Here is a 70,916-nt window from a genome sequence, read left to right as displayed (position 1 = left end):
GAAATCCTTTTAGAACTCTCGTCAGTTGGGTTTCGTTCTCCTCCCTGACCTATTCCTTTTTTAAAACAGGGCTGCGAGTAGATAATCCCATCAGCCCGTGTTGGGTCCTCACTTGCCTCTTTTCTACTGACCCTCCTTGGTGGGAACCCCCCTGGGCAGTGGGAGGGGACCCCAAACCAGCGGCCAGGAGCCTGGAGGTGCGGGAATCCGCCACCGAGCGTAGGTGGTCCGCAGTGGGAGGGGCTTCAGCCTGGGGCCTGACTCCTCTCCTCTCTCTGCCCGGGAGACCCCACGTCAGGCCTCCATCCCCGCCCAGGAGAGCTTGGAGGGGCGTGGGCTTCAGATTCTCTCCTCCTCCCACGAGGGGCTCTGGACCTGCCCCAGGACCCTGCGCACAGAAAGAGAACAGCAGCGCCTACGGGCAACATGGCTTCTATGATTGGCCAAACTTTAGTCGGGCTCCTGAACCTTCTCCGAGGCCCATCTGTGCACTTCCCTGTAAAATCCAGTTTTGGGGGGGCGCCTGGGTGTCTCAGTCGGTGAAGCGTCTGCCTTCAGCTCAGGTCCTGCGATCGAGCCCCACTTCGGGCTCCTCGCTCAGTAGAGAGTCTGCCTCTCCCTCTGCCGCTCCCCCTGCTTTTGTTCTCTCTCTGTCAAATGGATAAATAAAATCTTTAATAATAAACAAATAAATAAATAATAAAATAAAATCCAGTTTTGGCAAGGACCCTGCTGGGTCGGTTTGGCAAGAACATGCCCTCCCTCCCCCCAGTATCCGACCCCAGTGTTCTCCACTGTCCCCAGGTGATGTCCCGTCCCCTTGGCCTGTCTTCAGCGAGGATCCTGTTGGGTAGATTCAGCCAGAATCCCCCTCCTCCACATAATTTAATGTAATTTTAGTACTGACCTCTTAGTGACCTCCTAGGTGCTGCTCCTTGGCTGTACCCCTGACTTGCCGAGGCTGTGTTCACAGCTGAGACCAATCCCTGTCCCTCCCCTGCAAAATGCTATTGTATCCAGACTGTCCTGAATAAGGTCTGCCTATCTATTTTAAACAAGTGTCATGCATCATGTTTCTTTTTTTTTTTATGATTTATTTATTTATTTTAGAGAAAGAGAGAGAGTGGGGGAAGGGGCAGAGGGAGAGAGAATCTCAAGTGGACTCCGGGCTCAGCACAGAGCCCAACGTGGGCTCTGAGATCATGACCTGAGCTGAAACCAGGAGTCAGACACTTAACTGACTGAGCCACCAGGCACCCCCATATTTTTTTCTTTAACCCAGAGGCCACTTGTGAGAGTCTGACCATTTCGAGCACTCCATGCTGGGACCTCCGGACCCGGAGCGGCCCTGAGGCCGTCTGTCCCCATGGCTAAAGGGACATGGGAAAAGAGTGAGTGCTGTGTTTGGAGTTGCAGGGACAGAGGGGGCAGAGGTAGCCCAATACCCAGTGGGCTTTTCTTTTGTACCAAGTTCTTTGGTCCTATTGCTAGGAGCACTGTCTGCCCCTCCTGGCTATTCCAGAATTTCCCCCACCCTCCACGTGTGAGGCTCTGTAGCAGGCCCTGGGGGACAGCCCCGGCCTATGTCACATCATACAACAAGGCTCTGGTGGACCGAAGCTGGCCCTCGGCTGTCCAGGCAGCCCCCTCCTTGCCACCTCTGTCGGGACATGGAGCTGCGTTGCTGACTGCTAAAAACCCTTAGGACGCCAGACATGGACCTTTTACTCCAAAATCTTCTCCTGAACTCTGACCAATAGTGTGCTTCACCGCAGACCTGCGTAGGTGACTTAGCTCCCTGCACATCTGTCTAGAAACCGGTGTGGCCAGGCCCCAGGCTGAAGCCCCTCCCACTGTGGACTACCTGCGCTCGGTGGCGGATTCCCGCACCTCCAGGCTCCTGGCCACTGGTTTGGGGTCCCCTCCCACTGCCCAGGGGGGTTCCCACCAAGGAGGGTCAGTAGAAAAGAGGCAAGTGAGGACCCAACACGGGCTGATGGGATTATCTACTCGCAGCCCTGTTTTAAAAAAGGAATAGGTCAGGGCCTCTGGGTGGCTCAGTCAGTGAAGCATTTGCCTTCAGCTCAGGTCATGATCCTGGGGTCCTAGGATCGAGCCCCTGCATCGGGCTCCCTGCTCAGCGGAGAGCCTGCTTCTCCCTCTGCTGCTCCCCCTGCTTGTGTTCCCTCTCTCTCGCTGTGTTTCTCTCTGTCAAATAAATAAATAAAATCTTTAAAAAAAATAAAATAGGAATAGGTCAAGGAGGAGACTGAAACAAGACAACACGCGACCTCTCCCTTCTCTCAACTCCTGCTGGTTTATATTCACCCTGTGAAACTGCACGTGGTCTCCTGCCATGCTTGGTCTCCGTTTGCAGGTGGTTGGCATCCCCAGGACACCCTTGCCCTCGCTCGACCCCGAACAGGTGCGCGGGAAACACCCGCTGGTCGGTAACTTGAGCCCCCCACTGATTTGGTCATAGACCAGCGCCAGGAGGATTGGTTGGGTAAATTATGGTACATGCATAAGATAGAATATTATGCAAACATTAAAAGTTGTGTTGTGGGGCGCCCGGGTGCTCAGTTGGTTAAGCGTCTGCCTTTGGCTCAGGTCATGGTCCCAGGGTCCTGGGATCGAGTCCCGGGTCCACCTCCTTGCTCAGCGGGGAGCCTGCTTCTCCCTCTTTCTCTGCCTGCCACTCTGCCTACTTGTGCTCTCTCTCTTTCTCTGATAAATAAATAAAATCTTAAAAAATAAGAAAATAAAGTAAAAAAAAAATCCATCAGTTAGATGGATTACTCCCCAAAGAAGCCACCTCAAAGGCTGCTCACTACCCCCACCTACATTTCTCCTCGTGACACAAGAGGGGGTCCCCCCTCAATGGTTTCAAAGCTCTCCCCAGGGCAGGAGAATCCTTCTCTGCGGGAAGGCTGGGGTGCTGGGGCATGAGGTGGGGAGGGACCAATGCCATAGGGAGGGTTGGCGGGTCCGCGGGGCTGTGGGGACTTTGGATCCAGTATGGTTCCTCCAGCAGCTAGCAATGACTTGGCCAAACCTTAACCTCAGGTTTCTCACCCATGTAGTGTGGGCATCGGACTCCCAGGTCCCTTCTAATTCCATGACTCAAACCCTTACCTAGCTAGCATGGGGAGAAGGGGTAACTACAGAGCAGGAACGTGGTCCCCCTGCCCTTCCCCAGGCGTGCCGGAGAGACGCCTCCATGCGTGAGTTCATCCTGTCCAGTCTGCTGTGCCCTGAACCCCGCAAGGTTCCCGAGCGTGCCCACTTCCTGGTTAAATAAACAAGGGTGCATCTGTTCAAAGGAAATCTAGACCCAGCCAAAAAGAATTTGTAGTTCTAAGTGTACTATCATGGAAAGAAGTCCTCCAGGATATTGTGAAATGCAGAAAGCAAATTGCCAAACAGGATGTATACTAGCAGCACATCTGTGTTTTTCAAAAGGCTCTATGCTGTATATACATGTGTACATTTGCATATGCACAGAAAAAATTTCAGGGAAGGTTGCATGAGAGACTCTAACCTCTGGGATGTGGAACTGGGCTTTTACGGGTGGGGGAGGGGAATTTCACTTTTCATCTTCTATCCTTCGGTGCGGTGTGAATATATTTTTACCCCAAATATGTGCTATTTTGTGATTACTTAAAAAGTAAATATATTAGGGGCGCCTGAGTGGCTCAGTCGGTTAAGCGGCTGCCTTCAGCTCGGGTCATGATCCCAGGGTCCTGGGATCGAGCCCCGCATCGGGCTCCCTGCTCGGCGGAGAGCCTGCTTCTCCTCCTTCTCCCTCTGTCTGCCGCTCTGCCTACTTGTGCTCTCTATCTCTGTTAAGTAAATAAATAAATAAAAATCTTTAAAAAAAAAAAGTAAATATATTAGAGCGCGGTGAATAAGGAGTAAAGACTATTCCTTTAGTAAGGATACATATTAATTATTATTGATATTTCTAGAATTATATTAATGCTTATCTCAAAGGTATATATTTGGTATTTGTTAAAATACAACATACATGGAGATGTACAAATGATAATTAATATTAGGAAAGATTAACAAATAAAATTTATAAGGAATAAAAAGAATAACAAAATATTGCCTGCTCCCACCACCTGGGTTTGACTGATTATGCCCTCCGGTGCTCTCGCTCTGTTCCATACCCAGACGCGAGAGCTTCATAGCTCTGCTTCCCAGGTAGCTTAAAAAAAAAAAAAAAATATATATATATATATATATATATTTTTTTTTAATAAGTAGATATAGCCTGGCACACAGCCCTGTGCCACGGGGGAGGCCATAGCTTGCACACCCGTGGTACTTATTTTAGGGTCCTTCATAACAGAGATTTTATCTGATTATCACCTTGATGTCTGCTTCAGCTGGGGATCCTGCTGTCTGACACCTGAAAAGCCAGCCCCCTGGTCCCCGCCCTGGGGCTCGTACACCACAGTTTCTCCTGGGGGTCAGGACTTCCTGCTGCTGTCTGAAGATATGCAGTGTGACAGGGCTGTCCTGATTCTTCAGAGGTCCTGCCCCCAAGCCTGCTGGCCGCCCCAGACCCAGTGCTCCTAACGGGCAGTGCCTCCCCTCCAGGCAGTTCTGTTTTTCTCAGCCTTGGTTGATCTGTGGGCCGGGTGGAGAACACTAGCTGTCTGTCCTGCCAGGCTCCGATCCTTCACCTGACCTCCCACTTCCTGCTGGAGAGTCCTAGAGACAAAGAACCGGTCTGTAGGGATCTGAGCGCAGAACCTGAATTTTGCAAATAAACAGTGAATTTTTTGCACGGTTTTATTTTTGTTAAAGATTTTATTTATTCATTTGAGAGAGACAGAGAGAGCACAAGCAGGGGGAGAGGCAGAAGGAGAGGGAGAAGCAGACTCCCCACTGAGCTGGGAGGCAGACGTGGGCTCTATTCATCCCAGGCCCCGGACTACGATCCGAGCTGAAGGCAGACGTCCAGCCATCTGAGCCACCCAGGCACCCTGCACAGTTTTTTTTTTTTTTTTTAAAGATTTTATTTATTTATTTGACAGAGAGAGACACAGCGAGAGAGAGAGCACAAGCAGGGGGAGTGGGAGAGGGAGAAGCAGGCCTCCTGCGGAGCAGGGAGCCCGATGTGGGGCTCGATCCCAGGACCCTGGGATCATGACCTGAGCCGAAGGCAGACCCTTAACGACTGAGCCACCCAGGTGCCCCACCCTGCACAGTTTTAACACACACTAAAATTTCCAGGGAAGGATCTACATGTAAAGTGATTTTTTAGAGGTATTCACGATTTCAAAAATCGTCTCAACCCCAGCAACCCCATTATCCATCTGCATTTGTGGCAGATGATTCCAAAGTGGTCCCACGTACAGGGAAAGCTTTGGAGAGCTTCACTCATATCCTGGAAGTCATGCTCAAACGCACACACTTTTGTCACCAGCTGCTCTGCCTGCATTTCTGCTTTTAAAACCTTTAAAAAATGATTGTGTAGATATGCTCTTTTATTTGTGGATTTCTTTCAGATAGTAAAAGAGATACTAAAAATGATCCGATTTATGAAGAAGCTTTGGGTCTGATAGGGTTGAGATCGACAGCACCGGGACGCGGTCCTGTTTGGCACACCCTGTCAGCTTCTGCACCTGGAATATATGGTAGGTGGTCAATAAATATTTGTTGAGTGAATAACTTAGCTATGAAAATAATTCAGGGAAGTTGACACCAGCTCCTTATGTAGTAAGTGACCAATAAACGCTTCTCAAATGAACGTGTGGAAATGGTTGAGTTTTGGGGAGAAGAAGATGGCTATACAGATGACATTTAAGATAACCTTGGTGGGGGGGTGCGCCGGGGGCTCAGTCGGTGGAGCGTCTGCCTTCGGCTCGGGTCACAATCCTGGGGTCCTGGGATCGAGCCAGCCAAGTGCCTCAGAAGATTACTCTTAGTATAAGAATAGAAGATCCATGTATTTTTAATACAAGAATATGCAATAGGAAGATTTTTAAAATTATCCCTAAGCTTCCTTCCCAGATAATCCTCAGTGATGTTTAGAAAACACAGTGCCCAGGGGACACCCAGCGGCTCAGTCAGTGGAGTGTGTGACTCTTGACCTCAGAGTCCTGAGTTCGAGCCTCATGCTGGGTGTAGCGATGACTAGAAAGAGTTTAACAAAATAATGCCCCGTGTAAGATTAGAAAATTCACACAGGTAGAAAATGAAGGGTTAAAGCCTCCCTCACATATCTCATATATATTGATTTCTGTAGCTGCATAGATATTCTAACCCAGAAGAACCATATTGTGAACATGGCTCTGCCCCTTGCCTTTGTAACATAGTAACATTTCTGAGATCTTTCCACATTTGGGGCATCATTTTTTTTTCTTTAATTTTATTTTTAAGTGATCTCTACACCCAACATGGGGCTCGAACTCACAACCCCGAGATCAAGAGTTGCATGGTCTGTCTACTGAGCCAGCCAGGCACCCCCATATTGGGGCATCTTTATTCGCAGCTACTGGAACTCCAACTGAGTGCAGTTACCGTTATGTATGACGCCTGGCCCTTATTGCTGGGCACTTTGGTTGCTACTAATATTTTTTCCTATTAAAACACTGTTGGGGCGCCTGGGTGGCTGAGTGGGTTGAGTGTCTGCCATCGGTTCAGGTCACGATCCCTACGTCGCTCTCTCCCTCAAATAAATTTAAAAAATAAAATAATAAAATAAAATAAAATAGATCTTTAAAAATAAAACACTGTTGTAATAAACATTCCTGTGCCTGTATGTTGGCACCCTCTTTTTTTTTTTTTTGAAGATTTATTTATTTATTTGACAGAGAGAGAGACATCGAGAGAGGGAACACAAGCAGGGGGAGCGGGAGAGGGAGAAGGCGGGAGCCCAATGCGGGGCTCAATCCCAGGACCCTGGGATCATGACCCGAGCCGAAGGCAGACGCTTGACGACCGAGCCACCCAGCTGCCCCAACTCTATGTATCTTGGCACCCTCTTGAGGGGCTCTCTGCACCTCTTGCCAAGTGACTGGAATCAAATCTTGTCCTAGCCTGGCCAGTCCCAGGCAAAGCCAGGGAAATGGGAGGGGGACTTTGTCTCTCCAACAGCAACCTCTGCTGGGCTTGGCCAGGAGAGCACAGTGTTAGAAACCACAGCGACACTGCTAATAGAACCTGTGTCCACATGGCTCTCTGGGAGGCAGAATTCTGCATGATTGTTTTTCTTTTTATTTTGTATTAAAATTTTCTACAACAAACACGTACTTTTACACTTAGAAAAAAAAAGCAACCTAGACTTTATCTTATATGATTTTTAAAAAATTTTACTTATTTATTTGAGAAAGAGAGAGAAAGAGCCAGGGGAGAGGAAGCATACTCCCCGCTAAGCAGGGAGCCCAACGCAGGGCTGGATCCCAGGACCCCGAGATCATGACCTGAGCCGGAGGCAGACGCTTAACAAGCTAAACCACCCAGGCGCCCAGGTCTTAAATAATTTTATGGCGTGTCCTAGAGGGAGGTAAGAATACCTTTCCTTCCTGCGAGGGTTCCTTGAAATGGCTTTACCTGCGGCAGCCCAGATGTGGGGTAGGAGCTGGTCTGGAGGTTTGGTGACAGGATCTTTCTCATCCCCTTGTTGACTCGGGACTCTGGGAGGCTTCTATAAAAACATTGATAATAAAAGAACAGACATTTATGGAGAATTTCTTGTGCTAGTTGCTATTCTAAGTGTGGTTATGCGTGTTAACACATGCTCTGATAAGGTACTATTATTATCATTTGCAGCTGTAGAAACTGAGGCACAGAATGGTTATATAGCACGCTCAAGATCACACAGCTGGGATGGTGGGAGAACGGGCTCCAAAATTGGGCAGACTGGCTCTATAATCCCTCCCCTTTCTGTTAAATAACGTTCTATTATTATAGATCTCCCTGGCTCTCTATTTTCTCTTCTGTAAAATGGGTTCATAACATCTACTTAATGAGATTTTGAGAAATAAGTGAGATACAGCATGTGAAGTGTTTGGGGCATCATATGTGAGAAATAAAGTAACTGACCATCGTTAATACTGTTGGGGTCCCTGTTTACCAGGGTGGGGGTTCCAGAGGTGGATTGTTTGTGGGCCCGGTCCTATAAGGACACATCCCCTTGAGGAACACTCTTTTTTTTTTTTTTTAAATATTTTATTTATTTATTTGAGAGAGAGAGAGCATGAGGGGGGGAGGGTCAGAGGGAGAAGCAAGCAGACTCCCCGCTGAGCAGGGAGCCCGATGTGGGACTCGATCCCAGGACTCCAGGATCATGACCTGAGCCGAAGGCAGTCGCTTAACCAACTGAGCCACCCAGGCGCCCGAGGAACACTCTTGATCTGCTCTGCGGAGGGATGGTGACAGCTTGTGGGGGCTTCGGCTCTGTAGCACCAATATTCAGAGCACAGAGAAGCTGTGTCTGTGGTGTCCAAACTGACCATCGGCGACACAGCCTGGCCTTCCCAGCAGCGCCTCCTCCAAACACGTGCGTACTCTGTATATGAAACGCAAGACTCAGAGGTCCGGGCCGACCTGGGCTGGAGGCACCTGATGGAGCTTCGGAGCCAGACAGACCTGGCCGCTAGGCAAGGACCTGCCAGGTGCTTCACCTCCATGACCTGGTTTCCTCATTTTTAAATAGGGACAGTGATGCTTATCTCAAACAGTTACTCCGAGGCTTAAATAAGACAATGTATAGAAGGGGGTTGGCCTAGCTCTTTACACATACATGTTCAGTAGCTACTATTGGCTCTCTTCAAGGATGAGGTCAAATTTTAGAAAGTCTTCCTCTTAGTTGAAGTTGGCCTCCTTCATGAAAGTTCCTTGCATTGCTATGAAATGTGCGTGCCCTTTCAATCTTTCAGCAAACATAGATTGGGCACCTTCTGTGTGTGCCAGGGTCAGGCCAGGCCTGTGAGCACATCCAGAATTTGTGGGGCTTGAAGCTTATTCAGTGATGGGAGGAAGGGGAGTTCTTTAAGACAAAGAATAGAAAATCAGGTACAGAAATGAATGTTTATTTAGAATACAAAATGAAACCCAAATGAATCACAAATGTTAAGAAAGCTGACTGGTATGACAAAATTCAAATGACACAGTAATAGGGGCGCCTGGGTGGCTCAGGGTCCTGAGTTTGAGCCCCATGTCGGACTCTGTGCTCAGTGGGGAGTCTTCTGGAGATTCTCTCCCTCTCCCTCTGCTCCTCCCCCTGCTCACAGTCTCTCTCTCTCTCTCTAATAAATAAAATATTTTTTAAAAATGACACAGTAATAATAACCACTATTATTCATATGACTCAACTTCCTGATAGATCTCTATGCTTATTTTTCTTCCTACCTTTTTTTGGGCTGCATATCCTTTGTTGTCTATGTGATAACAATTTCAAAATTTAATTTTCTATTGAGGGGATGGAAAGATAATTCAGTCTTTCCTTCAGCAGGGCTGATTGAGTTTGGGTTTTTACATCCATCATTTAGAGAAGTGTCATGGTGCTCGGTGTCTTGCGTGGGGCAGACCCGCCCAGAGCCCCAGCCTTTGTTCTGGCTCTGCAGGTCCCAGGTGGGGCCACAGAGGCTGTCCCCACCCCCCAAAGCCCCCACCCCCTACCCCACCTTGGAGGTGGCTCCGGCGCAAGGGTGAGTCCATCTGTGGCAGCATTTCTGCATCTGGCAAGCAGGTGGCGCTGAGGGTCTCTAAAGCTCGAGCACTGGTCTCAGCATCTTGGGAACAGATCCTTGGAATCAGGGGCCTCTCGTTTCCTAAGCACTTCACCTCTTCCTACTGTCAGTGGAGGATACTACTTAGTCATAATTACCGGTATTATTATTATGTGGATATTAGCATTTGCAAACAGGAGAATGGAAGGCTGTATCCCATGTTGCTAATGTTGGTTGGGATTATGGGAGGCTTATTTTAAAAAATATTTTTATGTCTTTAATTAGACCCATTTTTACCTTTGCACCTAAACAAATGTGCATAATTTCATAATGGACAATGACCCTTAAGAATGTTTGGATGTGGGGGCGCCTGGATGGCTCATTCGGTTAAGCTTCCAACTCCTGATTTCTGCTGGGGTCATGGGCTCAGGGTCGTGAGATCGAGCCCTGGATCCGACTCCGTCTGCTTGAGGCGCTCCTGCTCCTTCTCCCTCTGCCCCTCCCCTTTCTCTAAAATAACCTTTAAGAGTGTTTTGAATGTGAAGGTCAGAAAGTGGTGGTAACAGCAGCTACACGAATCATATCTTACCTTTCCAGGAATTTAAAACACTTTCACAGATATAATTATTTTAGGCCCATTCCTATATCAACATCTTGTGATGGAAGCAAGGCAGAAACAATTTCTACTTCTTACAGATAAAGAGACAGAGATCCAGAAAGTGGGCCTAAGTTTACAATGCCTAAAAGGGGCCAGATTCTGTCCCTCTGCCTCCCCGATCCTGGCTGGCTCTGTGGGCTCTGGGTGCATCTTCTTGGAATCCATTTCTTCTTTGTCGTGTCCCTACGCTGCCCCTTCTCAGGATCTTGTCATCTTGGCCTGGGCTAACAGCAGCTTCCATCCCGAGTTCCCTACTGCCGGCCCCCCATCTGTTTCTCCTTCTACCACTGCCTGCAGGCCGAGTCCTTCAGGCAGTTCTGGACTCCCCTTTTCAGCCTTCCGCATCTGGCCCCTGCCGTCTTCTTGAGGCTCCCCCCTCCCCACCACCCCTCCCCTTGCTGTTTCTGCTCAGGCCAAGGCTAAGCAAGCATGCCAGGTTCTCGTGACCCACAGGGTGTCAGCGAACGGTACTCCCTCTCCCTAGAATGTCATTTCTACCTTCTTCAAATATAAACATGCATAGGGATCCACAGAATGACCTCCTCAAAACTTCCAGGCAGGATACCATCTTCTCCTATCTTAAGGAGTCACGAACACAAAAGCCTGCAGTGGCCAGGCAGGTGGCACTAGAAATAGATAGTGTTGGCCTAAAATGATCCCTGGCATCTCCTACGGGCCCAGGATAAATAGCAAGGACGGTGTCCATCACAACGGGGTGGGGCCGGGGGGATTGTGGCAAACTTGAGACCACACGTCCCTTCTCAAGGAGGCAGCCTCCAGCTCACTGTTGTCCAGCGCCAACACCAGGCCCACATCTTAAAAGGCCAACCACCAGTTCACTGCAGGTGCCCCCTCTTGTAAGCCAAGGCAAAGACCACACGTTGGCCGACTTTCTCCTATGAGCCTCCCAAGAGCAGCGTCTCCTCGGCATTTTAATGAAATGTGGCACACAGCAGTGGCCCGAATTTCTGAAAAGCTTGGTGTGTGCCAGGCGGGTCCTTTCCTTAGTGCTTTACATGTATTCACACATCCTGTCTTCTCAGCAGCCCAAGAGGTGGGTGCTATTATTATCCCCAATGTACAGGGCAGGCGGCAGAAGTGAAGTCACGTGCCCAAGGTCACCAAGTTGGAATCCAGCCCTAATACAGTGCTTCTCACTGATCCCACCTACTGGACCACAACTCCTTGGGTTTAGACACCAAACACAGCCCCTCACCTTTGTATTTCCCCCAGCGTGTGGTGCAGGAGTCACTCCTTAACTGTACGTTGAGCTGAATTGGTATTGTATGGAACAGATGGAATTGGGCCTTAATTCATCCACTCAGTGAAACATTCTGAGTGCCTGCCCCTTTCCCCATCCTCTGTTAGGGACTGCAGGAGATCAGAGGCCGTAGCCTTTGCCCTCCAGATGCTTGCAGTCAAGGAGCACAAAATAATCATCACTACTATCGTGGTCTGCTTTACTGAGACTAATGGCAACATGTACTGAGTACTGATTATCACCAGAGAAAGCCAGAAATTGAACTCAGTCTCTGTCTGGAAATCTAATAATATTTCACAGAGAAGATGAACATAATGTGGAGGGAACAGTTTCCTCCCTAAGATTTAGGGAGGAAACTTCAGAAAGCATTTCAAAAATGGTAATACTTACTTGGCGAGTGTTTGAATGAATGGAGCTTAACTGAAATTCACATGGCAAAGTTGGTTGGTTGGTTGGAAAGTACCCTTGGGTCCTGGGATCAAGCCCCGCATTGGGCTCCCTGCTCAATGGGGAGCCTGCTTTTCCCTCTCCCTCTGCCCCCCCCCCCGCCCTGCCGCTCATACTCTCTCTTTCTCAAATAAATAAATCTTAAAAAGAGAGAGAGAGAGAAGTACCCTCAGGGCGCCTGGCTGGCTCAGTTGGTAGAGCATGCAACTCTTGATCTCGGGGTTGTAGGTTTCAGCCCCACATTGGGTGTAGAGATTACTTAAAAATCTTTAAAAAAAGAAGAAAAGAAGTATGCCCTCTTTTGTATAGGAACAGACGCGGGGAAGATATTTGAAAGGTTTTGGAAAATATACCATTTTGCTAACTCTCTGTGCCTCCACATATAAAAGAGAGAAATATGGGAAATACAGGTGGTTTCTCTGAATTGTTTTATACAAGTCAGATTCTATTGTGACAAGGACATTAGAACAAAAGTCTATTGAAAAGTCTAGGAAGAGTGATAGATATGTTATCTTGATCGTGGTTAATGGTCTTACAGGTAGGTGTGCATGTCAAAACACATCGCGTTGTAAACTTTGAGTATTTGCAGTTTGTTGGACGTCAATTATATCTCAATAAAACTGTGCAAAAAAGTGTCCTAGACTCTTGCTATTTCAAATGTCTACAGACAGCTGCAGCCCAGGAGGCTTATTAGAAATGCCTCCCTTCTGACTCCCTTCTGAGTCCAAACGGGCAGTTTAACAAGCCATTCAGGTGATTAGCCTGCATGGCAAAGTTTGACCTCTTGTTCCAGTGAATGTCTGGAACTCACTTCCCATAATGAGTAATTAAAGGGAAGTTGTATTCCCTAATCTTTTTAAGCTCACTAATAGCAACTACCTGCAAGACGGTTCTTGATGGCTCAAGTAGGGAGAGGTTTAAATGTTTGATACAAAGGATGTTTCGAGGGGCGCCTGGGTGGCTCAGTCGTTAAGCGTCTGCCTTCGGCTCAGGTCATGGTCCCAGGGTCCTGGAATTGAGCCCCGCATCGGGCTCCCTGCTCGGCGGGAAGCCTGCTTCTCCCTCTCCCACTCCCCTTGCTTGTGTTCCCTCTCTCTCTGTCTCTTTCTGTCAAATAAAATAAAATCTTAAAACAACAACAACAACAAAACCAAAGGATGTGCTGATTTTTCAAGTCCCCTGTAACTAAAAGCAGGTTTACCGTAAATTCATGAAGCTTGTTTCAGAGCTCTCTGAAGGTCCTTCCAAGGCCTTTGGAAGAGCCCTAGCAGTATATTCACCTGGTCCAAAGTTTCTGTAAAAGTATCTAAAGTAAAATATTTAAACCCACTGTCTCTTGGCATTCTGACTTCCGTGACTCCTCTTGTGTTTGATGCTTTAGTAATGGCCAAGGGCTTTTTTGAGATCTGGCTAAGGGGACAATGATCAATTAAGGGATACATTTTTCTTTTAAGATTTATTTATTTTGGAGAGAGAGTGAGAGCACAGGGGGAGGGAGAAGCAGAGGGGGAGAGAGAGAGAGTCTTGAGCAGACTCCATGCTGAGCACAGAGCCCAACACAGGGCTCCCATGACTCTGAGATCATGACCTGAGCCAAAACCAAGAGTTGGATGCTTAACCAGCTGTGCCACCCAGGCGCCCGGAGGAAGGGATACGTTTAACTGGGGCTTAGCGGCATGCACTTACGTGATTTGCAGTCATTTCCGCGTACTGTTAAATCAGCGCTGTCCATGGGTGGAGGAATGGCTTTCTGAAATACACCTACTGCCCATTATGCCAACTTAGCCAGCACTCATGTCACAAAGGCACAGGGCCAGAGGGCAAAGGAGCTCTGTGATGCCCAGCCCTGAAAATACATGGGCGGTGGAGGGGGAAACAAGATGTGAAAGAAAAGGAGAAACTAGTCCATAGAAAATCCTCCCAACCATCAAGAGTAAAAAATGGTAAGTGGCAGAATCAAGTCTCTCAATGCCTAACCTAAAATGGAGATTCTCACATAAGTAATGTCATATATGCAACTGTAGTGTACCAGGCTTATGTTTATTTGTATGTGAATCATGCAAAATGGAATATATTATGATTCTTGCGTTTATGGAACACAAATTTGTAGTTCAGTGAGTCTGTCTGTAGGTAGTCACATGTTTTATTCATCTTTTTTTTTAAGATTTTATTTATTTATTTGAGAGAGAGAATGAGATAGAATGAGAGAATGAGAGAGGGGGGAGGGTCAGACGGAGAAGCAGACTCCCTGCTGAGCAGGGAGCCCGATGTGGGACTCAATCCCAGGACTCCAGGATCACGACCTGAGTCGAAGGCAGCCCCTTAACCAACCGAGCCACCCAGGCGCCCTGTTTTATTGATCTTAATGGGAGCACACAGATCTTGTTCTGAAAACCACTGGGGATCGAGTAAAAACCATACAGGAAATTGCCACGGAAGTAGCCAAACGGCCCTAAAATACTATAGCTCATATGTGAAAGCAACCTGATACAGGTTGTTCCAAATTTGACAATAATCTTTTAAAAAGTACACACTAGAGGCGCCTGGATGGCTCAGTTGTTAAGCGTCTGCCTTAGGCTCAGGTCATGATCCTGGGTCCTGGGTTGTGGGATCCAGTCTGGGAAGGCTGCTTCTCCCTTCCCCACTCCCCCTGCTTGTGTTCCCTCTCTTGCTGTCTCTCTCTCTGTCAAATAAATAAATTCTTAAAAGAAAAAAAAAAAAGAACACACTAAGAACCCTAATGAGTTGTAAAACCACACTAAGAACACTAAAGAGTTGTGAAGCTGAAATATAAATAAAAAATTTTTGAGCACCATGCTGAAAAGAACACTGACCTTTCTCTTTTCTTTGTAGAAAAACATTACAAAATGTCGTAGGAAAATGTGATTAAAAGTATGCAGCCAAAAAAAAAAGCATGCAGCTAAAAAGCGTGGGAAAAATGATCATAAATGGTGCCCATAGTCTAGACAGACAGGTAAGATATACGCAATGCTGTCAAGGGCATTTTCGATCTTCTAAACAAAATAATTGTGTTTCTGGACTTTGGGACACCCTGTAGAAGCGTGTCAGGAAGTTAATAAATGCTTTACCATTGTGTGTGTGACGCTTGTGGCTTTTTTTAACTTTTCAAAGTGTCATTTGTGATTTCTCATTCTAAGTGTATTTATGCGAATAATTTGGGGTATTTTTCTTTTTTAAGTAAGCTCCAAGGCGGAACTTGAACTCAAGACCCTGAGACCAAGACCCGAACTGAGATCAAGAATCACGAGTGGGTAGCTTAAGCCACCCAAGCGCTCCCGGTGTATTTTTTTTTCTTACTGGGGTTCCCACAAATTGTATGGTTCCTGCAAAACCAGGGTCTGCCGATTAAAACAGCCGCAGAGAAGCAAACGATTTCTCCACAGCCTCAGCTTCCTCTTAAAAAAAAAGTCATTCGCCCAGCATTTCCTCAGCGCTGCAGTGAAGATCAAGGTCAAGTGGGGGGTCAGGTTCCGGGAAGTCCACGACCCCACAAACGGGAAGGGTCTCGGCCTCCAGCGTACGGCGCCTGCCCAGTCACCCCGGCCCCGCCCCGCCCCGCCCCGCCGCGACCGCCGCAGGTAGGAGACTGGGGAGGGGAAAAGGGGAGAGGGCGGCGCTCGCGGGTGGACGCGGGCAGGAGGGGCGGGGGCGGGGGGGCGGGGCGGGTCCCGCGGGGCTGGGGTCGCGGAGGGGCGGGGCGCGAGCCTCAGCCCCTCTCCCGGAGCCGGAGAGCCTCATCAGCGGCGGAAGTTCCGGCGTCGGTAAGTAGAGGTCAGAGGTCAGCAGGAAGTCGATACGTGGCCGCCGCTTGTCCCCGCCGAGGAGGCGCAGCAGCCGGAGATGGCGGCGGTGCTGAACGCAGAGCGACTCGAGGTCTCCGTCGACGGCCTCACGCTGAGCCCGGACCCGGAGGAGCGGCCCGGCGCAGAGGGCGCTCCGCTGGTACCGCCGCCGCCCTCGCCGCCCGGGGCGGGCCGGGGGCCGGGCGCCGCGGGGGAGCAGCCGGATCCCGGGGAGGCGGCGGCCGGGGGCGCGGCGGAGGAAGCGCGGCGGCTGGAGCAGCGCTGGGGCTTCGGCCTGGAGGAGCTGTACGGCCTGGCGCTGCGCTTCTTCAAAGGTGAGCCGCCCTGGCCCCACCCCCGCCTCGGCCGCCCGGGCGAGTCCGATCCGGGCGGTGGCCCGAGCGTGACCGGGCCAGTCCCCTCCTCGCCCGCCCCGGCCGCGACGACCGGAGCAAGCTCCGTCCTTGGGGGTCCTCGAAGTTTGTCACCACCCGCTGGGTCACTGGGTCACACCCCTGAAGGGCCTGGAACCTCAGTATAGCAGTCCGAGTCCTGCCTCCCCGAGGATACCAGGACGTTTTACCCAATTTAGCTTCTCGGGTTTCCATGGCCGGGGTGGAAGAATGAGTCTTTTCTCTCCCAGAGGATCCCGTTCTGGGATGACTTTTTGTATGGGTTTGTTTGTTTGTTTACTGTCGCATTCCTTTTCTTGTTTCCTGTGGCTTGGCACATCAGACTCCACCGATTTTTACCCCTTTTCCGGGCAGGAAGAAATCTTCCCGTAGGTTATGTTCACTCCCTTTCCAGCCATTCTGGAGAACCGTAAACTCGGGATAGGACTTGCTCACCTGGCAGTTTCGATGTGGCCGAGAGGAGGAAGTATTAAGCTAATAGGTCCCCTGTGGCTAATTAGCCTCCAAAGGGAAGGGATGCCCACTATGTTCTAGTAACTTCTAGATGGTTAAAATTGTACCTTGGAAGCAATGTGCAAGAATAAATTCTCAATTAAGGCCTAAAAGTACTCTCTCTCTTTCTCGCAGAGTTAATTGTAAAATGTCTCTTGTCTTAGAGCACGATTGTGGTGTGGGTTTTTTGTGGGTTTTTTTTTTTTAATTGGGTGATTCACTGGTGGTGATACCAGTCACATGATCTTTTCAGTGGGAAAGACTGATGAGAGGCCCGTTACTTTGATTCTTAGAGATATTTAGATCTTGAGGGGCAGATCTTCGGCAGAATGAAACTTTAAAAGTGGTTGCTAGGTTTTGTATACATTCCAGAACAGCATATTTGTGACACTTTTCCCAGAGGGAGTTCTTTTTGGAGTGCAGTACATACTTGAGTAACTGAAGTTGTGTAGTTCATTGTACTGATAACGTGCAAAAGTTATTTGTTCTCTGCTGAAATGTGCAAACTAATGAAAGTCTTTTATATATTTTCCAGAACATTTGATTATTCCACATTCCTTGTATTTTTTTTTTAAATGTTTTATGTATTTATTCATGAGAGTCAGGGAGAGAGAGAGAGAGAGGCAGAGGCAGAGGGAGAAGCAGGCTCCCCACCTAGCAGGGAGCCCGATGCGGGACTTGATCCAGGACCCTGGGATCATGACCTGAGCCGAAGGCAGACGCTTAACCATCTGAGCCACCCAGGCGCCCATGAATGTATTTTTTATTAAAAAGTTTACCCTTGAGATATTCGTTGTCATTGGACAGGGAGTTCAGCCCTCTGTGCACTGGCCAGCTTGGGGAATTGGTAATGGCTAATGGGTTTTAGATCACTTGACCCTTAGGTCACTGGCTTGAATTTAGTGTTTCCTGTGGTGGTGATATATTACCACTTATATAAAAATCTGGTGTTTCTTATATAATTTGTATAACTACATTTTACTTCATACTTTTATTCTTGGAACTTACTTTTCCAGTGTTCAGGAAGATTAAAGTATATAGTAGCACAAAGGTATCTAAGAATAGAAAAAGACCCACTTTTAATCCTAGCTTTTGCCACATGACTAACAAAAAAATAAAGGTCATTTTATCTTCTGAGCTTGTCTTATTTGCAAGTGGTAATATTTTCTTTGAAAGATTAAAACACTGTATAATGTGCGGTGAATTAGTATTGCTTTGGGAGTCAGGAGGCCCTGGATTCTATTAACCATGTAAACTCCTGGATAACTAACTTTTCTCTTCCAAACTCTGTTTCCAGGTGTGTGTGTGTGTGTGTGTAGAGCAGCTAGGTTAGATGAAATTTGATGTCTCAGGTTTAAGATTTGGTCTCAAGCTAACATTATTTTAACATGTTTGTTGAGTAGTAGGAGTCCTTGGGGAACCTGTAATTGGGGTGGTGTTGGAGTGCCTAGTTATCAGTGACCTTAGAGAAAAAAGCTGCATTGATAGGTATGGTTCATTGACTTCCTAAGTTAAGCTCTCAAAGCAATATTCAAATACTTAAAAGGAGAAATAGCAGTGTAGCAATTAAAGCTACTTTTCTGCATGGATCATTACATAGTTGGCATGATGAGGCTATCAGGATAAGAGACGACTAAGGGCGGGGTGGGGAGGGGCGTGTCTAAAAGCAGAATTATGGAAAGTAGGTGAGTCAAGTGTTGCTGCTTTTGTTTTAATGTATAAATTTTCCCAGTGCAATACTTGACATTTTTATCAGTTTTGTAAGGATTTCTAATAGATCACTATTTTGTGGTTTTTTGTACCAGAATCTCAGCAAGAATCAGAAATGACATTAAATTTTATCTTCCTCTGTGGAATAAATATCAGTCTCGAAAGCATGGCTATCCATCGAAAATAACTTGGATTGGGAATCACGAACCCTGTTTTTCATTCCATCCCAGTCACAGCGGTCACAGTCCAGTGATTGAACCCATTATGTCAACTACCTACTCTCTTTGATTTTATGCAGGTAAAAATAAAATAGTATATGTGCTGCCGAAGCGAGCACATGGTAAAAATAAAATAGTAGATGAAAATATGGATGAATGTAAGTTACCATTCTTACTGTCCAAGCTTCAGACATTATTGGGGCGCCAGGCTGGCTCAGTGGGTAGAGCATGTAGCTCTTTTTTTTTTTTAAGATTTTATTTATTTGAGAGAGAGTGAGCGAGTGAGCGCACAAGCAGGGGGATCAGCAGGCAGAGGGAGAGGGAGAAGCAGGCTCCCCACCGAGCAGGGAGTGTGTTGCGGGACTCGATCCCAGGACCCTGCGATCATGACCTGATCCGAACGCAGATGCTTAACCAACTGAACCACCCAGGCGCCTGAGCGTGTGGCTCTTGATCTCGGGGTTGTGAGTTCAAGCCCCATAATGGGTGTAGAAATTACCTAAATAAGATTTAAATAAATAAACCTCAAACATTGTTGAATCCTTATTATGGATACAGTTTTATGTTAGATTACCACTGTAAAGGAGTAGTACGTTCCCTTTTGCTGTTAAGGAGCTTAGGGTCCAAAAGAGGAGTTAAAGACCCAATGACAGTCGCAATAGAATGTGAAGGCTGGAAGGGGCAGATGCGGGGGGAGAGGGTCAATGGCCGACCAAGAGCCCTGAAAGGACAAGGCATGTGTCGGGAAATGGCAAATAGGAAGCCGAGTGATAGAGCTGGAAAGGCACGTTGGTGTCAGTTCCGCGGAGGGACTGGAATGCCATTGTAAATAGCCTTTTTGTTAGTGACAGTGAAGAACCATTGAAGGTTTTTACAGGGCGGAGCCAAGTTGCCCGATTCTAGCTTAGCAAACTTCAGCTGGTATTCTCAGCTCTTTGGGTAAGGGCTGTATTGGTTGGCTTTATTGTAGCCTTTATACTTCTTGGATAGAGCTAACCTGAGGAGTTGTATTTTGGCTTTTAGAGTCGTTGGGGGTGAATGTTTCCTTTTCTAATATTTTATTTCCTCATCACATGAAGCTGTTAGATGGTTGCATTAATTTAAAATTCCAGAGTATTAGCCCCAGTTGTTGAGCCGATGTTCACTCTGTGTCAGGTACTGCTTTGAAATAATATAATGTATAATATGCATTATTCTGTGTAGTCCTCCACAGACCTTCTAGTGAGGACGTTGTTCTGGTTTCTTAGTAAAGGAACTTGATCCAGGTCCCTCGGTTATTAGTAAGAGGCAGGGTTGATTTTCTGATTCCAAAGAGGTCTTCCCACTACAGGAGATGACAAGTGAATAGAAACCCTGCTTTATCTGATGGTATTCTGAGCGAGATACTTAGAATTACTACCCTGTTGCCTTATCACATTTTGGAACTTTTAATTTATTTTTTGTTTTATTATTTTAAAAAAGATTTTATTTATTTATTTATTTATTTGAGAGAGAGCATGAAGGGGGTGGGGAGAGGCAGAGGGAGAGGCAGGCTCCCTGCTGAGCAGGGAGCCCGGATTCGGGGCTTGATCCCAGGACCCAGAGATCATGACCTGAGCCGAAGGCAGACACTCAACCGACTGAGCCACCCAGGCGCCCCCTCTTTTTGGAACTTTTAAAATATATTTGCTTGGAAATATTAAGGGCTAATGGAAAGATTCCTATTGTTTTTTACACATGATGACTTTATCGAGTCTCTTGAGATATCTGGAGGAGTGAAGTGTGAGAGAACCATCTACTCTGAATTCCTACATGATATTGCTCTCAGGTTTGAAATTTTGGACGTAATGGGGCGGAAATTGCCTCCAAAAGACTGAAGTAAATGTGTTCATCAAAATATTGACATGCTAAATCCCACTGCTACTAATAATACAATATTAGATCTTTTGGGGGGCCCGCATTTAGCTAGTGTAATGATTTTTTTTAACTCTTGTAAATTGAAAATGGTTGTGTTAATTCATTGGGGATAGAAAAACAGACTCAATTGTCTTTCTTTCACTGGAATACTTTCCTTCATATACTATTTGGTGCGGAGTATAAATTCAAATAGGAAAGGAAAAATGCTTCTTTCCCTTTATTTTCAAAATAATGAGTTGTTTCTCTAGCAGCCTTAACATGTGACAGGTTTTTTTTATTGTCATTATGTACTAATGCTTTTAAATGTATTTGATTTTTTTTAAGCTCTTACCGATGCTCAGTACCGTCTTTAGCAAGTGGGAGCCTTGTCAGATTGGCTCTTAAGTTCCTTTGACATGACTGGTAATTTTTCATAGCTTCCTTGCTATCTGGTATGATGAGATATTCCAGGTTGTTCTTATACATTTCCTGCTTCAGCAGGAATCAGCCATTTGTCCAAGGAGACATGGTTCCCGTTAGTGGGAAACAGCATTTGAAGAGATGTAATCTGGGTGATGGGAGTGGGTGCTCATTGCTGCTGGATTGGTCATCATTTCTAGGCCTTTTCAGTAGATAAAGGGTGTGTGTGTGTGTGAGAGAGAGAGGGTAGTATTTTTGAGTATATGATATATAAAAGCTGTAGTTGAATTTGGAGGAATTTAAGTCTTGGACTCAGAGTCTTTCTGGACTTGTTAATGCGTTTCTGCTAGCAGCGCTGGTGATTATACTCAGTAGTACACTCAGCTGTGTTACTGGTCACACAGAGGCCGTCAGGCGGATGGGCCGAAATGGTTCTGTTTCCTTTTGTTACCTTTAGGCATATGCATTTACAACAACATGTAGGAATGGCCCCATTAGTGTTTAAAAAAAAATGTACAGCTGTAATTTATATGTATGTATAATTAGTGTGTGCCTCCTGGACTTCAGTGGTCTGGCCTCAGATAATTTCAAGGTTAATTATTACCATCGACCATCTGTTAAATTTTGAGTTTATTTTTTCCTTCTTTTCTATTGTCTTTACCTTAAGACATAAGTGTGTAATAGTATAGGAGGACGCATAGACCCAAGAGACAATTGTAAAAAGGAAATTGTAACCACTAGGGGCACCTGAGTGGCTCAGTCAGTTAAGCATCAGACTCTTGATTTCAGCTCAGGTCTTGATCTCAGGGTCATGAGATCGGGCCCCACGTTGGGCCCTGTGCCCAGTGTGGAGTCTGCTTGTCCCTCTCCCTCCCCGCCGCTTGCGTGCTTGCTCTCTCACTCTCCTAAAATAAATAAAACCTTTTTTAAAAACCCCGAACCAAGAAAAAGAAGAAATTACAGCCACAAAGTATAGTAATACCTCGGGGTGGGGGGGGATAAAAAAAAAAAAGAATAGTAATACCTCTCAAGCATCTGATTTTTTAATTTGCTAGTTCATATTAAATTTGAGCTGAACTAAAGTTTTCATATGAAGACTGGATTCAAGGATATGGTTATACATGTGTGTATATATTTGTGTGTGTGTTTAATGTAAGTGATTTTAACATTCGCCAGAGGCCTCCTGTTTGTTTAATACACATTCAGAAAAGTACACAGGTGATAGGTGTATAGCATGATGAACTTCCACAAAGTGTACATGCTCTGGTAACCAACACCCAGAACGAGATAATGTTTATAGTAGTTTCCCCCTTATCCGCGGTTTCGCTCTCCCCGGTGGTCAGCTGCATTCAGGAAGCAGGTGATCCTCCCCTGACGGGCTGGCGGAAGGTCAATAGTAGCCTAGCGCTGCGTCATGCTCCAGCGTCCTTCATCTCACGTCATCTCGTCCATCATGGAAGCATTTTATCATCTCCTGCCGTCGTAAGGGTGAGGACAGGACAGTAAGATATCTTGAGAGAGACCACGTTCACTTACCTTTTATTACAGGGTATTGTTTAATTATTCTTGTTGTTATTGTCTTACTGTGCCTAGTTTTGTAAATTAAGCTTTATCATAGATATATACATATAGGAAAAAGCATACTTTATATATAGGGTTTGGTACTATTCACAGTTTCAGGCATCCACGGTAGGCCTTGGAATGTATCCCTCGTGGATAAGGGAGGACTGTGGTACTTTCATCTGTTCACTAAATGAGGTCTACTCTGGCTCAGTATTTAGGAAGTTGAGCTCGGGAGTCAACACTGCCTCGGGTCCTTTTCCTAGTTCTGCCACTCAGTTTCTTTAATTCCGTGCCTTCCTTTACTCAGGGGTTGTTGTGAGAGTTACAGGGAATTATATATATAAATTCTTAGCCGAGTGCCTGGGGGCAGTTGATATTCTGTGGCTGCTTATGTTGTTAAAGAGGAAAGATTACCAAGAATTTATTATAGGTTTGTTGAATTAATTGGGAGAAGTCAGCTTTTATTAAGCACTTAGTACATGCTAAGCCAGAGTGTTTCATAGTCATTGGCTCAGAAATACTGCATCGTGTTATACTTTCTTACAAGTAATAGAAGAATTTATCAGTCACATTTTTCTCAATCCAACATAGAGGAGATGTGATTTTAATTTTAGTATTTCTAAAAGATGGATTTTACTCAAAGTATATTCTTTGGGAGTCAGCAGTGTGCTCGGGCTGCGGAAGAAAACACATTTGGTCTTAGGCTGGTTTGGTGGAAATACCGTGTCTAAGATGAGGGAGGAGAGAGATGGTCCTGCTCTCCTCTGCACAGATCAGACAATCCCTGGATAATGCTTTTAGTTTGAGGCATCATCCTGTGGGGTTAAAGACAAATGGAGCTGGTCCAGTAGAGAGCAACTTGTCCGGGCGTGGGACTTCGGATCCCTGCTGTCATTACCATGATGGCTGCTCCGTGCTTGGTGCGGGCGCTCTATCAGGACTTTTCTAACCCTCACAAGAACCTTAAGGGGAAGGTAACCTCCATTTTATTGGTTAAATAAGTAGTCCCTATTATGTACATAGCAGAGTGGGGATGTAAATGCAGGTCTTCGGGAGAGGCGAGGGAATGAGCTACGGATGTTCAGCCCAGAGAGTATAGAACTTGGGGCAACCATGACAGGTATTTTGTGGCTTTTGAGGTCTTATCGGTTAAATGTGTTTTACTTAATGCTGAGGACCGGAAATAGACACCGTGGATGGAAATGTGAGACGTGAAGTCAGAATAAAGAACTAAAAATCACAGCCATGCAGAGGTTGGAATAGAATGCTCTGGGACACTGAGTTCCCACCCCTGGACCTGCTCAAGCATCAGGTAGCAATTGCAAGGTGGGTAGGCTTCCTCTTTTTTAATCTTTTTTGTCTCTGCTACAGGTTTACCATGAGGCTTATGTAGAATAGTTTATAGTTAATATTAGGTTAAACTGGTAACTTCCACAGCATACAGAAACTGTACTTTTCCCTCTCTCATACTTTAGGTTACTGATGTTGTCATATGCATCTTTTTTATACTGTGTGTCCAGTAACAGATTGCTGTAGGCCAAGTGGATCTGCAGAGGGGATTTGAACTTTGGTTATGCAATTCAGTCACTGATGGTGAATATCCTTTCCAACTCATAGATTGTACAGTTTCATTTCATGAAATAAAGGCTAGAAGGGACATTGAAATACTTTGTTACATCCTCTACCTTCATCTCCAGAGAGAAGAGAAAAATAAGATTTCTGGTGTGAGACTAATAATCCTTTGTATAATTAATTTCAGGTGGGGACTTAATGTTAATCTTTCAGAGCTTTGGGCTTGGTAACTGTTATGCTGCCTTATTAGAACTGTAAAGTTAAGTACTAATGAACTTAATAAGAACATAATTTAGAAGCCACTTATATGTTTAGTTGCTTGGGAAAATGTGTTTTGTGGATTGCATTCGTTTCCTAATACCAGTGTGACAAGTCACCACAAATTTAGTGGCTTAAAACAGCACATACTGTCTTATAGTTCTGGAGGTCAAAAGTTCAAAATGGGTCTCCCCAGAATTTCAAGGTATTAGTCCATTTTCTAACTTTCAGTCTTCATACTCTTTAAGATGTCTGTAGTCTTTCTTATTCCCGGTCCTGTGTATGTCACCTGTTTTTCTTCCTAGAAGTTTTTAGAATTTTTCTTATCTCCAGTGTCCAGGAATTTCTGTTATTACCTTTCAGTTTATGTAAGTTTTTGAATGATTATGTTCATCGTTTGATAGTCCTTCTAGTCTCTAAACTGCATCCTTCATTTCTGGGAAATTTTCTTGTATTATTTCATGATAAATTCCCCTCTTTTTTTCCTCTCTTCACACTCTGATACTGTTAATATTAGGTATTGGGTCTTCTGGCTTGAACTTCTAATTCTGTTATCTTTTCCATCTTTGTCTTTTAGGAGATAGTCTCAACTCTATTTTCCAACCTGTGAAAGATTTTTAAAAATTTATTTTTACATTTTTCATTTCCAAGAGTTTTTACTGTCTAAATTGTCTTTCTTTCTGGTACCTTGTTTTGCTTAATGGACACATCAGCTTATGTCTCTGAGGATATTAAATACAAATTTAGTTTTGTTTTATTTTAAATTTTCTTTTGGGGGGGCCTGGGTGGCTCAGTAGGTTGGGCGTCTGACTCTTAGTTTTTGCTCGGGTCATGATCTCAGGGTCGTGGAATTCAGCCCTGAATCAGGCTCCACACTCAGCGTGAGGTCTGCTTGAAATTGTCTCTCCCTCTGCCCCTCCTGTGCTTGCACATGCACTCTCTCTCACTCTCTCAAATAAATAAAGTCTTTAAAATTTTCTTTTCGACTTTTTTCCCATGTTGGAAGCTTTCTTGAATGTCGGGTAATACTTGGATATTCATTCATATAGAAGGGTAAGGCACTGAGCAGCTAATTGTAACCTTGAGCAGAAGCCTTTACTGTTGGGTGAAGAGGCAGAGGTTTCATAGGAGAACCCTCAAGCGTTAGTATCTTTCAAATCAGTAACTGTAGGTTTTTTCTTTGGGGCCAGTTTCCCCTGCAAATACTCCCCTCTCCTTCCTGGGATGTATGAACTTAGTTGTCAGCATTTAGGAACCAGGCAGGAGAAGGGAGAGTGGCTGGAGTTGTTTACCATTTACTAGGGAAACTTCTGTTTCTCTGTTTTTAGTCCTGCAGTTCACTCCGAGCCTGGTGTCCTCCTATCTGGAGCATCTGTGAGTTCAGGTTCTCTAGTAAACATCAGCCTCTGCTGTGGTAGGGGTGAGGTAGCCATCTGCATGCTTGGGCTTGCCACACAGTGGGAGGGAGGGGTACCTGCCGCTTAAGAGTTTCAACCAGCATTCTTATCTCCATCTAAACTCCAGCTTTTAAAGAACCCAGAGCCTTCACTTCCTGAACCTTCCCAGGGTTCTCTAAATTGCCTTCCATATTCCTTTTCATTGAGGTCTCATTGAGGATCATGCGTGTTTAATACATCATGGTTAGCTAGAAGTTTATGTTTTCTATCCTTTTAATTATATTTGATTTTTAAAAATATCTAAAAATCGGGCGCCTGGGTGGCTCAGTTGGTTAAGCCACAGCCTTCTTAACCAACTGCCTTCAGTTCAGGACATGATCCTGGAGTCCCGGGATCAAGTTCCACATTGAGTCCCGCATCGGGCTCCCCTGGTTCCTAAATGCTGACAACTAAGTTCATACATCCCAGGAAGGAGAGGGGAGTATTTGCAGGGGAAACTGGCCCCAAAGAAAAAACCCTCTGACCCTCCCCCCTCTCATGCTCTGTCTCTCAAATAAATAAATAAAATCTAAAAAAAACCCCAAAAAACAGTAAAAATACTTCTTTTTCTAGTTAAGAGTCAGCAAACTTTTCCTAAAAGGACCAGATAGTATTTTAGGCTTTAATAGCCATATATGGTCTGTGTACATGTTCATTCTTTTTTGTTTGTTCAGTTTTGCTTTTTGTTGTTGTTTTACAACCCTTAGAAAACATAAAATTCAGGGGCGCCTGGCCGGCTCAGTAGGTGGAACATGCAGCTCTTGGTCTCGTGAGTTTAAGCCCCACGTTGGGTGTAGAGATGACTTAAAAATAAAATCTTTAGGAGTGATTGGGTGGCTCAGTTGGTTAAGCATCATACTCTTGATTCCAGCTCAGGTCATGATCTCAGAGTTGTGAGTTAGAGCCCCACATCGGGCTCTGCGCTGGGACCAGTGGGCAGAGCTGGTCCAGTTTGCCAACCCCTGCTTTAGTCTGTCTCCTTTAACCTGGCTTTTATCGGTCTTTGGTTTTATAGAAAATAAACTTTTTTTTAATAATTGTTGCTGGACCGATGCCAACAAGTGATCTCATTCAGCCCACTCAAACGAAAATGACTTGCTTTGCCGTCAACGCTTCCCTTGGGTGGTAGAAGTGGTCACTGTCTGCTTCTCATTGCTGTGTTTATACACATGGGTACCTGAAAAATAGCTCTGCAGCTTCTTCTTTTTTTTTTTTTTTAAAGATTTTATTTATTTATTTGACAGAGAGAGACAGTGAGAGAGGGAACACAAGCAGGCAGAGTGGGAGAGAGAGAAGCAGGCTCCCCGCTGAACAGAGAGCCCGATGTAGGGCTCAATCCCAGGACCCTGGGATCATGACCTGAGCCGAAGGCAGACGCTTAACAACTGAGCCACCCAGGCGCCCCAAAGATTTTGTTTATTTTTTTAAGATTTTATTTTTTCATTTGACAGAGAGAGACACAGCGAGAGAGGGAACACAAGCAGGGGGAATGGGAGAGGGAGAAGCAGGCTTCCCACAGAGCAGGGAGCCCAATGTGGGGCTCGATCCCAGGACCCTGGGATCATGACCTGAGCCAAAGGCAGACGCTTAACTGACTGAGCCACCCAGGCGCCCCAATAGCTCTGCAGCTTCTTCTAAGCATAATTTACATTTGTCTTTTTGGTTGCCGTAGAAAGAATTCCAAAATTGAGTATAACTTTGTAATCATTAAACTGTGAGTGCAGGAACCTAGGTTGATGCCTGTCTATCCCTTTCTGGCAGGCCTGAAATAGAACTTTCCTGTAGGAATGTGGTCCTGGTTAAAGATTTTTTAGTTTTGGCACGGCTTTTTCTGTGTAGTTAATGATAGTTATAACTTTCCTGTTAAGCGTATTTAATGCCCATAGATCCAAAAATAATTTAGAAGAAAATGATTCCCATCTAACTCAGAAAACTAAACAAAACAAATCCTGGGATGTATGAACCAGAGGTGGCTGAAGAGTAAAAGAGAAGTAACTTTTTTTATTATAATACTAATAGTCTGCCTAGTGGTGTAGATTGTGAAGGGTTTTCATTTTCTGCGTTTTCTTTTAAGTTGAGAACATCAGCACAGTGTGTGCTGTCCTGTACTAAGGGTGGTTGGGATTATTTGCACATCCTCCTGTGTTTTGTATATTCCTCAGGAGAATAATTGATTTGTTAACCTTGTCCCAAAGTCTGAAAGATAAGTTGTCTTGACTTTTTTTTTTAAGATTTTATTTACTTGTTTTTCCACACATGCATGAGAGAGAGAGAGAGAGAGAGAGAAAACACGCATGCATGCATGCAAGCATGAGGGGAGGGGGGCAGAGGGCGAAGCAGACTCCTGTTGAGCAGGGAGCCCGATGCGGGACTCGATCCCAGGACGCTGGGATCATGACCTGAGCCAAAGGCAGATGCTTAACTCACTGAGCCACTCAGGCGCCCAAGTTGTCTTGACTTCTAAAAAAAATGTTTGTTGAAAAAAAGCGTATATGTATTTAATATGAATGTACATATGCATATTGAAGAAAATTTGGGAAAATAAAAAATAAAGTCTGTAATCTAGTCTTTCAGAAATAACTATTACTATTAACAGTTTGATGTGTTTCCTTTTCTTTGTTTTGTTGTGTTTTTTTGTTTTTGTTTTAGATAAATTTTGTCCCCAACCTGAATAATGATGATTAATTTGAAGATCCAGTAAGAGTTTAAAGAAAAAATTATAAAACAGTTCCTTTTTTTTTTTTTTTAAGATTTTATTTACTTATTTATTTGACACCGAGCTTGAGAGAGCACAAGCAGGAGGAGCAGCAGAGGGAGAAACAGGCTCCCCGATGAGCAGGGAGCCGAATGTGGGGCTCAGTCCCAGGATCCTGGATCATGACCTGAGCTGAAGGCAGATGCTTAACCAACTGAGCCACCCAGGCGCCCCCATAGAACAGTTCTTAAAACTGACAAGTGTGTTGGGGCGCCTGGGTGGCTCACTTGGTTAAGCGACTGCCTTCGGCTCAGGTCATGATCCTGGAGTCCCGGGATCGAGTCCCGCATCGGACTCCCTGCTCAGCGGGGGGTCTGCTTCTCCCTCTGACCCTCCCCCGTCTCATGCTCTCTCTCATTCTCTCTCTCAAATAAATAAATAAAATCTTTAAAAAAAACCAAACCAAAACAAAACAAAAAAACTGACAAGTGTGTAAATGATTCTACGGAAATGCCAGTACAATTCATAAGAATGGATGTACTGTTTTGCTAATTCCCACAGAAATTAACCTATAAAGTTAATGTTTTCTTTAGTGAGATGTGTTGGGCGTGGTTTTGGTGGTACCGGTGAACCAAGCATGGTGCTTAGTGCTGGGGTTCATGGTGGTGAACAGATTTGACTGCTTGACCAGAACTAATTACACTTAAAACGTATTCCTCTTTTTTTTTTTTAAGATTTTATTATTTTAAAGATTTTATTTCTTTATTCATGAGAGATAGAGGCAGAGACAGAGACAGAGGGAGAAGCAGACTCCCCGCTGAGCAGAGAGCCTGATGCTAGGCTTCATCCCAGGATGCTGGGATCATGACCCGAGCTGAAGGCAGATGCCCAACCAACTGAGCCACCCAGGCACCCCTAAAGATTTATTTTTATTTATTTATTTTTTAAAAGATTTTATTTATTTATTTGACAGAGAGACCGCCAGAGAGGGAACACAAGCAGGGGGAGTGGGAGAGAGAGAAGCAGGCTCCCCGCTGAGCAGGGAGCCTCATGTGGGGCTCAATCCCAGGACCCTGGGATCATGACCTGAGCCGAAGGTAGATGCTTCACCGACTGAGCCACCCAGGCGCCCCTAAAGATTTTATTTTTAAGTAATCTCTGCACCCAACGTGAGGCTCCATCTCACAACCATGAGATCAGGAGTCCATGCTCTACAGACTGAGACAGCCAGGTGCCCCAAAACATATTCCTCTTTTGAAAAATTCTTTATGGATTGGCAGTATATTCTTAATTCTGTCAGGCATAAAAAGGGCAGATGTTAAAATGGCATTCAGAAATCCTGAAACTCACCCTGATGAGTCACTTTTTTAGGCTGGGGGTCACTTTTTCACCTTGCTGATTAATGAGTAGTTTCCTTGTTTACTCACCAATCCCTTCTTCCCGGCTCCTAGTTCATACTACTGAGTGTTCTGTGTTCGAAATACAGAAGTAAATTTGTTACCTGATAAGAAATGGGCCCTCCCTCCATTAAAATAACTGTGGTGTAGTCATAGGCTAAAAAGTTCCCCCTTGTCCATTAGACCTTTTAGTTTCAAATCCTCTCCCTGCAGCAAGTAAAATTTGTGTGTGTAGGTTTGAAAATTCCTGTATTACATGACTTATCAGGAAAGTGTTTGGTCTTCCAGTGAGTGGGGTTTCTATCTGATTTTATCTTTATTTACATTTACTTAGGTCAAAGCAACTACTTTCACAGAATTCGGCTTCCTCCCCCCCCCCCAAGGAAAAAATAAAACAAAATCCCAGGAATACTGACTGAATAAAGCAAGAAACTTGTGCCATGTGCTCTGCCCCTTCTATTTCTCAGGCTCACTACAGCTTTCTTGAGTCACCAGCACATAATTTCTTTTTATAAGGTTCAAGATAAAATGACGTAGTTAGAATAGTTCCTTTTTGGTTGTTTCAAAAAACAAAAACCTTCTGCGGCGCCTGGATGGCTCAGTCGGTTGAGTGTCTGACCCTTGGGTTCGTCTCAGGTCATGATCACAGGGTCCTGGCATCGAGCCCACGTCAGGCTCCATGCTCAGCGGGAGTCTGCTTGGGATTCTGTCCCTCTCTCTCAAATAAATGAATAAATAAAATCTTAAAAGAGGGGCGCCTGGGTGGCTCAGTTGGTTAAGCGACTGCCTTCGGCTCAGGTCATGATCCTGGAGTCCCTGGATCGAGTCCCGCATCGGGCTGCCTGCTCGGCAGGGAGTCTGCTTCTCCCTCTCCCACTCCCCCTGCTTGTGCTCCCTCTCTCGCTGTGTCTTTCTCTGTCAAATAAATAAATAAAATCTTAAAAAAAAAAAAAATCTTAAAAGAAAAACCTTAATTCTGTTTCAATTAATAGATCAGAAGTTGGAACTGTTCTTCAAATCATCACAAGTTGGTGAAAGTGAGAAGAACTTGTTCTGGGCTATGTTTCTTTTTTCTTTTTTAGTTTTTAATTTTTTTTTTTTTTAAGATTATTTATTTGAGAGAGAGAATGAGATAGAGAGAGCGAGCATGAGCAGGGGGAGGGTCAGAGGGAGAAGCAGACTCCCCGCTGAGCAGGGATTCCCGATGCGGGACTCATCCTGGGACTCCAGGATCATGACCTGAGCCGAAGGCAGTCGCTTAACCAACTGAGCCACCCAGGCGCCCCAATTTTTTTTTTTTTTTAAGTAATCTCCGTACCCAACGTGGGATCAAACTCACACCCTGAGATTAAGAGTCCCTCGCTCCACTGAATGAGCCAGCAAGGTGCCCCTAAGCTATGTTTCTAATGATTATCTGTGACATAATTAACACAAGAAGACTTCTGGTGGTTAATTTGTACAAAATAAAGGTAGATGGTTAAGGGTGGTTATGCACATCTTCAAAATTAAAGAAAGGCTTTTTGGTAAATGGTAGCCCAAAGTAGCCACTATTGTTTCACACATTTTAACAATCTAACATCTGAGAATAGGTTAAAACCCTTAAAACGTAGCTAATTTTGTAAGAAAAATCTTAACTGTAATTTTAAATTAATTTATTTAGAGAAAGAGAGTGTGGGAGCAGAGAGAGAGAGTAGGGGGTACCAGGGGAGTGGGGAGAGGGAAAGAGAGAGAATCTAAAGCAGGCTCCACGCCCAGCACAAGCTGACGTGGGGCTTGATCCCTCGACCCTGAGATCATGACCTGAGCCGAAATCAGGAGTCAGACCCTCAACCGACTGAGCCACCCAGGTGCCCCATTAACTGTCATTTTTTAAAAGGAAGATCTATAGTATGTATAATCACTCACCCAAATTCTTAAAATTTTATCTTTCTACATTCTCTGTGGTATCTGGCCGCATTGTAGGCATTTTTAAGTAATTCTAAACATCATATATAATTTTTCATTCTACTTACTTTAGTTAAGTACATCGTAAACCTGTTCTCTGAAATGCTGTGTATCCCTTATAATTGTCTAACAGCTGTATATTCTGTTCCCTGGATTACTGTAATTTAAGTGTTGTGTTATTGTTGAATAGTGAGACTTTTTAAAATTTAAATAATACAACATAAGTAGGCATAACACCATTTTTCTTGCCAAGATAGTTTTTCAGGGTTGTATTTCAGAGAGATTTCATTGGGAAGAGAATGAAATAGCAACTCTTTTGAGCTTGTTGGTTTTTCCATGAAAGACAGTGCGAAGGTATTTTTTGGTTTTGTAAACTCCAGTCCATTTTGCTTTATCTTGATTATAGACTGTGATGGAATTTAACTCAACTCCTGGCCCAGCCTAAGGAGTTGAAATAAGTCTACTTCATTACCTTTTGTTCTGTTTTCTTCTAAGTCAGAAGTGAGCTCTAAAATAATCTTTTCAGTTGGGCGTCTGCCTTTGGCTCAGGTCATGGTCTCGGGGTCCTGGGTTCCAGTCCTGTGTCAGGCTCCCCACTCAGTGGGGAGTCTGCTTCTCCCTCTCCCTCTGCCCTACTTGTGCTCTCCCTCTCTCTCTCTCAAATAAAATCTTCAAAAAATAAAATATTTTCTTTATCTTAATGTAACTGTTATACTTTGCAGTAAATATATACCTGAAATACGCACCTGGCTACAGCTGGTTACTGTATTGCCATGTTATAAATTTGTAATTGAACCTCAATAATTTGTAAGTTATTACATGACGGCAATGATGGGCTCAATATGTAGTAAGTTGAAAGTATGAATATAAAAATGTTTTCTATAATGTCAGTCATTAATTGAAATCGCATTCTAAGAGTTGGATTTTGAAGTGAGAGTTACCTTTTCGTTAGTAAATACAGAACTATGATAATCCTGTTGGCAAAGTTTTAGAGAAAGTTACTGCTCTTGTTGCTAATTGTCAAGTAATACTGTTTGCTCAGTAGCAGAGACCGATGGCAGGTCCACAGGTTGCTGAATTGTTCCGATTTTTTAAATAAGGTCAGTGCCACAGTTTGGTTTTTTCCTCATGTTTATTTTTTCCAAGTATTGCATGAGTTTGTTCTTGCAGAAAAAAAAATTCATATATAAACAAGCATATATAAATGGGAAACTCTCCTTCAGTCCTCATCCACTAGTTTTGCCGGTTCTTTCCCTAGAGGCAGTCCCTCTTAACAGTTGGGTTTGTCCTTCCACACCTTTTCCTTGGAAAGTTCGGATGTCACAAGGAAGGCTTCAGTTCTCTGAGAGACTCCTTGGGTCTCCTGTCTTGTGACTCCTGGATTTTGTTATTTGCATCTACCTTCATGTAAGGGTACCTGGAGAATATGCAATGTGGGTGTGTTTACGTGCTGTGTTTTGTCAATTCTAAGATTCAGTGTTATCTTACATGCTATTATTTAGAAAGAAAAAGCACTCTTGTAACTGTAGAATACTGGATTGTAAAACCGAATCTGATTTAAGAGATGTTAAAGCATGTGGTCGGGGGAGTGCTCGAATGGATGGGATAGATTGTGTGCTGCAATTCTGTATCGTTTTCTGCAACTTACTTTGGCACTTAGTGTTTCCTATAATTGCTTCATTTATACCACAGTGTGAATATATCACATTATTTAGCAGTCTCTATTGAGGAACTTGTAAATTGTTTACGGTAACAAGAAAACAGCTGTATCCCCCAGTATCACGGATGGGCCACAAGAATTGGAATGACGGGGTCATGGGGTGTGCACATTTTTACCTTTGAAATAAATTGCTGAATTGTCTTCCAAGATAACAGTGTATACTTTCAACATTAGTATAGGAGAGTGGATACCTCTTTGTTCCATTCTTACCAACTCTTGATGTTACCTGACTTGTTTGACCTATATGACGCCAGAGGCTTTGGTATCTAATGAAAACTTCGCATTTCCTTGACTGGTGAGGTCAAGGATCTTGGGATGCTCGTTGGTACCTTCTATGTTTTTTCTCCTCTGAGTTTCCTGTTCATAACCTTTAACCCACATTCTTGTCTCAGCAGTGATTTTATTTTGGTGACTACTATGTGCATGGATAAAATACGTAGGCAGTATCTACTCCTTTCTACCTTTTTTTAAGTGGTAGTCTCTTTTGTTAGAACCAGTCAGTAATTAATGCTACCATTTATCAGAGAAGCAGAACTGTTCTCTAAGGATTTCCCATTTTTACCAGCACCCACTTTCATACGGCTTTGAATGGTGGTGGTAGCTAAGTCTTTAGAGGTCAAAATTGGCTTCACTCTTCATTGCCCGTTGGAGCCTGCCAGAGCCAACCATGCTATGAAGGAGGGGAAAGGATCTGCTAGCTATCGTCGATACTACCCCGTTACCTCTGAAGGAGCAGTGGACTCCTCACTTCCTTGATGAACAGAGAGGTTCAGTGTCTGACAGCTAGGAAAGATCTGAGAGATTTACCTCTCATTTCAGAGCCCCTTCACCACATCGCACTGCCTCAGTGGGACCGATGTGTTTGACTATAGCCTTTCAAGGTACGCGTAACCTCTTAACGCGTGATCATCTTAAAGGTGACTGATGCAAAATTATTTTTTAAACTTTTAAAAAACGATTGTTACACAACTTTTGAATGGGTAGAGGATGTCCAGCAGAACAGTTTGTGTGTCTGACTGTTAGCTTGACAGATGGGTTTCTCTGCAGAAGTTTGAACGTAAATACTGGTACTCAGCTTCATGGAAAAAATCTCTGCATAAAGGATTTCTGTCTTAGGCTCCGACTGTTAAAATTTTGTATTTGAAATACAAATGCCACCATAAGATTTGTATCCATCACAGGCCGTGTGTGGCATCCCTTACAGTGGACCTTCAATGTAGAACACCGAAAATACGTTTTTTTGCCAATTCTAATTGTTTTCATGTTTCTTTATCTTGCAGAAAAAGATGGCAAAGCCTTTCATCCAACTTATGAGGAAAAACTGAAGCTTGTGGCACTGCATAAGCAGGTTCTTATGGGTCCATATAATCCAGACACTTGTCCTGAGGTTGGATTCTTTGATGTGTTGGGGAATGACAGGAGGTAACCGTGTTTTGTTGTATAATGACCTTAGAGTAGTGTTAAGAAGAGCGCAGAGTGAATCGGTTAAGATGCAAACGGCTGGTTCCTTAGCTTAGAGGAAGACTGAAACAGCCATTTTTGCTTGCAGCTTCTGGAATCTTCAGATGTGTATCTGTTTTTGGCTTGGAGAGGTTTATGGATAAATAATATAGAAGAAGTTTACTCATCTGATTATGAACATAAGACAAGTACAACTTCATTTGATTCTTCCTAAATAACATTAAAAGCAGCCACTTAAAATACACAATCATTGCTTTCCTTACTGGGACATACACAGAGTGGTGACAGAAAACAGTGCCCTGAGAACTGTATTCAGTTAAGACTAAAATGTGACAAAAGGAAAGTCACACTCAGATACCCCTTTGCTTGTATGGAAGTTACCAGCAGTGCAGCTGAACTGTAGTTTACAGCAGTAGGTGTGGATTGTGTGTGGCACACATAATTTAATACATCAATAATGCCTACTTGTTGAAACTTGAGTTTTGAGCTTTTTGCTTATGGTAGAATCATGCTGCATTTTAGTTGTCGTTGAGAATTTTTCACATTTAGGCTTAAATTAAATCACATTCTTACTCTCTTAGGAAGAGGCAGTAATGACTTTTCTTGTTATTCCTTCCAGGAGAGAATGGGCGGCCCTGGGAAACATGTCTAAAGAGGACGCCATGGTAGAATTTGTCAAGCTCCTAAATAGGTGTTGCCATCTCTTTTCAACATATGTTGCATCCCACAAGATAGAGAAGGAAGAACAAGAAAAGAAAAGGTGAAGTTCGAGGATACGGTGTACTTTATTCCTGTGCAGCCCCGGTCCTGATGCTTTTGCCATATGGAATATCTGTTCTAGATCACATGTCCCACTGCCTATGGATCTCCACTTCCCCCTTTTTTTTTTTAAGATTTTATTTATTTTTAGAGAAAGAGAGCGCACGAGCAGGGGGAAGGGCAGAGGGAGAGGGAAAGAGAATTTCAAGCAGACTGAGCGCAGAGCCTGACGCAGGACTTGATCTCACAACCCTGAGATCGTGACCTGAGCCGAAATCGAGTCAGATGCTTAACCGACTGAACCACCCAGGTGCCCCCAGACCCCCACTTCTTACGGCAGTTGTTCAAACCTGCTTGTGTGAGCAGGTATTCATACTAGGAATTTGGGGGGCAGGGGGCTGCTGCTTCCATCTGGTGGCAACATTCCTCTTGTCCTGGTTACACCGAGATTTTGAGCAAGCTCCACCATAGTTCTCCCCTCCCAAAGGGAAACACTCTTTGCTGTTGTTTCCCTTGAGCTTCTAGAACATTATGCTCCATATCCTGGCTGTCACCTGTGCTATGTGGTAGGCCTTATGGAGACATCCATATTGGCTCTGGCTCCCAGATGGCTTATTAATTATTTCCAGGCGGTGGGTGGGAATGCTGCTGAATACACTATTTATTTTGATGGGATTTTTTGTCATGATTGTGAATTCAACAGCATTACAGTTAACACATTATTTTTTTTTAAGATTTTATTTATTTGAGAGAGAGGGTGAGAGAGAAAGCAAAAGCTGGGAGAGAGGCAGAGGGAGAGGGAGAGAGAATCCCCAGCAGACTCCCTGCTGAGCGCAGAGCCCGACGCAAGGCTCAATCTCACGACCCCGAGATCACGACCTGAGCCGAAACCGAGTTGGATGCTTAACTGACTGCGCACCCAGGTGCCCCCAGTTAACACCTTATTTATCTAGAGGTTATATTTTCAATAACTTTGATTATCTGAAATATCTGAGGAATGAAAATGACACTATAAAGCCGTTTTTTTCCTCAGATACTTACTTTAGAAACTGTTGGTTCTCTGCTTTCTTACCTTAACCAGGACTGGAACAGAAAACAGCCTGATAGGAAGAAGACAGAAACCATGAAAAATAGACACAAGAATTATAAAAAAAGCATAGCAGTCAGGGGCCACTGATACGAAGATAAACTTTCCATCACAGTATTAGGACATAGACAGTTCTTAGGTGTGTAGTTATAACTCCTGAGTCATCAACAGACAGCACTAGGTGTAATTTATTCCTGTTTAAGGTGATAGGAAGTAGTTTAATACATTTTCAGGGGCACCTGGGTGGCTCAGTCATTAAGCGTCTGCCTTCGGCTCAGGTCATGATCCCAGGACCGCAGGAGCCCCGCATCGGGCTCCCTGGTCAGCGGGAAGCCTGCCTCTCCCTCTCCCACTTACCCTGCTTGTGTTCCCTCTCTCACTGTGTCTGTCTCTGTCAAATAAATAAATAAAAACATTTTCAGAAGACATTTATCCAGGGCGCCTGGGTGGCTCAGTTGCTTAAGTGACTGCCTTCGGCTCAGGTCATGATCCTGGAGTCCCTGGATCGAGTCCCGTATTGGGCTCCCTGCTCGGCGGGGAGTCTCCTTCTCCCTCTGACCCTCCCCCCTCTTGTGTGCTCTCTCTCATTCTCTCTCTCTCAAATAAATAAATAAAATCTTAAAAAAAAAAAAAATCTTTAAAAAAAAAAAAAAGACATTTATCCAAAGGAAGATTGTTTTTATCCAAAGGAAAAGTTTTGATTCAGGTAAAACTTTTGGGGCCCTCTTGGGTCCCTCCGGAGCTCTTTGGGAGTTTTGTGCTATCACTTTACTATCGATCAATAAACCTCGCTTTGCTGCTCAAAAAAAAAAGAAAAAGTTTTGATTCTTAGTGGTAAATTGAAAAGTTAGTCATCTTAACATGTAAAACTGCATTTTTCCTTTTAAAAATGTACTTCTGGGGACTCAGTCACTAAGCGTCTGCCTTCGGCTCAGGTCATAATCCCGGAGTCCCTGCTCAGCGAGGAGTCTGCTTCTCCCTCTGCCTCTGCCCCTGTTCATGCTCTCTCTCTCTCACTCTCTCTCAAATAAATAAAATCTTTTTAAAAAATGCACTTCTTTCGTGAGATGAAATCCATCTGGCGCCCTTTGAAAGCATTTAAGCCTAGACTTTCTCGGTCCTACAGGCCCAGCTCTGGCTGTGGAACATCTTGCCCTCTCCCAGCTGTGACAGGTTAGAAGTAGGTCATGTTATTGCTGTTTTGAGCCTTGGCTGTGCCTCCGATGTGCTGTTCATCACTTACAGGAGTTTGGGGAGGAAAATGGGGTAAGCCGAGCAGTTCTTGTAGGACCAAGAAATGGTGTCCCCTCAGATCCTCAGAGACCACCTGCGTACCATCCTCAGCCATCCTGCCCTCCATACCGCGCTCAGCCGGCAACGCACCTGCTCCTCCTGCCGTGGGGTCTGTGCTCCCCCCGGGAAAGGAGCCGAGAGCAGGCGAGAGCTGGATAGAGGCGGCACCTGCATTTCTAGCTCTTCTATTTCTCTTTTAAAGTCAAAGCTTTGACCTTTTTTAAAATTTCAGAAGTAATATACAGATACATGCAATATAAATATTTTTCATTTATGGCAGTATGTGACGCACAGACTGAAAACCTTCCCTCCCACCTTGCTTTTAATCGTTCTCTTCTCTCAATAGATGAGAAAGGACACATTTAAGGTGTATTTTTAAGACTGACTTATTTGAGAGAGAGTGCATGGAGGAGGGACAGAGAGAGAGAAAGTTTAGCAGACTTCTGTGTTGGGCCTGGAGCCTGATGGGGGGCTCCATCCCAGGACCCTGAGATCATGACCTAAGCTGAAAGCAAAAATTGGACGCTGAACCGACTGCGCCACCCAGACGCCCCCAGTTAAGGTGTTTCTTTGCAGACCTTTTTCCTGTTATTTCCTTGCTCTTTTCATTAAACAAGTATATTAAGTGCATGTCAGGCCATATAGTCGTGGGTTTTTTTTTGTGGCCACGTGGCATTTCGGGGTGCCTTATTCATTTTAGACACATGAGTTGAGGGCTTGTTCTTTCTAGCACTGTGCTCAGCTCCAAGGTTGGAGCACTGGGAGATAGGTTGGAGATATCTGGAGATAGGAGATAGCTTTTGCCCTCGCGGAGCACAGACTTTGACGGTAGGCAGGCGTGTGGCTGAATTTCTCGTGCAAGCTTAATTACAACCACAGCAAAAAGTGGGAACGGAAAGCCTGTGACGCTGTGAGCGTAGTGAGGGAAACCTTCAGGGTGGGCATATCATGATCTCAGTGGTCTCTTACTGGTGGACACCTTTCTCTTCTGCCACACAGCCGTAATTATTTCTGCCATGTTCTTGCGGATTGTGAGATTGACCCCACAGGATAAATTTCTACCAGCCGAGTGTATGCATTTCAAATTTCGATAATATGACCACTTCGTTCTCTCCGAGTGTGTCAGTTTTCACTGGGAAATAAAGTCTTCAGTGATATTTAAGCAGGATTTGTTGTACAGGGTTCACCGTTGTCTGTCCTCGCTTGTAGGAAGGAAGAGGAGGAGCGGAGGCGGCGCGAAGAGGAAGAAAGAGAGCGTCTGCAGAAGGAGGAGGAGAAGCGCAGGAGAGAGGAGGAGGAAAGGCTGAGGCGGGAGGAAGAGGAGAGGAGGCGAGTAGAAGAGGAGAGGCTTCGGCTGGAGCAGCAGAAGTAAGCGGGTCGGACTGCTTGTGTTGAAGCGGGAGAGCCGGACCGCCACGGCCTCCGGGCGCCGCGCCTTGGGAGAACTCTGTGACTTGTGTGCTGGGAGGTGCACGCCCCTCGGCTCCCGCCGTTTGTACCGGTGGTCTGTCACGTTCCCCAGGGGGCCTCGGCTCAAGCTTCAGTGGGTGGCGAAAAGGAAAGGGCTTGGGGTTAGCTGCCAGGACCCAGGGACTAGAGCAGGAGCTGAGGTGGCTTGCTGGCTCTGTCCCTGGGTCCTGGTGATCTTGTCTCGATTCCCAGTTGTATGTCTGTCTCGCCCCTTCTGTTCTCTGCCTTGGTGGACACGAGGCTGTCCTGGTGTGGATTTGTGTGGTCCGGGATTTCATGTGTCTGACAGACTGGCCGGAATTGGACAGAGCCCCAGGATGGAGCCCCCAGGACAGAGTCCCCAGGATAGAGCCCCAGGACAGAGGATGGGGCCTGAAACCATCTCTCGTTCAGGGTTGTGAGAGCAGCTGCATCACAAGGGACTGGTTCTTCAGGAGGGAGCTGTGGGGACAGGGAGGAAGGGGTTGACACCGCACGTGCGGGAGGAAGGTCTGAGGTGGGGGGGGGGGCCGGGGGGGCGTCTAGAGGAAACCAGAGAGTATGACAGTCTCTTGATGTCTCGTTATCTCTCAGCGGCTCCTCAGAAAGGCTTCAGTGCTGGTTGCAGAGCAACCTTGGGCCTCATTCCGCTTTGGGGAGAGACTAGGAATGCTACATCTTTGGGAGCAGGCAGCGCCCTGGATGGGCCACGTGTCGGGTTCAGTGCAGGACTTTGTGAGATTTTGCTTTATCTCATCTGTCTACTTATTGGTCTATTGAGAGATGGCTTTCCGAACTTTGTTAAGTTGGTCACATAACTGAGGTAGGAAGCCTTTGGTGCCTGTAGGAGAGAAAATGAGATTTATAATAACAGAAATTACTGTCTCTAAACCAAGTGTGCTCAGATACTATTTTCAGTGTTGTTCTGGAAGGCAGGCTTTATTTATTTATTTGATAGAGAGGAAGAAAGAGCACAAGCAGGGAGAACAACAGAGGGAGAGGGAGAAGCAGACTCCCCACGGAGCAGGGAGCCTGACATGGGGTTCGATCCCACAACCCCGGGATCACGACCCGAGCCGAAGGCAAATGCTTAACCGACTGAGCCACCCAGGCACCCCGAAGGCAGGCTTTAAATGAAATGCCTGAGAGCTGCAGAGTTTCCCTGGCTTTACTTATATTTACCAGGGCCGCTCGTGACACATTCTGGTTTCTGTCCTGCCTCTTCCGGCTCTCTGAGTGTTCAGGTAGAGAAGCCGTGGCCGGCAGCTGAATGTAACCGTCATTGTCGTGTTATGTCCCCCCACCGCCCCCACGCCCCCACCGTAGATGACAGGGTGCCCTCTGACAGCGTCCTGCTGGGAGTCCGCGCTGATGCCGGCCTGCCTGACCACATCCCGGCTCTGGCCGCTCCCAGAGAGTGATCTCGGGCAAGTTCCCGAACGCCGGCACCGCCTCCCGTCTGAAGCCTTGTCTCCTCCCAGGTGGCTGGTACCTGCAAGCAAACGGCGCCTGGCGCACAGTCGGGGCCCGGCGACCGTTCGTAGTTACGATGGGGACGATGGGGATCCGACACGGGAATCCTTCTCCCTCTCCATCCCAGATTTTCCTTGAAAACCCTCAGTGAAAAGTGAGAGAGAGGCCCAGTGGCTTCTCTGAAGCCTTTCTTCTGGGCCTGCGGCACCACATGTGGGTGGGAAGGCATGCCCGGCTCAGTCCTTACACGGGGTGACCAGTGGTACAGATCAGCCACGGGGCCGTCTGCTCTGGCCACGAGCCGTGACCTGTGACCCGCGGCCCGACAAGTGTGTGTCTCTGGTGTTTCAGGCAGCAGATCATGGCGGCCCTGAACTCGCAGACGGCCGTGCAGTTCCAGCAGTACGCGGCGCAGCAGTACCCGGGCAGCCTGGACCAGCAGCAGCTGCTCGTCCGCCAGCTGCAGGAGCAGCACTACCAGCAGTACATGCAGCAGCTCTACCAGGCCCAGCTCGCCCAGCAGCAGGTGCGCCGGGGCTCCCTCCTCGCCGGGCTCAGCTGCTCCGCGCCGTTAGCTTCGAAGGAGAACGTGACTCGTAGGGGCCTTGTGGGGAGACTCGGGGTGCACGGGCAGTTACGAAAGCAGACAGGTGACATGGAGGCAAAAAATGACGTGACCACGGGGCATCCGGGGGTCGTGCGCACCGGGTGTCATTCCGGTGAGTCTGGGGCAGACCCTGTTGGTGATCCTGGGTGATTCGTGTTCAAGTTAGGTTGCCGTGTCCTTCAGGCAGTGGGCGGCCCTAGGCCGGGGCAGCTGCCCGTGGGAGGACCGGTCCCCTCAGGCTGTGAGCGGGTCTTGCGGGCTGGTCATCTAGATGTTTGCGTGACGTGCTAGAGCGAGACTGTGCCCCCCTGCACCACAGTGCTAGTCCCTCCAGCTCCCTACCCCCAGGGACTTGGCGTAGGTGGCGTAGCGTGAAGAGCGTGGGGTGAAGAAGAGCAGGGTAACACTTGGATTCAGTCCTGGCTTTGCCGTTACCTTGTTTGATATCAGACAAGTTACCTACTGCTCTGATTTTTCTGCCTTTTCTCCCAGTGAGCGGGAATGGGAGAAAAAAATCCCGGTACCGATCCCGCTCACCTCCCTGAACTCTCAGAGGACCAAAATGAGAAAAAGAGTTGCTCTTTGAAAGTGTTGTGTACATATGGCAGATCGCTGATCTGTGTTCCCTTTTCACACAGGGCAGAGGCACTAATGCCTTCTTGGGGTGAATCTGGCGAAGTTTTACTTCCTTACTTTCCACTTAGAAAGTAGTAATGACCTGTCAGTCCACAGGAAGAAAGTGTGCGACATTATAGTTGCTCAACATTTCTTGTCAGATGAAGTGACCTTGATTGTTTTGCCAACCTCTTTAAATTCTCTGGAAATTAATATCCTTACTTAAAATACCTTTTCCCTTGAAGTTAAAAGGCTTGCAATTTTGTGTCGTTCATAAGCTGAAAAGGATGTCACCCCAGAGTTTATTCAAGACAGTAAGTGGCTTTTCTGAGGGATTTCTTTTCTGTCCTGGAAAGCCTGTTTCTGCTTGAGCGTACCATTCCCTCTTCCTGCTTGTAGGGCTTTGAGATGGGCTTTGAGATGGTTTTCCAGTGGGATAGCTCACACGCCCTGCCCTGTTTATAGGTTGCTGTCATTTAGTGAGAACAAACTTGGTCAAGTAGGGCAAACCAAGAATCTGTGGAAGAGAAGGATCTGGAATCCGTAATTTAGATTACAGTGATGGAACTCGGTTTTACACATTGACTGGTGGTCTCTGGGAATGGAGAAGGAAAGGCACTGGGGAAGGAACATAAAGTAGTAATTTTTGTATAAATACTGAGCAAAATGACAGAGTGCTAACACTTGTTCATTTGGAGGTGTAGTTACGTGGGTGTTTGTTCCTGTACCTTTCTGTGCTTTTAAAACCTTCCCGAAGTACAGATGAGAGACGATGTAAATAAATCATAATGATCTGCTGTTTGTAATAGATGTATATTTGTGGGCAGTGGGATCCCCAAGGGAGTTGTTCACTCTGCTGGAGGATTTCAAGCACGGCCTCCTGGAGAGCAGCCATCTGAGCTGGGCCTGCTGATCATCCACAGAAATGCTTTTCTAGCTGTCCTATCGCACAATGAATGTTCTGAGTGTGCCTACTTGTTTTGGTTGTATGCACGTTTTCGGGAAGCTGGTACTCTTTCTAGAAAACTCATGTGGGAATGACTGAGAATCTAGGCCTTGAAAGGAGGTATTTTAAAATCTTACATATATTACCAGCCTGCGTTAGCCACAGAAGAAAGCGTTGCTGTTCATGGAAATAATTGGATTGTAGATGATATGTTGAATTTGTGTACAGGTATGTAGAAATATGTCATTATCCCTAAACCGTGAGATTATAAAGGCTTTTTCCTATGTTTTCTTTGTTTCATTATTTTATTTTTTACTTTTGTAAACGTAAGCTCAGTTATGACTTCATGTTTTAATGTAGAGTTACTTAAATGCCCAAATGTTTATCAACAGTAAAATGGATAAATTTTATATCTTCACAATGGAATATCATAGCAGTGCAAACAAAATACAATTACTTTATAACCTTATGGATGAACCTTGCAAAAATAATGTCGAGTAAAAGAAGCCAGACACAAAAAAGAACATTTATTATACAATTCCGTTTATATATATAAATGTCGAAAAATGGGCAAAGATATGTAGTGTTTTAAGTCAGCTTAGTTGTGACCCTTGCAGCATGGGTCGGGGAGTGTGTCAAAAGGAGAATTCTGGATGCAGATAATGTCTTGACCTGGTGTTGCTTACGTGGGTATGTTTGTTTTATGAAGAATGATCAGGTTGTACATTTGTTTATGATTTGTACATGTTTCTTTATATATAATTCAAAGGTTCCTCAAAAGTTGCTTAAGTAACAACACTTAGGTATATCTAATAATACTAATATCCGTCTTGATAGAAGAGGGGAATGTCCCCAGATAGTTGTCCTTTGTGTTTAAGATGTTTTTACTCTTCCATTTTGACTTGGGACATTTTGATTCCATTTTTATGAATGTACATATTTTAATAACAGTGATGAATTGTCATTAAGAAAGTCTTTTGGCCTCAAGCTCCATTTTGTAAGCCTGTTTAATTCTTAGGTTGATATTTTTTATAACATGATTAACAGTTTTCAGTTCAATTGTGATGTTTTTCTGTGTATAGTTTATGGTGAAGATTTCATTTATTATTTTTGTCCATATTAGAGTAATCACCCATATTTAATTGATTACTTTGGGGCCCCATATCGGATTTTACTAATTACAGCTTTTGCCTTCGTGATTTTTCCTCTGTGATCATATATTACTACCAAGTTTAATTTTCCTGATTCAGATTTTATGTATCTGAATTTTATCAAGATTTTCTTCTGTCGGTTTTAAGAGCAAATGTTACTGTGTTCAATTTTTGTGTATAATTGTCTTTGGGGTTGATTATTTCTATCTACTTTAATTTTTCCTGGTTAGTTTTTCTAATGATCTTTAGGTCACAAAAACGTAACCCAGGTTTTTGTCCATGATAATTTTTCAGCATTTTTAGCTGTTGGCTCGGTATTGTCCTACTAATACTCATCATAGATAAGATAAAACTGATAAAAGTCTATTACTAATTTTTTTTTAAAGATTTTATTTATTTGACAGAGCAAGAGAGCGCACAGCAGGGGGAGGGACAGGCAGAGGGAGAGGGAGAAGCAGGCTCCCCGCCGAGCCGGGAAGCCCGATGCGGGGCTGGATCCCAGGACCCTGGGATCATGACCTGAGCCGAAGGCAGACGCTTCACCGACTGAGCCCCCCAGGCGCCCCTATCAGTAATTTCTTGAAGCACAGTGCTTTAGTAGGACAAAACACGGGGTCAGAGTGCATTCCAGGGCAAGTATGCCATCCTTAGCCGTCCTGGTCAGTGTGTCTTCACTGTTTCTCCACTTGTAGGCAGCCTTACAGAAACAGCAGGAAGTAGCAGTCACGGGGGCTTCTCTGCCTGCGTCATCAAAAGTGAACGCAGCGGCACCGGGCGATAGGATGTCAGTCAATGGACAGGCCAAAACTCAGACTGACAACCCAGAGAAAGAACTTGAACCAGAAGCTGCGGAAGAAGCCTTGGAGAATGGACCCAAAGGTATGGTTTGGCATGTGTGTGTCCATCCAGATGTCATAACTGAGATTCATGGAAAGCAAGGCAGGAGTCAGGCTCACTGGCTGTGGAGAGCAATCACATATTTGTGAGAGTTGAATGCTTTTGTACCCTTTTGAGTCTGAATCCGATGCCTCTGGTGACTCTTAGAATAGGCAGAGAAGAGCACGTCAGAGGACTTTTGGACACTTTGGGTTGTGAATTGGTTATCTGTTACTATGTGACAAATCGTACCCAGATTTAGCAGCTTCCAGTAACAGCTGTTTACTGTCTCACACAGCGGGTAAGATTACTGGGGTTTTGGGAAGCAGCTTAGCTGAGCGGCGGTGGTTCTGGTCCCATGGGATTTCGGTCACGATGCTGGCTGGCACTGGAGTTGGGTGGATGCTCCACGGGCACCAGAGGCTCTGCTTCCATGGTGCTTCCCTCCATGACTGGCAAGCTGGGGCTGGCTGTTGGCAGGAGGCCACAGTTCCTTGCCCTGCGAAGCCTGTCCTTCGGCCTGAGCGTCCTGGACGCAGTGGCTGGCTTCCTCCAGAGCACGTGATCCGAGGGGACAAGGCAGAAGTGGCAGTGTCTTTCACACTCTAACTTTGGAAGTCCTACATCGGCACTTGCACAGTATTCTGTTGGCCACACGTACCAACCCTGGTACATTGTGGCCAGTGACCTCCCAAGTGCGTGAATACCCAGACGTGAGGATCACGGGGTCAGGGGCATCTTGGAGGCTGCCTACCAAATATTGCAGTATTTTTTGAGACTAAAGTACCAGAAGATAACTTAGCATTTTCAAAGGTCTAGCTTTTTACGGGCAGCTCATTCGTTCCTTCAGCAACTGACTGAAGATTTTCTGAGCGTAGGGGGACAACGTGAGGGAGAAGGACACACAAGATGTAAACCGTAGCCACGTAAGGGCTGTGGTGGGGAGAGAGGCACTATGTAGGTCAAGAGTGTGTGATGTGGGGACTGTGACCAAGTGGCAGAGGTCAGCAGAGGCTTCCTGGGGAAGAGAAGCCTGAGCCGAGAAAGCCGAAGCAAGACTTGACACTAAGGTGGGCTGGGTGGTGGTGTGGTTCGTAAGGAAGTTGGTTTCAGACATCTGCCTTGTCTTTTTAGAGTAAGTAACTGAAAGCAGCTTTGGATAAGACTTTGAAAATCCCATGGTTTAACCTCTCTTCCCTTTTATCCTTATAAGAGTTTATCAGTATTTTTTTTTTTAAGTAATCTCCACACCCAATGTGGGGGCTGGAACCCATGACCCCAAGGTCAAGAGTCGCAGGCTCCGCTGGCTAAGCCAGCCAGGTGCCCCAGGTCTCCCAGTATTTTCAAATGAATCTTTTTTTTTTTTTAAAGATTTTATTTAATTTTTAGAGAGCGAGCGAGAGAGAAACAGCATGAGAGGGGAGAGGGTCAGAGGGAGAAGCAGGCTCCCCGCCGAGCCAGGAGCCCGATGTGGGACTCGATCCCAGGACCCTGGGATCATGACCTGAGCCGAAGGTAGACGCTTAACCGGTAGATGCTTAACCGTCTGAGCCACCCAGGCGCCCCCAAATGAATCTTTTGTTAAAGGTTCTGCAACTGCGTCTGAAAAACCTGCTGAGTGGTCTGGTGCACATAGACGCTGCTCAGCAAGAAGACTTTCCCCCTTTCTGTTCGGTCCCTAGCGGTGTCATCCTGTCCAAGTTTTTCTGTTTCTGTGAGCTCCTTTAGAATAGCCCCTGGAACTTTGGGATCCTCAGAGGTCAAGGGTTTTATTTTTTTTGACAGAGAGACTGAAGTCAAAGCCCAGCTTTCCTTGTCCAGATCCAAAAGTGAGTTTATTCCTAAGTCCAGACACTCTTCATTATTAGGTTTCCCTGGCTCCAGCTAGGAGGTTTCCAAGGTCAGTCTCAAATTCTCATACATAATCAGAGTGTAGAGAAAAATCTCTTCTAAGATTGTGGATTGCGTGTGTTCCTTGAAGTGGTGTGGTGACCTTTGATGCCTGGTGACTTTGGTAAATGCTGCAGTTCAGGGGGACACTTGGCTGGGGAGCCCGGACATTCCTCTGAGTCCCTGACCCTCAGGGAGACCAGATGGCATGTGGCGCCTCACTGCGGCCGGGCAGGGGTCCCATGCGAGTTGGCCGCCTGCAGGTGAAGGCTCATCCTCTTCAGCGTAATTCCTGTTGCCTTTAGAATCTCTTCCAGCGATAGCAGCTCCGTCCATGTGGACCCGACCCCAGATCAAAGACTTTAAAGAGAAGATTCGGCAGGATGCAGACTCCGTGATTACAGTGGGCCGAGGAGAAGTGGTCACTGTTCGAGTCCCCACCCATGAAGAAGGATCATACCTCTTTTGGGAATTTGCTACAGACAATTATGACATTGGCTTTGGGGTGTACTTTGAATGGACAGACTCTCCGAACACTGCCGTCAGCGTGCATGTCAGCGAGTCCAGTGATGATGACGAGGAGGAGGAAGGTAGAGCCGTGGGTCCGTACTGACAAGTGCTGGGGTGTGTGTTGGCAAGAAGGGCCTGGTTCCTGTGTCAGCCACCCTTATCCTGATTAACTCTTTCTGGACAGGGATTCATCTCTTCAGAAGTGGGACCTCAGCTGGAAAGGCTGAGAGACAGGCCAGCCTCTCAGAAGGGCCTGGGGTCCGAACATGCCGTTGTTTCAGTGCGCGGCGGGTCTGTCTGGCAGTGTATTACATGTTATGTCGCTGCTTTCTCAGTACTGTTTTACTTCCAGCACTTTGTGTTGGAAAGCCAAATGTGCAAGATCATTTTGAAAAATTTTAAAAGAGCAAGCAAGAAATTCTGCCAGTTCTGGAGTTTATTTAAATTTACAGTTCTGATATTAGCTTTTTAGGTCGTTACTCTTTTTTTTTTTTTTTTAGTGTAAATACAGAAACTCATACCAGAACGTTGTACCTAAAAAAAAAGTCAGCTGTTCTTCCCCATTTTACACAAGTATAATTTTTTATTTTCTCCCAAGTGGACAAAATGGAGTGTTTCCAAGAACAGTTTAAACTCTCTCAGTCTAGGAAGGAGACTGTAAAATGTATGCATATTAATGGAGAAGATGGTCTCCTTAATTTTGTTTTGCAGAAAAGGTAGAGCTCAGGGCTTTGGTACGTACCTAGTGAGCACTTGAGTTCCTGGGTCGGCTTGGCCGAGGCTCGTGTGGAAGGAGTGCTCTGGCCGTGGGAGTGAAGCGGCAGCCTCTCGGTTCTTGGAACTGTAACCTTTGGGGTGACTTGCAGACCAGCTGCTCGAGCTTGAAGACGGTTGGTAGTGTTTCGCAGAGATCACGTTGGGATACACTGAAAAAGGTAGTTGTCAGAGGTTTGTGGAGGAAGGCTAGAAGTTCAGGCAGCTGTGGAGGCTCGCAGTTGGATCTGGGCACCACACGTGCCGCACGCCAGGCCCCCTGGGGCCACATATGGCAACACACGCGTGGGCCCGTGTCGTTGAGGGGCTGCTTTGTGTCCCGTGGCCTTTATCTCTGAGGTCCGGAGCCTGGTGAAGCATCGCCCACAGATACTGCTGACTGAACTGGAAGGGAAAACACAGGAGTGAGGAAAGAGCAAGCAGAGACAAGAGAGACCCCCGAGCAGGTGCCCCGACCCCCATGGCAGGTGCCCCCGAGCAATGTCAGGACCAGGGACTGGCATCTCTGATGTGCCACAGGGACTCATGAAAATCAGACTGTTTGCACATGTCTGGGAAGGGAGGTTTGTGGTGCAGACTGTTGTACTTCGAAAGAGCTTTGTGGCTAGTGTAGAAGTCTGCTAAGAAGCAGGTCGAGATGATCTGTTTCTCCTGGCTTGCCTGCTGGAGAGTCTCCAAAGGGAGGTTGTCCTAGTGTGAGCCGTCCGATGAGGGTCATTTTTGGCTACTGATGTTGGGTGGGGCGCCAGTAAACATGGCCGGGGTCCAGTGCCTCTCTCGAGGCGAGAGCCACAGCACACCCTTGATCTTTGCGTTCGTGTGTGACATCCCTCAGGTGGAAATGGACTTACCTGTCCTCGGGCTAGTCCTAATCATAAAATCATTTCTGTCTGAAACTAAGTCATTAATACCCCTGTGTGAACTGAAACAACAGTGAGGATTTATTGCTCCCAAGAGTTGTTTGTGAAGAGTGAGCATAACTCTCCTTTTTGAAGATTTAGCTCACAGGCTGCGTGTGTCCCCATGGCTTCTTATGAAGGCCACTATGCCACCTCGTCTTGTCCCCATAGTGCATTTTATGGGGGTCCTTTTAGCTTGGATTAAGATGGAAGAGCAGTCCAGTCTTTTTGTTGCTTTGGGGTTTTTTTTTTTTCTCCATTTGGTCTTGGAAGCTACAGGAATTTGTTCTCTCTGAAGTGTGGCTGATAACTCCCATTCTGTGCTCTGATTCTTCCCGTCTTTATTGCTGCCAGGTCCCAGGTCTTTGCTTAACTTGATGAAAGGTGCATTGCTCATCTGTCTCAGTAACCTTTAGTTTTACAGGTTTTGAACAAAATCTGGATCTTGAATTACTGGAACAGTAATCTGTTTCATGGATATCCTTATAGGCAATAGTTTGCATTTTGAATGGCTCTGTATTTCTCATTTGCAAATGAAAGATATTTAAGTATTGCTATGATGAAGCAAATCTGATTTGGGCCTATTTATCAGAATGTCATTTGCTTTTTTTTTTTAAGTAAACTTTTTTATTTTAGAATAATTTTAGATTTATAGGAAAGTTGCAAAGACAGTACAAAGAGTTCCTGTGTACTCCACACCCAGTTCCCCCTTGTGTTAACACCCATTTGTACTATGGTACAGCATCAGTAACGAACCAATGTGGATACATTATGATTCGCTGAAGTCCATATGTATTCACAGTTCCTTAGTTTTCATCTAATTTCCAGGATCCCATCCAGGATGCCACATTTTAGTTATCCTGTCTCCTTCAGCTCCTCTAGACCATGAGAGTTTCTCAGACTTGCCTTGTTTAAATTCCTGTTAGTGGCCACTGACCGTCACCGCGCAGTTAACCAATGTTGCCAAAATTCACTCTGCCGTGTTATGGACCCGAAAGTCTTTTATCTTTTGCACTGCATATTCCTCTGACCTGTTTGCCTGAGGTTGTTTATATTTAATATGTGAAACTGAGATTTTAAGCTGGTTCATAATTTTCTCACTCCTGTAGGTTTCCAGAGGGTTTTTTTCCCTAACCACCTATCATTACAGTTCAGAAACTATTAACTGGGACAAACCTAGAATCAGAGCTCACTTTTTGCCACTGGGATCATCCCCGGGTTGACACAGGCCTATAGCGAAAGGAATGGATTTTCAGAGTGTCTCTGAATACCTACCTCTCTGCTGTGGTTTCCTCATTTTACTCTCAAAGCTAAGATGTACAGAACATGATAGTCCTCAGAAGCTCGATTTCCCCTTCCTAAAACAGAGAGAACTTTCATATTGTTGAGGAAGAGGACAGGAGCATCGTTTTCCTCGGTGCTGATCAGATGAGCGAGGTTCCGCCTGTCGGGAGGAGTGAGGAATCGAGTGGGTGTCCCCAGGGAAGAGTGGGCTCCAAAGTGGGAGCGGTGGTCCAGGGAGAGCGAGATGCTGGCTGCTTCCACCCCCAGCTAGCAGCTGCTCAGAGACAGGAACGAACAAATGAACGAAAGACGAAGCCAGGACGTGCTCACAGGCGTGTACATTGTAGAGTGGCTTCAGAGAATTCCTGATGAGCCGTTTCTCAGAGGAAGGATGGGGTTGCAGTGCTTGATGCAAATGTGGTTTTCCTGGATCTGTTCACTGACGTGTCTCCATTCTGTCTCACAGAAAACGTCAGTAGTGAAGAGAAAGCCAGAAAGCACGCCGCCAAGCCTCTGCTGGACGAGATTGTGCCTGTGTACCGGCGGGACTGTCACGAAGAAGTGTATGCCGGCAGCCACCAATACCCAGGGAGAGGGGTCTACCTCCTCAAGTTCGACAACTCCTACTCTTTGTGGAGGTCAAAGTCAGTCTACTACAGAGTCTATTATACTAGATAAAGATGTTGTTACAGAGTCTGGAGTCTAGGGTTGGGCAGAAGACAGCATTTAGTTTGGAATTTCTTTTGACTTTTGTGGAGCATTGCAGTCAGTGTTTACCCTCTTGGATTTTGGTCTGATGGCTGGTGAACTCTTGTTGGGACTCGGGGTTCCCTTGAGACCCTTTAGCATTAATACTCTGGGGCTCGGGGGCTTCCTCAGAGCCCTCCAGCCCTTGGGTGCTGACCACCAGAGTCACTAATGGATGCTGAAGTTACAGGAGCTATGTGTTAAATCTTTAAGGTCTCCAAAATAAAACCTCCCCACGTTGACCCCACCTGGCCGATGGTGAGTCCGTTGCTGCCTGCTCCATGTGTCTTATGAGAGCCCGTAGTTACCGTGACTGCTGATGGGACATCCTGTCAGTAGTCTCCTTGAGGTGCAGCTGACTTTGATGAAGGTCATCATTTTTAAAGCTTAAAAACTCAAGACCTCACAGATGATCATAGACAGATTGCCTCAATTCGGTTTTGTTCTGAACAACCCAGATTGTTTTTGCTTTGAGTGCAGCTGTTCAGTTCAGAGTTGTATGACAGAGAATTATTTTCTGAGATAATCTTAAGAATGTTCAGAGCTGATTGATAATCGAACTATCAGGACACCTAGAACACCTCAGACATCCGTCTTAGCAAGCGTCTGCTTGGTCTTTTGCTTTTCCTCTGGTCCTCACTCTGCCGGTAACAAAGCAGAACTAACTCCTTTTTGTCTCGATTGGGCTTTTATAGAGTACCTCAAATTGAAACTGTTTTCTACACAAGCAGATAGGTAGGGGTTTTATAAACTCGAATTGGCACCTACTGAATTAAAATATATAAAATCACTCAAATATAATTTGGTGTGTGCGGAGTAACATTGCACTCAGTGGGAATGACTGCCAGAGACAGTCCGTTTTTTCTTCGTGTGTTAATACTTAGGCACAGACCCTACACAGTTCCGTTTGGAGTTGCTTACTAGAGAGGATTGGAGACGCAAACGCCCATGCTTAAGTTTTTTTATTGCTTTAATCTGTATTATGTCTTCATAGATGGGAAGAGGTACATTTTTGTTTTCCTTACTGAAAACAAATACGGATTAATTGCCTCATGTTTGTATAAGTGATCGACTAGTGTAGAGATTCTTGTTTTCAGAAGGGAGGGGTGGTATAGCTAGAAAGTGACAAAGACGGCAATACACACGTAATGTTACTATATGTTGTTACTGAAATACTTAGATTTTTACAATTTCAAATCATAAATCACTTCTCATAGGAGGGTCTCCATTGATTAGCTGCGGTATATACGGTTCACTACACGAGGGGCTGTTGGTTTTTGTGTGCTGCATTTCTGTTTTTTAATACCTGGTTTTGTACATACCTAACTCTGTTCTCTTTTGGTTACTCAGAAACTGGATTATTTTCTCCTAAGCAGTGCTTAATTTGTGTTTTTTAATTCTGATTCACTAGTTCCAGCTCAGAGGTGTCCACACTGTTCTGTCTAGAACACTTTGAGGCTCTCCATCAGCTCTCATGTATATATGGTAGAGAAACCATGGGGTTAGGCACTTCTTGGCTTTTTTTTTTTTTTTAATGAGAAAATACTGTATTTAAAATGTAAAATAAACTTTTAAAAAGCAGGCACTAATATATATTTCTCCCAGCCTTTGATTACAGATTTGTCCTTGCACATGTTAAGGTAAATTATCTTCTAAAAATATCATTGTTCTCGGGAGCAGTGTATGTCACTTTACACAGCAGTGGTTCCTGTCATATGTGCTCATGTCAGAACATTTTTTGGTTTTAAACTTTTTTATTGCCTTTGGCTGTTGATTAGTACAGTACAAGTGCGATTTCAAAAAGATCTTGAAAATAATATATTTAATCAATTAAAATGTTTATCTGTAATCCATTGATGTTTCATTACTACAGTTACTCTCTGAAGCGTTAGTCCTGCACTTCCTCATTTTGGAAGGACGAGAAGTGGCCCAAAAGACCTTTTCTGTTTTAAAAAGTTGAAAACCAACAACAAGACTATTTCTGACTGATCAGTTTGTTTGTTTTTTTTAAGATTTTATTTATTCATTTGAGACACAGAGATAGAGAGAGAGAGCATGAGCAGTGGGAGAGGCAGAGGGAGAGGGAGAAGCAGACTCCCGGCTGAGCCAGGAGCCCGATGTGGGGCTCGATCCCAGGACCCCGGGATCATGACCTGAGCCGAAGGCAGACGCTTAACCATCTGAGCCACCCAGGCGCCCCAGTCTGACTGATCAGTTTTTGCTGTGAATTGCTCCAGGGAGTTAGGAAAGATTTTAAAGTGTTCAGACTTTGGTGGAAAGGAAAGCACTGGCTTTTCTTATTGAAGGGGACTTAGAAGATTATTCCCCACACAACCATGTGCTGCGTAGCGTGTTCCTTGAAGTTCACAGGGACCCCCTGCTCTAAATTTTCCACGGTCTGGCACCTGCAAAGCAGTAAGCAGGGGAGTGCCCCCGTCAGGATAATGTGGAGTGCCAGAAACTATTCCAAAAACAACCCCCACCCCCGAAATGCAGGCTGACTTGGACCTCAAATTTCGTTTGCTTGTGTGAGATTGGGAGAGACAGAAGGAGTTGGTCATCTTGGGGTTTTATTGCCGTGTTGGGGTACCGTGAACACTTACGGAGAGCTGTTGGTGTGTGAGTACATCTCGGAAGCCGTGCAACCGAGTACTGACCATCTGCCTTATGGAAGAGGAGAAGCAACCAGTTCAAAATCATAAGTGATGGCTAAGAATGCATTGGGGGCTCGGAGTGCAACAGTCTGCAACCAAAACCGTCTTTGTGTCGTCTTTCCCCAGCTGAGCTGAGTTCAGCACTTCCGTCAGCAACCTAAAAATGTGTGCATGTGATCTCCTTGGGGGAGAACCAGTCTGAACTTTATTTCCATAGTATTAATCAGACTTGGACTTTTATCTCACATACTTGCAGCTTTTTAAGATGAGTTGATTACTGTCCTTCCAACACTCTTCTTTGGAATTTATTACGTGGTCCTTATTTCAGGTGCTTATTATTTTGCTTGATTTATTTTGTAATGAAAGAAGCATTAGCTCCATTTTTATTAGCTGTTATGCCACTTTTAATAAGTTGTGATTTGATTAGGATACTTAAGTACCAGGAAACGAAGTGGCTGACTTTTCCAGAACTGACCTTGGCGTTTGGACTCGGGCCATCAAACATGGGGGAGCAGTAAAAATTGGAGCAGTCAATTCCTTTCTTGTGGTTTTAACAAAGTCTTGAGCATGATTGCTCCGTTCAGCCTGGCCCTGAACTGCTCAGTTGACTCACGAGTCTATGGAAAGAGCCAGTCCAAATGTGATTACATGCACTGATTTTTTTCACCTTTCTTTAATGTCCTATTTGTACAATTCTGACAGTTTTTACCCTTTACCAAAATCATGAACTTAAATATCTCCAGTTGAAGGTGACATAACTTTTTTGTGTGTGTGGCAGAATAGAGAGATGTAAACATGCTTCTCATAAGGTCTGCATTTTGTAACTTTTAATTCCGGTCTGTGTTCATGGAGAATTTTCCCTTTTACTAAGTAGAGGTCTACTCTGTTCTTTTAATCTGCTGGGTTTCTTCCATAGAGTAGTTCTTTAGCCATTTTTCTGTTAATTGAACATTTTAGGTTCCTTGTGGTTTTTTTATTCTAAGTGCTGTGCCAGTGAACGCTCTCTTACGTGTCTTCCTGCACGTCTGCATGAGTTTTTCAAGGGTAGATACCAAGAAGTGGAATTGTTGGCTCACGCGGTCTGTGCAATTTTTTTTTTAATAGACCTGCCATGTTGTCCTCCAGAGTGGCTGACCTAATTTCCCTTCCAGCTCCATAGTGTTGCAGAATACTGCTTTTTCCCCTGTCAACATTCCATATTGCCAGACTGAAGTCTTGGTCAGTCTGATGGGTGAAAAATGAAATTTCATCTTCATATGTGTTTCTCTGATAACTAGTAAGATTAAGCATCTATTTTTATTGGCCAGTTGTATTTCCTCTCCTATAAATTGCCTGTTTGTGTTCCTCTACCCATCTTTCAATTAGATAATTTTATATTGATTTATTAGCATTAAAAATATAGCTTGTATACTGATCATTCATTATATATATATCTTATTATATAATTTCTGCCAGTTTATTGCTATTCTGTTTTGTTTATGGCGTTAGGTCTATTTATATGTGTCTGTGTTTGGTCATAGACGTTATAATCTGTATTGTCAGTTTCATTTTTTTTCTTTTATGACTTCCATATATATGTATATACATATACACACATATATGTGCATACATATATCTGCTTCTAAATTCTGTTCCATTTATCTGACCACTTATGTGCTAATACTATAAATTACTGTAGTTTTAAAACATTTTTGTACACGACAAATCTCCCCCTTTTTGGATACTTTTTCTTATCTATTTTTGAACCTCTGTTCTGTATGAACATTTAATCATTAGCCTGTCATATTTCATGAAAAGTCTTAATGGGATTTACATTCGAGTATTGCATTATTTTCTAGGTTGATTGAGAGAGCTTACATTGCCTTTATAAAAGAGTGGTAGTGGGGCACCTGGGTGGATCAGTCAGCTAAGCATCTGCCTTTGGCTTGTGTCGTGATCCTGGGATCGAGCCCCACGTTGGGCTCCCTGCTCAGTGAAGAGTCTGCTTCTTCCTCTCCCACCTTCCCTGCTCATGCTCATTCTCTCACTCTTGTTCTCTCTCTCAAATAAAATCTAAAAAAAAAAAAAAAGATGGGTAGTTCCATGCTCTTAAATGGTATCCAGTAGCAGAGATGGAAGGCACAACCTTAAGCTGTTGTCCCTGGCATTATTAGTTAGGATGCCAACTAATCTGGGACAACAGAGATTCAAAAATAAAGTGGCATGGGTATCTAGCCCCACATCGGGCTCCCTGCTCAGCGGGAAGCCTGCTTCTCCCTCCCCCACTCCCCCTGCTTGTGTTCCCTCTCTTGCTGTGTCTCTCTCTGTCAAATAAATAAAATCTTTAAAAATATATATATAATTAAATTTAAAAAAATAAAGTGGCTCAAGTAAGATAGTTCAAACTTATGAACAGGCCACAGGAGGCAGGTGGTGCAGGACGGGTAGGTTTCAGGACTTCGTGAAGTGATCGAGAGCCCCAAGTTTCTTTAATTTTGCTTCTTCACCATCCTACGGGATGGGATTGTTTCATACGCATTGGTTAGAAGCAGGCTTGCCAGGATCACATCCCCAGTTCAGTGAGGGAGGTGGGAGTGGAGAGGCAGGGATACATGCCCCATTTTAAAGGGAGAACCCTTATTTCTGTTCCATGAGCGAGCGCTTAGTCCCACGGCCCCCTCCAGCGGCAGTGTCTGCTGGGCGGTCACGTGTCCAGCCACAACTCAGAGAGGGGCGTATCTACTTTGAAACAGACATGGCTCCCAGTGCACAGTTAGACTGCATTTGTTGGCTGAGTTTTGAAATCCGTAGCTTTCATTAATCTTCTCCCCATTACAGGAGTCCTCATTTATTGTGGAAAATTTAGACAGTATACAGAGATGGAAAAGCGTGAAACTAAAATGATAAACTTCCCACCAAGAATAGTTATCATTTGGGAAATTCCTTCCTGTGTTCTTTTCCTAATCTTCACTTCTAGAATTCTAGCATACAAAAAGGTATAGAGCGTAGTAAGAGTACACGTACCCACCACCCACACTGGTCACATTGGTCATTGTTTTTGTCTCGTGCTCATCGGATCTTGTCAAAGTAATAAAACAGGAATGAGAGAGTTTGAGCCCTGTGTACCTTTTCCTGATGACATTTGGCTCTTTCTTCCTCCCAAAGATAATCGTTACCCTGATTTTGAGGTTTATCATTCCATAATAATGTGCATTGCCAGAAAAAGGAGATAATAGTGTTTTGCAGAATGCTTTTGAATTTTATATGAAATCCAAGGAAATAGGTAGACATTTATACATTCTCCCTTACCTAATACACTATGGCTTTCTTCACTTAGAAACTTATTTTGGTAATCTTCCTATATCAATACATAGGAGCTTCACTTGGATTTGTTTTTCTTTTTTTTTAAAGATTTTATTTATTTATTTGACAGAGACAGAGACAGCGAGAGCAGGAACACAGCAGGGGGAGTGGGAGAGGGAGAAGCAGGCGTCCCGCTGAGCAGGGAGCCCGATGTGGGACTCGATCCCAGGACTCTGGGATCACGACCTGAGCCGAAGGCAGCTGCTTAACGACTGAGCCACCCAGACGCCCTGGATTTGTTTTTCATTGTGTTAGGTGAAAATCATGTACAGTTAACCATTTTAAAGTGTACAGTTCAGCACGCCTGGGTGGCTCAGTCAGTTAAGCGTCTGCCTTCAGCTCAGGTCATGATCTCCAGGTCCTGGGATCGAGCCCCATGTCAGGCTTCCTGCTCAGCGGGGAGTCTGCTTCTCTCTCTCTCTCCCCCCCTCTGCCCCTTCCCACCACTCGTGCTCTCTCTCTCAAATAAAATCTTGAAAAAAAAAATGTACAGTTCAGTGGCATTTAGTGTGTACATTGTTGTGCACCCACCACCTCTTTATTTTTTTTTAGATTTTATTTATTTGTCAGAGCACACAAGCAAGGGCTGTGGGCAGAGGGAGAGGGAGAAGCAGGCTTCCCACTGAGCAGGGAGCCCGATGCGGGGCTCGATCCCAGGACCCCGGGATCATGACCTGAGCTGAAGGCAGACGCTTAACCGACTGAGCCATCCAGGTGCCCAGCCCACCACCTCTCTTAAAACTTTTTCATTGCCCTAGAAGAATACCCATGCCCGTTACAAAATCACACCCATCTCCCCTTTCCTCTTCCTCAGGAACTGCTAATCTGTTGTTTGTTTCTATGGATTTGCATGTTCTGGATATTCCATATATAAAGAATCATGTGATATTTGACATTTCGTATCTTCTTGGACTTTAAGCATAATGTTCTCAAGTTTCATCCAAGTTATAGCTTGTCTCGGTCCTTCATTGTTTTTATGGCTGAATGATAATCCATTCTATGAGTATGCCTCAGTTTGTTTATTCGTCAGTTGATGTACATTTGGGTTGTTTCTACCGTTTGATTATTATGAATAGTGCTGTTATGAACATTTGTGAACAAGTCCTTGTTTGAGTACTCGTTTTCACTTATTTTGGGTATATACCTACGAGTAGAATTGATGGGTCGTATGGTAATTTTATGTGGAACTATGTTTTCCGTAGTGGTGCACCATTTTACATTCCTGCCAATAGAGCGATAGAGGAGGGTTCCTATTTCTCCCTAAGTCCTCCAGCGCTTGCTGTTTACTGTTTTGTTTTATGGCATTGTTGTGGGTGTGAGGTGGTGTCTTGTGGCTTTGATTTGCCTTTCCTTAATAAGCAACGATGTCAGTTACCTCTTCATGTGCTTGTTGGCCATTTCTAGATCTTTTTTTTTTTAATTCAATTAGCCAACATATAGTACATCATTAGTTTCAGATGTAGTGCTCAGTGATTCACCAGTTGCATATAACACTCAGTGCTCATCACATCATGTGCCCTCCTTAATACCCATCACCCGGTTACCCCATCCCCCCAACCCACCTCCCCCATTTCCAGGTCCATTGCCCATTTTTAAATTGGGCTGTCTTTTGTTATTTAGTTGTAAGTGTCCTTTATATATTCTGAATATTGAATCAATACATGATTCCCAAATAATTTCCCCCATTCCATAATCTGTCTTTTTACATTCTTGATAATGTCTCTTGATGTACCAAAGCCTTTGATTTGTATGAAGCCCAGTGTATCTTATTTTTTCTTCTATTGCTTTTGCTTTGGGTGCCAAATCTAAGAATCCACTGCCAAATCCAAAGTCATGAAGATTTACCTCTGTGTTTGCTTCTAATAAAAAAGCTTTCTAGTTTTAGGTCTTAAATTTAGGTCATTGATCCATTTGGGGCTAATGTTTGTCTATGGAAGGGGTTGGGGTCCAGTCTCATTCTCTGGCGTGTGGCCATATGGTTGTGGCAGGACTGTTTGTCGAGGAGACTGGTCTTCCCATTGCTTGGTCTTGGAACCCTTGCAGAGGTCATAGGTGTTTATTTTTGGCCTCTCAGTGGGTTTTACCACTTCACTAATGAAAGATATTTAGGTTGTTTCCAATTTTTTGCATTAAAATTTTGACCTAAATGAACATGTACCTATATCATTTTGCTTATGTACCTTTGTGTACTTTCGTCTTTAAATCTCTGATACAGGGGCGCCTGGGTGGCTAAGGGGGGTAAGTGTCTGCCTTTGGCTCAGGTCATGATCCCACAGTCCTGGGATTGAGCCCCACATCGGGCTCCCTGCTCAGTGGGGAGTCTCCTTCGCCCTCTGCCTGCCTCTCTCTCAAATAAATAAATAAAATCTTAAAAAAAAATAAATCTCTGATATATATATATATAATTTTTTGAGAGGGGGGAGGGGCAGAAGGAAAGGAAGAGAGAGAATCTTAAGCAGACTCCACGCTGAATGGGGCTCGATCTCACGACCCTGAGATCACGTCCTGAGCCAACACCAAGAGTCGGACACTCAACCGACTGAGCCACCCAGGTGCCCCGATACTTTTTATTGCTGTCACAGATTATCTTTTTAAGTATCAGATTTGTATTGAGGTTTACTGAGATTTAAATTATATACAGTAAAAACACACCTTTTTATTTACGCTGTTTGATGTCACAGTGCCAGCATGTTTTGCCTTGTCCCATTAGAGTCAATCCCCTTTCCCCGCCTCCTGGCGGCCACTGATCTGATTCTGACCCTACAGATTGAGCCTTTGCCCGACCGTTAAGTGTGACCACAGAGCACAGAGCTTCTTGCGTCTGGCTCTTTTTCACTTAGCATGATGTTTTTGAGAGCCACCCATGTTGTTGATATATCAGAGTCCTGTTTCGTTGCTGGAAAGTAGCCCTTTGCCTGGAAGTGCCGTACTTCGTTTATCCATTCACCTGTTGATGTGTGAGTTTTTCCAGTTTGGGGTAATTAGCAATAAAGCTGCTATAAACCTTCATGTATCTGTGTGGACATAGGTCCTCATTTCTTGTGGGTTAATATCTAGGAGTCAGTTTGCTAAGTTGTAAGTATATGTTTAGTTGGTATGTGTGTGTGTTGTTTTTTGTTTTTTGTTTTTTAATAAACAGCCAAACTGGTTTTCAAAGTAGCTGTGCCATTTTTAAGTTCCCACCAGCACTGTTCGGGAGCTCTCATTGCTTCATATCCTCACTAGCATTTGTATGTCAGTTTTTTGTTTGTTTGTTTGTTTTTTAAGATTTTATTTATTTATTTGACAGAGAGCACAAGCACGGGCAGAGGGAGAGAGAGAAGCAGACTCCCCACTGAGCAGGGAGCCTGATGCGGGACTCAATCCCAGGACTCTGGGATCATGTCCTGAGCCCAAGGCAGATGCTTAACGACTGAGCCACCCAGGTGCCCCTGTATGTCAGTTTTTCAAATTTTAGCCATTTAATAGGTGGTGTCTTATTGAGGTTGTAATTTGCAGCTTCCTAATGACCGAGGTGCTGAGCGTGTGTTCACGTGCTTACTTGCCGCCCATCTGTTATTTGCTGAAGTATCACGTTCATATCTCTTGCCCCCTTTTTTTTTTTAAAGATTGTATTCATTTGGCAGAGAATGAGACAGCAAGAGAGGGAACACAAGCAGGGAGAGGGGCAGAGGGAGAAGCAGGCCTCCCACGGAGCAGGGAGCCCAATGTGGGGCTAGATCCCCGGACCCTGGGATCAGGACCTGAGCCGAAGGCAGATGCTTAACGACTGAGCCACCCAGGCACCCCATCTCTTGCCCTTTTTTGACTGTACTGTTTTCTCATTATTTACTGGTGTGAGTTCCTTACATTTCGGGATACAAGCCCTTTATCAGGAGTGTGTTTTACAAGAATCTTTACCCTTCTTTTGGCTTGCCTTTTCATTTTCCTAACAGTACCTTTTGATGAGAAGACATTTTAACTTAATGAAGTTCAGTTATCAACTTTTTTCTTTTATGATTTGTAGTTTCTGTGTCCTGAGAAGTCTTGGCCTAACTCGAGGTTTTTCTGCTGTTTGTTTTCTAGAAATTTTATAGTTTAGGTTTTACATTTTAGCTTTATTATCCGTTTTAAGTTTATTTTTGTATGTGTTGTGAAGTAACAATAAAAGTCTGTTGTTTTGGGGCGCCTAGGTGGCTCAGTTGGTTAAGCAACTGCCTTCGGCTCGGGTCATGATCCCAGAGTCCTGGGATCAAGTTCCACACCGGGCTCCCTGCTCAGTGAGGAGTCTGCTTCTCCCTCTGACCCTACCCCCTCTTGTGCTTGCTCTCTCTCAAATGAAGAAATAAAATCTTAAAAAAAAAAAAAGTCTGTTGTTTTCTATGCAGACGTGAATGTCTACATATTCTACCACCATTTATTTAAAAGACAATCTTTCCTCTTTTGAATTACCTTGGCACCTTTGTCAAAAATTAGTTGATCTTAGAGGCGCCTGGTGGGCTCAGTCGGTGGAGCATACGACTCCTGACCTTGGGGTCGTGAGTTTGAGCCCCACGTTGGGGGTAGAGTTTACTTTTACAATGAATGAATGAGTGAATGGATGGATCATTTTATGGAGAACTGGGGAGAATTGACATCTTAACAATATTGGGTCTTGGTGTATATCCATTTATTTAAGTCTGACTTTCTCAGCTGTGTTTTGTAGCTTACACTGTGCAAATCTTCTATGCATTTTGTTAGATTTATTTCTAGGTATATCATGGTTTTTGATAATATCATAAATGGTACTGTTTTCTTCTGTAATTTCACTTGCCAAATGTTCAGTTGACTTAGTTTGTATGGAACGTGTACTTGTCAGATTTTTTACTTCTACTCACTTTCTTACAGATTATTTAAGACTTTCTATATAGAAGATGATGTCCTCCACAAAGGTAGTTCTTTCTTTCCAGTCTGTAGGCCTTCCTAATTCTTTTTCTTGCCTGTTAACACTGAGTAGGACCTCCAGTACAATGTTTAAAAAGAGTGGGAAGAGCAGACATCCTTTCTTCATTACATCTTACAGGGAAGATATTCAGTCTTTAACCATTAAGGATGATGATAGCCGTAGGTTTTCCTTTATCAGGTTGAGGAAGTTCCCATCTTCTCTTAGTTTGCTGAGAGTTTTTGTTATATGTTGAATATTGCCAAATGCTTTTTCAGCATCTGTGGAGATGAGATCATGTGACTTTTCTCTTTTGGCCTGTTGATATGGTGAATTACACTGATTGCTTTTCAGATGTTGAACCAACTTTGCATTTCTGGAATAAGGCCCACTTGGTAATGATCCTTCTTCTATATCCCTGGATTCAATTTGCTAATACCTTGTTAAGGAATTTTATGCCTGTGTTCATGAAGGATATAGATACGTAGTTTTGTTTTCTGGTAATGTCTTGGTCTGGTTTTGGGATCAGTAATTGAAGGCTTCATAAAATGAATTGGGAAGTATAACCTCTTATATTTGCTGAAACAGTTATTATTTCTTATTTAAATGTTGGTAGAAATTTCCAGAGAAGCTATCTAGGCCTATAATTTTCTTTTTTTCTGTAATTTTTCTTTTTTTTTTTTTAACTGAATTCCCTTTCTCTTTGAATGTGTATATATATATATAATATTATATTATATTCAGGTTCGTTCTTTCTTCCTTTTTTTTTTTTTTTTTTTTTAGGTAGGCTAGCGTAGGGCTTCAGCTCACAACCCCAAGATCAAGAGTCACATGCTCTATGGACTGAGCCAGCCCGGCGCCCCTGTTTCTTCTTGAGTGAGCTTTGTAGTTTGTTCCTTTCAAGGAATTTTTCCATTTCATCAAGCTATCATTTATTTGCATAAATTTCATCATAATATTTTATATTATTAATATCTGAGGATCTGTAGTGTGGTCTCCTCTTTCATTCCCACAGGTAATTTTTGTCTTCCCTCTCTTTTTTGATCTGATTGGCTAGAGAAATATCAATTTATTGATATTTTCAAAGACTCAGCTGTTGGTTTCATTGATTTTTTTTTTCTATTGTTTCTATATTTTAAGTTGAATTGATTCTACTTATTGCTTCATTCTTTTTGTTTGTTTTGGGTTTAATTGCTCCCTTTCCCCCCAGTTTCTTTTTTTTTTTTTAAAGATTTTATTTGAGAGAGAGTGAGCGAACGAGAGAGAGAAGGAGCAGGGAGAAGGGCAGAGGCAGAGGGAGAAGCAGCCTCCCTGCTGAGCAGGGAGCCCAACCAGGGACTCGATCCCAGAACTCCAGGATCATGACCTGAGCTGAAGGCAGACGCTTAACTAACTGAGGCACCCAGGCACCCCTCCCCCAATTTCTGAAGGTAGAAACTTAGGTTATTATTTTTTTTTTTAAGATTTCATCTATCTACCTGTCAGAGAGAGAGCGGCAGGCAGAGGGAGAAGCAGACTCCCCGCAGAGCAGGGAGCCCGATGCAGGACTCGATCCTAGGACCCTGGGATCATGACCTGAGCTGAAGGCAGACACTTAACCAACTGAGCCACCCAAGTGTCCCAAAACTTAGGTTATTAATTAGAGATCTTTCTTTGTCTAATAATTAAAAGCTATAAATTTCCCTTTAAACTCTGTTTTAGCTGCATCCCATAAGTTTGGTATATTGGGTTTTTTACCTTTCACTTAAAATATTTTCTAATTTTGAGCGCCTGGGTGGCTCAGTCAGTTAAGCATCTGTGTTCGGCTCAGGTCATGATTCCAGGGCCCTGGGATGGAGCCCCACATTGAGCTCCCTGCTGTATCATATGAACCATGTTTAAGTGTCCAGTTTCAGTGGTGTTAAGGACATTCACACTGTTGTGCCCCCACCCCCCGCCGTCCGTCTCCAGAACTCTTTCATCTTCCCAAACTCTGTCCCCCTAAACAGTAACTCCTGTCCCTTTCCCCTGCCTCTGATAACCGGAATGGAAGAATGGACGCACAAAATATGGTTCGTCCACACAAAATGGAATAGTCTTCAGCCTTAGAAAGGAAGGGTGGCCTGCTTTCTATTGCCATGACTTGGACCAGTCTCGGTCCCGCATATAAATGGAGTCATACAATATTTGTCTTTTTGTTCCTGGCTTTTCTCAGTTAACATAATGTCTTCAAGATCCATCCGTGTTGTAGCAGGCGTCAGAGTCTCCTTCCCATCGAAGGCTGGAGACTACTACGTTGTGTGTGTGCACACCACATTCTGTGTGTCCATTTGTCCAGTGTTGGATATTTGGGCTGTGCCCACCTCTTGGCTACTGTGAATAGTGCTGCTGTGAACGGGGGTGTGCAGCTCTCTCTTCTTGAGACCCTACTTTCAAATCTTTGGGGCATATACCCATCAGTGGGACTGCTAGATCATGTGGTACTTCTAATTTTTAGTTTTCTATAAATTGCCATACCACTCACTTCCCCCGTGGCTGCAGCAGTGTACATTTCTACCAGGAAAACACAGGGGTTCCGTTTTGGGGCATCTGGGTGGCTCAGATGAGCATCCGACTCTTGATTTCGGCTCAGGTCATGATCTCGGTGGTGAGATCGAGCCCCGCGTCGGGCTCCATGCATGGAGCCTGCTTAAGATATTCTCTCTCGGGGCGCCTGGCTGGCTCAGTCGGTTAAGCGGCTGCCTTCGGCTCAGCTCATGATCTCACGGTCCTGGGATCGAGTCCCACACCGGGATCTGCACTCAGCAGGGAGCCTGCTTCTCCCTCTCCCTCTGCTGCTCCCCCTGCTTGTGCGCTCTCTCGCTCGCTCTCTCAAATACATAAATAAAATCTTAAAAAAAAATTTCCCTCTCCCTCTGCCCTTCCCCTTCTGCTCTCTTTAAAAAAAAAAAAGTTCCAGTTTCTCTGTAACACCTGTTATATATATACACGTGTGTGTGTGTGTGTGTGTGTGTGTGTGTAAAACAGCCATTCTAGTGGGTGGGAAGTGGATCTCATAGTTGTGATTTGCATGTCCCTAACTGATGAGTGCTGTTGAGCATCTTTTACATTTTTTTTTTAAGATTTTATTTATTTATTTGACAGAGACACAGCGAGAGAGAGAACACAAGCAGGGGGAGTGGGAGAGGGAGAAGCAGGCTTCCTGCTGAGCAGGGCGCCCGATGCGGGGCTCAATCCCAGGACCCTGGGACCATGACCTGAGCCGAAGGCAGAGCCTTCACCGAGCCACCCCGGCACCCCGAGCATCTTTTAGATTTTATTCTTTATTATTCTTTATAGAAACCTCTATTCAAATGCTTTGCCCATTTTTAAATTGGATTGTTTGTGTTGTTGTTGAGTTGTAGAGGTTCTTTATATATTCTGGATCCCCATGCCTTACCAGATGGATGATTAGCAAATGTTTTCTCCGGTTCTGTGGGTTGGACAGGTTAATTTTTGGAAGGCTGTTGCTTTTTTACTAAACAGCACGAGCCCATTTGCTAAACCTTTTAAACAGGTGCAGAGGCTGCAGAGTGGATGACACTGCTTCCACCCACTGGACTTGGGGGTTCTGTGGAGAATAAGCTTCACGGTCACGGTCTGGTGGACACAGCTGTGTCCCAGCGAGCGGTTGGTCGTACTTGGAGGTGAGCGTTCAGTGAGCATTTCCTTTGTTGTCTTGAAGAGCTTTATTTGACTACTCTTCCAGGGGCTTCTGCTTTTTCTTTTAAAGCTCCTTTCCTCGGCAGGTGTGAGGAGACCGAGGGGTTCAGCCTGTATTGTCCCCACAGTGAACGTGGGGCTCAGAGCTCAGCCTGCTCCACAGGAGGCAGCCAGCAACTGCCTGGAGCCTCCGCTGATTGTGTCTGGGGGCAGATGCCGTCCCCAGAAGCCTCTCCTGCCGAGCCGGCCGGGAGAGTGGTACACATCTCTCCGGGAGCACATTCCTTTAGCTCATGCAGATAATTAAATCCCTTAAAGGATTAAAAGTCCTGTGGCAAACACTTGATGTCCCATTTATTAGTATTCTCTGAGTCCTGTTCCTGCCTGAGGGGTTGAATACTTCCATAGTCTTGGGGAAATCTGTATATTACATTATGGAGTACACAGACAGGCAGGCCAGTCCTGGGGGATTGCGTAAGACCACAGTGAGGACTTTTTGTTTCTTCTGGCTCAGAGGTGGTGTAGCGGAGTCCCTGGACTACTTTCTGGCTTCATGTACGAGTTGCTAGTGTCTGAACGGGCTGCCTGTCTCTTTCCTGTTTCTCTGTCTCCCCGGGACACCCTGCCTGCCTGCCCCCCAGGCCGATGGTGCACCTGCCACCAGCTGTGAGGCTGACAAGACGGGAGACTGCTCTGGGCTGGACTTGGGTTTCTTAGCTGGGAAATGGGCAGGTGGGACCAGATGGCTGATCTCGGAGATGTTTGGGACAGCCATTCTTCCGTCCTGGGTGCTGGTTCACCCCGTCAGCAGCATCCCAGGTGTGATCTGAAGCCGGCACCCAGACACAGTGGACAGGGGAGGGACGGAGGAAAGAGGCAGGCCACTCACTCTAGATGGGTTGAACAAGCACAGGAAGCAGACCTATGAGGCTTGTCTTGGGGGCTGCGAGTTGGTGGATCCCTGTGCCCGCCAGCCCACCCGCCACATCCTCACTATTCATAGAGCCTCAGCTCAGGTTCAGTCACATACCCCCTCCCTCCTGATGGTCCCAGCACCTCATCACTGTCTCAAGGTCGTCCTGGGGGCAGCTTCTGGGCGAGGTGACCGGAACCCACATTCCAGGGACGGGAGGGGGTGAGGAGCCTCCACGTGCTGGGATCCAGCTGCCGGTCAGCCAGCGGTCACATCCTCATGATGGGCGGTACTTTCCTGCACAGAGCAGTCCCCGTTCCTTCTGGTACCCCTCCTACAAAGCCAGAAACCACCCCAAGTTCTAGAGAGACATTTAAAGGAAGAACAAGTGGCTGGAGGACACTCCAGACTTGTTATAGTCCCTGGAGGGTGGGTAGCCACATGCCCAGTGATGCTCGCTGTGTCCGCCCCCTGCCAGGGTCAGTCACCAGCTGGAGCCTCTGGGGCTGTTCCAGGGCTCACAGACTCAGAGAACTTGGGCTCGAAGCCTCAGCTGAGAAACTGCTGCGTCCAGTTCCACCCTCTTTCAACACCACCACACCTCCCTAAAAGCATACAATTTGCAACAGAGCCCAAACTAGATTTGGAGCTACCCAGCTATTTTACCTGGAAACCGGTTTTTAAATTCCCTGGTTTTCACAGTCATTTTGCCGGGCCTCGGTATGTGCGCTCCAGTGGGACTGTACTATTTTACCTGTAAATACAGGCCATGACCTTGTGTCTCCCTGTTATGACTGCCATGCGGGGAGCGGGGGAGATTGCTGGCTTGCAGGAAGAGGGCTTGCAGTAGGAGGAGAAAAAACAAAAGCCTCCAGTCCGGAGCCTGTTTGTGCTGCTGGAGGGAAGCCTCTGTCCCTTGTCGGGTCCTGCGGCCTTGACCCTGGTGCCCCTGCATCAGCCATTCCTGGCCCCCATCCACAAATGAGTTCACCTGCTACCAGCAAGTGAAAAGGCCCCGAGGTGTACCTTGCACCTCCTCATCTCCGCTGACCTTGCTTCCCATCATCCTGTCCGGTTCCACCCCTGTCTCGGCGTCCTGTCCCCACGTCCTGTCCTCGTGTCCTGTTCCCCACCACTTCCCCTTCAGCAGGTAAGCAGACTTGAGGTTCATCCTAAGAGGAAGAAAGTTCGCATCCCTTGAGCCCGGCCCCCGTTCCGCTCTTGCCCCATCTCCTTCCCACTGCACACGGCTGGGGAGGAGGTCCTGGCCTCTTCTGTCTCAACATGAGGCTGGCTTCTGCCCCCACCGAACGAAGGTCACCAACAATCTGCTTAAAGCTAGTGATCTCTTTGTGCCCCAGCTGCTTCACAATATTTGACCCTGTTTATTTAGTTCCTTCTTGAAAATCTTTGCTGGCTTCCAGCGTCCTCCTGATTTCCTGCTGCAGCTCTGGGCGCACTCCCACCCCTTCCTGGGCCCCCGGTCCCTCCACCTGTCTCCTAAAGGCCCGTGTGCCTAGGGGTCTGGCTGCAGGGGAGGCTGGTTCCTGGGCTTCCTCTTTTGTAATCCAGGAAATGGGAGCCCCCGCATGGCTTGCTTAGCTGGGACAGCGAGGTTCTGTGTGTAAAACCCCTTTTGCAATCAGTAAGTGGGAAACCGTGTTGGCAATTTTGAGAATCTGGGGGAGGGGGATGCTCCTGGTTTGGTCTTTGGACCCTGTGATTAGGCTGTTTCCAGGCACCCTCTGGAAACCTGTAAGCCGGATTTGGACACGTGGGTGGGCCTTTTTCTCAGCTTTCACCCTGTTCTCAAAGGGCTCGGACCCAAGAAGTGAGTTTGTGGCCAGTGGAGCTCGGAACTGGGGAGGGGAGCGGGGGGTGAGGTCAGGGGGACGGCAGGGGCACAGCTGGGAGGGCTTCGCAGGCTGGTAAGGGTGTGGATTGCAGCTAGGTGACGCCGGCCGCATGGTGAGAGGGTGCTGGTGCAGAGTACTGTGAGAAGGTTTCTCTGCTCCATCGGGAGTGGAGAGGTGTGGCCGGAGGTGGGGTTGCAGCTGCCGCTCACGTGGACGGACTCTGGAGCCGGAGCTGAGGGGACAGCAGCTGCTCTCTGGCAGTCTGCAGAGGCTGGCCGGGCTAGTCACCCCGAGGGACCCCCGCCTGGTGTGGTGGGCTCTGAGCCGTGTTACAGGTCCTCGGGTCCTCTGCTGGGGACCACGGAGGGAGGCCCTTGACGCCGGGGCAGGCTGGGGGCCACAGGGAAGGGGAGAGAAGTCTCCTGCGGACACTGGGGGGAGAGGGGTGCATGGTACACGGCGCCACCGGGACACCTGCTGGATTCATCCGTGGAGTCCCACTGGTGTCCAACCCAGTATGTCCTACGCCTCCCCAAATCTGCCCTCCACAAATGCCTCCGGTCCGTGAGTGGCGGTGTCTTCATATTCTCACCTCATCTGTCCCCGAGCCCCAGTGATGCCTACCCGGCAGGTGTCACCCATGCCAGCCTCCCCACCAAGCCCCCGCAGGGCCACCCGCGCTCCATGCCTGGCCCCTCCTCTGCGGCGCAGGCAGAGAGCTTGCAAAAGCAGGTCTCCTAGTCCCTCATCCCTGCACGCTGAAAACCCTGTGGATCCGCAGAGGGTTCTAGATAGATACCAGACCGTTAGAGCAGAGCTAGTTACTGCACTCACCCACACCGGGCTCCACCTGCCTCCCTGCTCCGCACTGGCTGCAGGGACATGGCCCGGAATTCATCAGTTGCCCTTCGGGGCCTTTCTTCCACTGCCTCTGTTCCCCTCCACTGAGGCCCTGGCTTGCAAGGCCGCCCCCAGACATGGGAGCCCTCCTGGCTCTTGCCGGCCTCCCCCCTGGGGCTGGACCCCCCCAGGGCTGCCCTTTTCCTCCGGGGCTCCTGCGGTGCCCTCCTCCACGCCCCCTTCCCAGGAAGGGAGAAGGCTTCGGCCAGTAGAGGAGGGAGCAAATCAAGAAGACTTAGAAGACTTAGGCTCCGGGAGAGTCGGGCCAGCATTGCCTGCACACCAGCCACACCACGGGGTCCTCAGCCTGAGCCCACAGAGCTGCTAGGCCCATGCGTCTGGGGAGGGGGTGGGGCAGGAGAGCGGAGCCTCCTGAGAGGCTCCAGCCCGGCTCCCAGTGGCGCCCCAGCCCGCCCCTGTCACCTGCTCCTCATCCCCACTCTGAGGCCTGGGGATCCAACCAGGTGGCAGCCTGCTGCTGGGCCAGGTGTCTGCGCTCAAGTGGATCTGCTCAGGAAGTCTCAAGGGCCAGGGCCGGAGCCTGCGAGCAAGCTGGACGGAGGCCCTCGGGGCTCACCCACGCCAGGGGACTTCTGGCTCCTGCCTTGGTCGTCCACCTGCCCCACCGGCCCTGGCCGGCCGCACTCCTGCCTGGTGCGAGGGTGGAGGCGTGGGGACACCTGCGGGAGAGGCCAAGCGGTCCCTGCCGGGGGAGGGGCGGGTATCCAGGTCCGCAGCAGAGCCAAGAAGCAGAGAACGAGACCGGTGGACACTGCGAGTGGAAGCTACCGTCTGAAGTTCATTTCCACCTGACAGAGGAATGATGGCCAGGGCCCGGCGTTTCTGTGCCAACCAAGGCGCTGAGTGCCCTAAACACGCCGTGTGCCCTAGGGAGGTAAGTAAGTTACCCAGTGTAGACAGCGCGCACTTGGCAGAGCGGAGATGCAGCTCCGCAGGCGGCAGAGCCACATGGCCTGCAGGCAAAGCCCCGCTCCGCCCCTCATGTGTCTGCACAGACTTGCCCTGTAACTCTGCTTCCCTGTCCAGGCTCACAGAGCACACCTCAGAAGCTGTCTGGGGGTGACGTGGACACACGAAGGTGCTCGGCTGGGGCCCTTGCAGACTGTTTCCACACCTGCGCTGCTCGCTCAGCGTCTGTATCAGACGGTGGGTGTGGGTCTGTAGGTGGCTGGAAGGAGGCGGGCTTCGTGGTCACTCCCAGCACAGCACCCGTGTCCTGTCCTGACGGACTGCCACCTTTCTCCTGGAGCCAGACGATGA

At 45.9% G+C, this 70,916-nt stretch overlaps 1 protein-coding gene across 3 annotated transcripts; it reads left to right on the top strand.

Annotated features, from left to right (window-relative positions):
• The first annotated feature begins 15,862 nt into the window (after positions 1-15,862).
• On the top strand, positions 15,863-53,238 carry ACBD3 (acyl-CoA binding domain containing 3). 3 transcript variants are annotated; one of them, XM_035008696.1, is made up of 8 exons: positions 15,863-16,190; positions 34,849-34,990; positions 35,649-35,789; positions 39,378-39,536; positions 41,442-41,616; positions 45,102-45,288; positions 47,481-47,777; positions 51,109-53,238. In XM_035008696.1, the coding sequence occupies exons 1-8, from the start codon at positions 15,914-15,916 to the stop codon at positions 51,318-51,320; spliced, it is 1,590 nt and encodes a 529-aa protein (XP_034864587.1). In that variant the 5' UTR covers positions 15,863-15,913; the 3' UTR covers positions 51,321-53,238. The 3 variants fall into 3 exon arrangements, with proteins under 3 accessions (XP_034864587.1, XP_034864589.1, XP_034864588.1); XM_035008697.1 differs by having other exon boundaries at positions 15,866-16,190; positions 47,481-47,765; XM_035008698.1 differs by lacking the exon at positions 39,378-39,536.
• The last annotated feature ends 17,678 nt before the right edge of the window (positions 53,239-70,916 follow it).

This window comes from Mirounga leonina, unplaced genomic scaffold (genome assembly GCF_011800145.1).
Source record: "Mirounga leonina isolate KUSES-001 unplaced genomic scaffold, KU_Mleo_1.0 Mir_152, whole genome shotgun sequence".
Classification (NCBI taxonomy): Eukaryota; Metazoa; Chordata; class Mammalia; order Carnivora; family Phocidae; genus Mirounga; species Mirounga leonina.
This window is presented reverse-complemented; position numbering and strand designations above follow the sequence as displayed.

What these genes read in the sequence shown, in the direction of transcription:
- ACBD3 (XM_035008696.1), top strand. Translation starts at nt 15,914, where the DNA reads ATGGCGGCGGTGCTGAACGCAGAGCGACTCGAGGTCTCCGTCGACGGC. An exon ending in GGCGCTGCGCTTCTTCAAAG is followed by an intron (nt 16,191 to 34,848) that starts GTGAGCCGCCCT and finishes TTTATCTTGCAG; the next exon opens with AAAAAGATGGCAAAGCCTTT. An exon ending in CTTGGAGAATGGACCCAAAG is followed by an intron (nt 45,289 to 47,480) that starts GTATGGTTTGGC and finishes TGTTGCCTTTAG; the next exon opens with AATCTCTTCCAGCGATAGCA.